This window comes from Euprymna scolopes, chromosome 22 (assembly GCF_053919585.1).
Source record: "Euprymna scolopes isolate OS-2025 chromosome 22, ASM5391958v1, whole genome shotgun sequence".
In the NCBI taxonomy this organism is placed as follows: Eukaryota; Metazoa; Mollusca; class Cephalopoda; order Sepiida; family Sepiolidae; genus Euprymna; species Euprymna scolopes.
This window is the reverse complement of record NC_136503.1, coordinates 725,439-797,527: the sequence shown is the minus strand read 5'-3', so window position 1 is coordinate 797,527 and position 72,089 is coordinate 725,439. Positions and strand designations below refer to the sequence as shown.

At 32.0% G+C, this 72,089-nt stretch overlaps 2 protein-coding genes across 3 annotated transcripts; one reads left to right on the top strand and one right to left on the bottom strand.

Moving 5' to 3' along the window:
* Positions 1–12,472: 12,472 nt before the first annotated feature.
* On the bottom strand, positions 12,473–44,279 carry LOC145243841 (uncharacterized). The gene is made up of 3 exons (XM_080106868.1): positions 43,297–44,279; positions 25,289–25,463; positions 12,473–18,699 (listed from the first exon to the last, which is right to left on the bottom strand). The coding sequence occupies exons 2-3, from the start codon at positions 25,446–25,448 to the stop codon at positions 17,576–17,578; spliced, it is 1,284 nt and encodes a 427-aa protein (XP_079962994.1). The 5' UTR covers positions 25,449–25,463; positions 43,297–44,279; the 3' UTR covers positions 12,473–17,575.
* A 5,204-nt stretch (positions 44,280–49,483) lies between these two features.
* On the top strand, positions 49,484–63,093 carry LOC145243840 (uncharacterized). 2 transcript variants are annotated; one of them, XM_080106867.1, is made up of 2 exons: positions 49,484–49,523; positions 61,699–63,093. In XM_080106867.1, the coding sequence occupies exon 2, from the start codon at positions 61,731–61,733 to the stop codon at positions 62,835–62,837; it is 1,107 nt and encodes a 368-aa protein (XP_079962993.1). In that variant the 5' UTR covers positions 49,484–49,523; positions 61,699–61,730; the 3' UTR covers positions 62,838–63,093. The 2 variants fall into 2 exon arrangements, with proteins under 2 accessions (XP_079962993.1, XP_079962992.1); XM_080106866.1 differs by having other exon boundaries at positions 49,508–49,762.
* The last annotated feature ends 8,996 nt before the right edge of the window (positions 63,094–72,089 follow it).

The following is a 72,089-nucleotide window of genomic DNA, read 5'->3' as shown; positions in this document are numbered from 1 at the left end:
AAGTTTTCCTTAAATTTAAGGAATACTCAAAAGTCACAGGGAACAAGGTCTGAACTCTAGCGAGAGTGAGGAACTGTCTTGATACTCATCTTGATAAAATAGTCTGTGACAAGAATGGAGAACTCTTGGGACAAACTTTGCGTAAATTTTTCATATCTTCAGTTGCTCATAAATAATTGTGTATACAGTTTCCACACTGACATCGAACTGTGCCCTTATTGTTTCTAGAAACACATGACACTCCTTATCCATGAAATTCTTTATCTAGCCAATAAAATCTGGTGTTCTGACTTCCTTACTCCTCTCACACTTCACAGACTCCCTGCCATCTTCGAATCTCTTATGTCACTCAAAAACTGATGCTGGATTCATGCAAGATGGTCCAAAATCAGTCTGGAACATTTCATACGTTTCTGTGCCATTTTTTCCAATTTTAAAACAGAATTTTATTGCATATAAAATGTTCCAAATTGTCTTCACGTCCAGATTGCATTTTTGAAATTCATCATTTGAGTATCATCAGACATTGACAGTTAAGTTGAATCTTGTTGTTGCAGTGTTGTTGTTGTGTTGTTGTTGCATTGTTATTATGTTGTTATGTCGTTGTTGTATTGTTGTTGTTGTATTGTTGTGTTGTTATTTTATTGTTGTTGTGTTGTTGTTGCATTGTTGTTGTGTTGTTGTGGTTGCATTGTTATTGCATTGTTGTTGTGTTATTGTGTTGTTGTTGCATTGTTGTTGTATTGCTGTTACATTGCTGTTACGTTGTTGTTGTGTTGTTGTTGCATTGTTAATGTGTTGTTGCATTGTTGTTGCGTTGTTGTTGTTGTTGCATTGTTATTGTATTGTTGTTGAATTGTTGTGTTGTTGAATTGTTGTGTTGTTGTTGCAGTGTTGCGTTGTTATTGCATTGTTGTTGTGTTATTGTTGCGTTGTTGTTGCATTGTTATTGTATGGTTGTGTTGTTGTTGCATTGTTAATTATGAATCACCTTGCATATATATATATAGTCTAAAGAAGCTTACTTTAATTATAAACAAGAAAAAATGCAGTTTTAATTCTTAGAGATCTGACCTAAGTTCAACATATCACAGACTTTTCACTTGTATAAGCTGACCTACCAATAAAAAAATTTACAATTACAAAAAGGGAATTCAACTCTAGAACAGTGAAAAATATAACAAAAAATAAAGTTTCGAAAGAAATACTTTTCTTCTCATCAGAGGGGAGGAATGCAAAATGCTTATATATATATATATATATATATATATATATATATATATATATATATATATTGTTTAAAGAAAAAATAGAAAAAACCGAATGAAATTATTAAAAAATCAACGTTTCGTCCCTGTTTCAGAGGACATCTTCAGGATAATTGAAATAAAAATGTGATAAAAGAAAAAGTCATAGATTGTGCGAAAAAATTCCTTATACATATATATATATATATATACATACACACAAGAGAGAAACATTTATATGCTTTAAATCTATATAACATACATATATAAAACATTGTAACAACATTCTTAAATGTAAAAATTGAACAAAGATTTATTAACAAACAAATAAACAAATTTATTTTGAAAAAAAAAAATAAAAAATAAACACTTTTAATCATTCAAATAAAAAAAAAACAGATAAAATTCAATTTGTAAAATTTTATCAACATTAATCTATATTTGGCCATCGTATTTTGTCAGTGTTCTTTTCATTTTTTCTGAAAATATAATCGCTGACCTTTTATTAATACTGCTGATTACTACACACACACACATATATATATATATATATGACAGAAAGAAACAAAAAAAGATGTATACAATTCTAAAGATGGCGTATAACACCAAAATATTAATTTTAAACAAATAAATATGTTTATTTTCCTAATATTGCATTGTAATTTGGCTTTCCAACGTATGTCGTACATATTTTATTTTAAAATTCAATCAATGCTTCCATCACAGAAAACACAACTGACTTACGTATTTGTTGGCTAAAATTATGAATTTCAACACATTTGATAAATAAAAAAAGTAACATGGAAAAGAAAAGTAAATTCTTATAATTTTCATATTTCAAACAATCCTTTTATCACAAGATTTTGTGATAAAAGTTGAGTAGATTTTAAGTAAAACTGGACGCCTTTTAATTTGTCAAATGACCATTCAAATCTTAAAATAGAAGTCGTATCGTATGAAGTCGTTTGACCAAATATTAAAATTTGCAGTTGTTTTTTAAAATGTTCTTGAACATGAGACCATTTTGTTATAATTACTGCAACGAACAATTCCTTCAACGAACAAACTTTTCTAAATAAAATCCTTACCAATTTGTAAAACTTATATATATTATATATGACTACTTCATTTACTCACATAAATATATGAAAGTATAGATTTATGCGTAAACTTTAATGCGTTTAATTCAACAGTGCTCAATACGTAGGTAGAGCTTGGTAATAAGTTATAAATATATATGGCAATTAAGCTACACAGAATATTCCGCATCAGAAAATTCTGCATTTCATCCACGCTAGGATTCTAGCGTAGATGAAATGTGGTATATTCTGTGTAGCTTAATTGCCATATATATTTTATAACTTAATATATATATATATATATATATATATATTCAAATTAAAGGTATTCAAGAGCACTCTTAATAACTTTGTATAAATATGTACACATAAAATTAGAATTCCCATTATGTAAATCTCAAAGATTCTGCAAGTTGATTGTATCATATTTTAAATGAAAATCTTAGAAAATAATTATAAAGAGGAATCCATTCTCTTTTAGCACTCAATTTAAATGCAAACAGTGAAGAACAAACTCCCTTGTTTATGACCAAACAAATGCTTAAAACTTAATGAATCTTTTTTAAAAAAAAAAGAAAACATTAAAATATCAGACTGCAACTTGTATTGACATTTATATAAGTAAAATATATGTTTAGCATTTTTTATTTGGCCATTAGTTTGAAATTGCCATTAGTTTGAAAGTGTCATTAGTTTGAAATTGCCATTAGTTTGAAATTGCCATTAGTTTGCAATTGCCATTAGTTTGCAATTGTCATTAGTTTGAAATTGTCATTAGTTTGAAATTGCCATTAGTTTTAAATTGCCATTAGTTTGAAATTGCCATTAGTTTGAAATTGCCATTAGTTTGCAATTGTCATTAGTTTGAAATTGCCATTAGTTTGAAATTGCCATTAGTTTGCAATTGTCATTAGTTTGAAATTGCCATTAGTTTGAAATTGCCATTAGTTTGCAATTGTCATTAGTTTGAAATTGCCATTAGTTTGAAATTGCCATTAGTTTGCAATTGTCATTAGTTTGAAATTGCCATTAGTTTGCAATTGTCATTAGTTTGCAATTGTCATTAGTTTGAAATTGTCATTAGTTTGAAATTGTCATTAGTTTGAAATTGCCATTAGTTTGCAATTGTCATTAGTTTGAAATTGCCATTAGTTTGAAATTGCCATTAGTTTGCAATTGTCATTAGTTTGAAATTGCCATAAGTTTGAAATTGCCATTAGTTTGCAATTATCATTAGTTTGAAATTGCCATTAGTTTGAAATTGCCATTAGTTTGCAATTGTCATTAGTTTGAAATTGTCATTAGTTTGAAATTGTCATTAGTTTGAAATTGCCATTAGTTTGCAATTGCCATTAGTTTGAAATTGCCATTAGTTTGAAATTGCCATTAGTTTGCAATTGCCATTAGTTTGCAATTGCCATTAGTTTGAAATTGCCATTAGTTTGCAATTGTCATTAGTTTGAAATTGCCATTAGTTTGCAATTGCCATAAGTTTGAAATTGCCATTAGTTTGCAATTGTTATTAGTTTGAAATTGTCATTAGTTTGAAATTGCCATTAGTTTGCAATTGTCATTAGTTTGAAATTGCCATTAGTTTGAAATTGCCATTAGTTTGCAATTGCCATTAGTTTGAAATTGCCATTAGTTTGAAATTGCCATTAGTTTGAAATTGCCATTAGTTTGAAATTGCCATTAGTTTGCAATTGCCATTAGTTTGCAATTGTCATTAGTTTGCAATTGTCATTAGTTTGAAATTGCCATTAGTTTGAAATTGCCATTAGTTTGCAATTGTCATTAGTTTGCAATTGCCATTAGTTTGCAATTGCCATTAGTTTGAAATTGCCATTAGTTTGAAATTGCCATTAGTTTGAAATTGCCATTAGTTTGCAATTGTCATTAGTTTGCAATTGACATTAGTTTGCAAAGTACAAAAGAAATTAGAAATTGATGATACTACACATTTGTTTATGAAAATCTGTTTCTTAATACTTGACATCCTGTTGAAAATTCCAGAAAAAGAAAAAAAAAAGCTGAATTGTTTTTTTTTTTCAATTCAATGTTCATAAATATCTTTATTTTTTAACAATTTGTTTTGAAAGCTTAATAATATGATCATAAAAACTTTCTTTAATATGATGCTGTCATTTGTACTAAAAATAGTTTTAATCATTGAAAAGATTATTTGAGTTATTATCAAAAACAGACATTTGTAAAGATTTTTTTTTTTTGCATAATATACTTTGAAAAAAAATCATCTAACTGTTAAACACACAATGAGATATTGAAATTATTATTAGTGCATGTATTCAGCTGTCCTACTGTTTAAACAGCATCAGCGCCCACAGCTCTCCAAATTATAGAGCCATGGTAAAGATGGTAGTTACCTGTTGTCTTCCATCTTCATTCAGGGGTGTATATCCACACCCCCAGATATCAACCTGGAAATTTCTACGACTTGGCACAATACATACAGCACCTAACCATTCCCAAATGGTCACCCATCTGGTACTGACCAGGCTCATCGTTGCTTAACTTCGGTGATGTGGCAAGAACTGGTGTACATGGACGTAAATCTCACAGGAACTGATAAAAATCATTTCTTTTCCTTTGAGGACTTTAAAACATATGTAAAATAAATTTAAACAAAAGGCTATCATTTCATGTATATTTCGACAAAATTCATGTTAATCAAGAGTTTCTAATTTTAGGAGGACAGGTAACAATTGCCAATTGTGACCAAGTTTTAAACATTTTCTGTGAAGTTTTTCAGATGTAATCCTCTTTTTGACTCACTTTGCAGTTTCGTTGATTTGTTTCACCCACACAAATGCCACATCTCGATTATAAAATCGTTTAAAATTCTGTCAGTTGTTTTGATTTGAGAAAAAAATGTAGAATTTTTCAAAATAATGTTTCACATAAAAGGTTTGCAAAATATCAATATGTATGAAGGCACTTGGTATTTTCATGAAATTTTTATCAAATATATTTTCAGCTAAAAAAAAATCCTTTAAAATTTTTAAAGTCATTTGGATAAAGGATAACCAGCCACCATGAAATTTCTACAGAGGTAATTGTACTTTTATATCTTTTGTTTTAATAGAACTTGCCTGATATTTCGGCATTTCTATTTCCTTTCACCACATAAAAAATTGTTTTTTGTTTTTTTTTTCACCCCAAACAAGACACAGTGAAACTTTCGCATAAGAAGTTACTATTTTGGACCAAATTTATAGGTATACTACATAGGGAGTTGGGCAGTATCTGTTTACATTACACTTGAACTTTTGCATGTCAATAAAGTCATGGAAGCAGGAACTGAAAAGGGAATTCCAAAGTTTAGCAGTTTGCAAAAAGAAACTATTTGGATAAAGGGATTTCTGACATCTAAGGATTTCTACAGTGTGGAGGGGGGGGGATTTTGCTGCTTGTGAGATTAGTCAACGGTATTTACGACATGGGCGTACAAGTGCTTGGAGTTTGTTGGAGCACATTCCATTAAAATACTTGTAAAATAGGCACAGGGATGCAATATTTCATCAACAGGACGGAGGTTGGAGTTTGGTTGATAGTGTGGGACCTATTAGGTTGGCAACTCTTTTTTGAACACTCTATAGGAGTGAGAGACTAGTGGTAGATACACCAGTCCAGAGTGGCAACAATACTCCATGCATGGGCAAACGATAGCTTTGTAGAGGTACAGGATACTCTCAGGTGTAAGTAATATTCTAGCAGGGTAGAGAGAGCCCACCTTCTTCACAGCAACCTTGGCAATGTCTTCTATGTAATTGTTCTAATTTATGCTACCTGTGAATGTTAAGCCAAAGAGTTTACACAATCTTCAAAAACTAGGAGATGAGGATAATAGTTCGCAATAAATAAAATATAAAAATTCACTCATCTCAATAAGAATTCCAATTAATTAAATAATATTTTTTTCAGGTAGTGTATCTCTTTCCATGGCTATCAGTAGTTAAGAAGGTTTCTTGTAATTAAAGGAAAGAAGCTTAGTCTTGCCAGCATTTTTGACTCAATTCCCCTCTAAGGTCTCAGCCATTTCCTTAAATATGTCTTTATTCATTGTTTGCATAAGGTTTCAATAAAAACCTGGACGGATAACAAACATCAGAGTTGATAAGGGCAAAATTGAGAAAAAAAAAGAGACATGAAATAATGAAAATAATGTGGGTTTTTAAAACCAGATGACGAGTGAAAGAGGTCGCATTTAAAAAATATTTGTAAAAAGTGTGATGATCAAAACTGTTTGAAAAAAAATAAAATAAAATAAGTACACAGCCTGAGTCATGGGAATTATTTGGAATCTTCGGACTACTCCCTGTGATCTTCCACTTTGCAAAACCCTTTAAAGTGTGATTGGGTCTTGCAATGATAAAAAGGAGCAAAAGTATCTCAAAATTATGGCACCCTACTGGGGAGAGTATTCCAGCTAATATATATAAAGTTATGCTAGTTATGCATAGAAGAAAAACTTGCCATAATGTGAAATCCTATTATCAATAATTTACTAAAAAAAACAAAAAAAAAACAGTTGAACTTGTATCAAAATATATATACATGTGCAAGTTTTTTATGAAAAATAGCAAACATAATATTTATTTTTATAAAAATTAATTAAAAGTGGAGGTAAAAATAAATAAAAATGGGGTGAAAAATAAGAAAATTATATACATGTATATGCATATATATATATATATATGTGAACAATTTTATAGATATAATTATTTCTAAATAAATTATATATACACATGTATATATGTAAATATATAAATAAATTATATATACACATGTATATAAAGAAATAAATTGTATATACAAATTAATAAATTATATATATACATGTATATAAAGAAATAAATTGTATATATAAATTAATAAATTATATATATACATGTATATATAGAAATAAATTGTATATATAAATTAATAAATTATATATATACATGTATATATAGAAATAAATTGTATATATAAATTAATAAATTATATATATACATGTATATATAGAAATAAATTGTATATATAAATTAATAAATTATATATATATATGTATACATAGAAATTGTATATATAAATTAATAAATTATATATACACATGTATATATAGAAATAAAGTGTATATATAAATCAATAAAATTATATATAAACATGTACATAAACAAATAAATTATATATAAATTGATAAATTGTATATATAAATTAATAAATTATATATATGTATATATAGAAATTGTATATATAAATTAATAAATTATATACACACATCTATATATAGAAATAAATTGTACATATAAATTAATAAATTATATATACACATGTATATAAAGAAATAAAGTGTATATATAAATTAATAAAATTATATATAAACATGTACATAAACAAATAAATTATATGTAAATTAATAAATTGTATATATAAATTAATAAATTATATATATACATGTATATAAATAAATAAATTATATATATAAATTATATATATAAATAGATAAAAATAAATTATATATATAAATTATATATATAAATAGATAAAAATAAATTATATATATAATTTATATATATAAATAGATAAAAATAAATTATATATATAATTTATATATATAAATAGATAAAAATAAATTATATATATAATTTATATATATAAATAGATAAAAATAAATTATATATATAATTTATATATATAAATTATATATATAAATAGATAAAAATGAATTATATATATAAATAGATAAAAATAAATTATATATATATAAACATATAATAACAGGGCTCTACGGACAAATTTATCTTTAGTTGACCTTTGACAACTAAATATTTTCGTTTACTAGCCAAATAGAAAAGTTACTAGCCAAACCCATACGTTTTTTGGAATATGACATCTTCGTTATATAACGATTATGTACATCATAAAGATTTTTCTGTGTTTTTTTTTTTTTTTTGATAAGTGTAATTCTAAATATATACCGATTTTTATGTTGAGACTTGAAAGTATAAACATTCGACTTTCCTCAGATATTTTTTTTAAGGCAGCCTTTGTTAAAAAAAAGTATATTGTTTTGTTAAACCTTTTATTGTTTAAATTATCTGCCTTTGCTCGTTTTAAATGAAAAAAGTTGAAAAAATATTTTTCACTCAGTAGTGAGCTTTGCAAGAGTGTTGGTGAAAGAAACACAATCATCAAATGATAAGTGTTGCATTATTTCTAGTCGCCACTTTGAAAAATCACTCGCAAATGAGACTGTTTCACTCGCAATGTAGAGCCCTGAATAATAATTAAATAATAATTAAATAATAATTAAACAATAATTGAATAATAATTAAATAATAATTATTCTTTTAACCCAACACAGACGCTAGTGTTTTATGCTTATTCAATCATAAGTGTTGGAGGCGACACTTTCTGCTGTTTGGGAGATTAGAACCCAGTTGTGAAGCCATCTTTGATTTCATTTGCTAAGCTTTTACCTCCAAGACACAAAAACCATTGCCATGGGAATAGAGGAAATTAACAATTAATAAACACACAATTCAGGTGCAGACATTAGACAATCCATAGTGTACGAATGAGTGGAAGGCGTAAAAGTTTCAGAAATGCTAGTTGCCTGCCTCTTAGTTTATAAAAACAATTTTTATTTATTTCTTATTCTCTCTTTTAGATTTCCTTATTGTTTTGATGTTCTGTGCAACTTTTATTAAAGATATACTCTTTTATAACCTAATTGCATTAATAATATATATATATATATATATATATATATATATATATATATATATATATATATATATATATATATATACACACATATACAGGGTGACTCAACTCTAATTAGGCCCTGTTTCTTAGTGTTTTGTCCGAATGAAATGAAACTTTGGTCATAACTAGTTTATTATATTCAAAACATCACATCAAAACACTAGGGTCTTTGGCCTTTTTTTTCTCCGTTCTACAGCATATGTTCTAGATGGCCTCCATTTAGCTTTGCTTTTTTTTGGGGGGGGGTCATCCTGTATGAATAAATAATATATATAATATATATATATATATGAATAAATAATATAATATATATATATGAATAAATAATATAATATATATATATGAATAAATAATATAATATATATATATGAATAAATAATATATATAATATATATATATATGAATAAATTATATAATATATATATATGAATAAATAATATATATAATATATAATAAATAATATACAAGTAATATATAAATAAATAATATATATTTATAGCATATGAAGTAAAAATAAATAATATATAATATATAAATAAATAATATATATATGATATAAAAATAATAAATATATGATAGATAAATAATATGTCGATTTTGTTTTTGCTGCTGATTTTTTTTTAACAATAATGTGGTTATTATTAGCATCTCCAATCATGGAGATCTAGAAAAATATTTTTCTTTAGAAAATCGCCAGTTTAATCTTTTACATAGTACGAATGGTCTGAAGTTTGAATCCTAGAAGAGACAAGCTACACTGACGATTGGTACAATCATAAAACACGTGTTTCTAGATTACTGTTTCTTATATAAATAATATACATATATAATATAAATAATATATACGTGATATATAAATAATATGTAAATTAATATTAGGTTGAGAAGAAAGTTCTTGCGTAATTTTTAATTTTGATTTCAAATGATGTATTTTCAAATAAGTTTTCATTATAATACCTTTACTTTATATATCATTTAAAGGAGCGTTTTTCGCTCTGTCCAATCGTTTAAATTACAATCATTTTAAAAACAATTATGTCTTCTTTTCAGAATGTTGAATACAAGATGGAAAAAAGCAAATTCACACAATTTTTTTTCTTTCAATTCAAGCTAAGCCAAACAGCTGCTGAAATAGGTTGTGATATCAACAAAGCATTTGGCCAGGAACTAGTACTGAAAGCACAGCACAATGGTGGTTTAAGAAATTTCGTAGTGGCGACGAGAGTCTTGAAGATGGTGAGCATAGTGATCAGCGATCGGATGTTGACAACGATCAATTAAGAGCTTTAGTTGAAGCTAATACATGCACAACTGTTCGAAAACTTTCTTCTAAATTAGACGTAAAATATATGATTTCCAACCATTTGAGAGAGATTAGAAAGACAAAAAAATTGATAAATGGGTGCCTCACGAATTGAACGACAACCAAAAGAAATGCTGTAATAAAATGTCATCTTCCCTTCTTTTATGCAACAAAAATTACCCATTTCATGATCAGGTTGTGACTTGCAATGAAAACTGTGTTCTTTACAACAACCGGTGACACGTAGCTCAGTGATTAGATGCCAACGAAGCTCCACAACACTACCTGAAGCCAGAGTTGCACCAAAAGAAGGTCACGCTGACCGTTTGGTGGTCTGTGACAGGTCTCATCCATTACAGTTTTGAATGCAGGCGAAAACATTATGACACATAAGCACTGTCAACAAATGGATGAAATGCATCAGAAACTTCGACAACAACACCCAGCATTATTCAACACAAAAGGCCCAATTCTCCTCTACGACAATGCCCAATCACACATTGCTAAACTGACGCTGCAGAAGTTGAACAAATTGGGCTACGAAACTCTGCCTAAGCTGTCATACTCTCCAGACCTCTCGCCTACTGACTACCACTTTTTCAAGCATCGCGATCAGAATGCAAGATTTTTTGTTACTGGCATGAATACACTTGTTTTGTGTTGACAAAAGTGTGTTCATTCTGATGGTGCTCTTCAGTCAATAAATTTTTGTTTGAGCTGAGATATGTTCATCTGAATTTAGTAAGAACTTTCTTGTCAACCTTATATATATATACACTTGTGCCCGATATTATTCATACCCCTCCTTGAAAATTGAGTTTATTAGGTGTAACTTTGTAAGAATTTATTGTTTACGTCCATATTGATACATATTCTTAATAAACCTCTTCTGATCATTTTCGTCATTTTAAAATCTCGGGATACTTGTAATAAAAGAAATATACAGCTATTTATAAAATCTGCAATGTTCAAAAATAATCATACCCCCCTTATTTTTTCAGTATTAATCGAGTTTCTGACTGTTTGTTTCCTGTTTGATTCTTATTTTGAATGCTTTTATACAACCTTTGATTAATTTCATTTCGTTTTTTGCATTTTTCAGAAAATAAAATGATGTCAACTGAAAACCAATAAAAGAATAAAAATTATTAGAATGGGGAAGAAAAAAGAGCTTAGTAATGATCTTAGGACTAAAATTGTGAATTCACATAAGGATGGTTTAGGTTACAAGTCAATTTCCAAGAAATTTGAGGTTCCTACAGCAACAGTACAGAGCATCATCAAAAAATTCCAGAGCCACCACACAACAAACAACTTGATTGGTAGAGGAAGGAAAAGGAAACTGTCTGCTAGAGCCACCAGGAATATTGTAAGAAGTGTTAATGCAAATCCAACCACCACTACTAAGGACATTTTAGAAAATCTGGAGTCTTCTGGCATAAAAATATCAAGGCAAACATTGCAAAGGACTCTGCATGAAAATGGTCTGAAAGGAAGAAGACCAAGAAGGACTCCATTGCACACCGAAAACACCTTGCAGCACGCCTAAAGTTTGCTAGGACCCATGTGAATTCTTCAGAGTCCGTTTTCTCAAGTATTTTGTGGACTGACGAAACAAAAATTGAATTGTTTGGCCATATGGATGCTTCTTACGTTTGGAGGAAGAAAGGAGAAGCTTACAACCCAAAGAACACCATACCCACGGTGAAACATGGTGGTGGTAGCCTAATGTTTTGGGGCTCCTTTTCGGATAGTGGTCCAGGTAGTTTGGTCAAGATAGATGGAACCATGAAGAAGGAGCAATATTTGGAGATACTCCAGAAAAACATTAGACAGGATGCGGAGAAGCTCCATTTAGGACCAAACTGGGTCCTTCAACAGGATAATGATCCAAAACATACTGCCAAAATACTCAAGAAATGGTTTGAGGATAATCAAATTAATATTTTGGAATGGCCTAGCCAGAGTCCCGACCTGAACCCTATCGAAAACCTCTGGCACATATTGAAAACTGAGGTTAAAAAGCGGAAACCTAGAAATTTGAGGGATTTGGAGAATTACTGCATTGAAGAATGGTAAAAAATCAGTGTTGATGCTTGTAAAAACCTTGTTGATAAATATCCAAAACGGTTACAGGCAGTTATTAAGAATAAAGGGCATGCTATTGACTATTAGTAAGAGAGGTATGAATAATTTTGAACTAGTGCCATTATTGTTTTTCTTTGTATACTGTTTCAAACTTGCATAATTTATTTATTTGTTGAGTTTAAATTAAATGCTTATGCTTGATTTATTGTTTGAAATCCCTTTAATATTGTCTACCTTCTGGTTTGAGCAATATTCTTATAGAAATGTCAAAGATCCGAGGGGTATGAATAATATCGGGCACAAGTGTATATATATATATATATATATTCACAGAGGTTTAATACCAATCTATGAAATCAAAAGTGACTTTATGACTGGATTTGAATCCCCTGTTTGACAGTAATTACTATTTCCTATACTTATTAGAACATACGTTCGAAACATGTGTCTGTTAATTTTAAAATAATTATTAATATATAACTACTCTCATCTTGAGTGTTATTCCATTCAAAATTCCGTACATGCAAACTTTGTTCATGGAAGTTCTGTTTAGTTTTTGGTACACAGAAGAAATGAAAATTATTAAAATTGTTAGACAAAATGAGAGCACATTACCCACATGGATTAAACGAAACGGTTCAGCTTAAAATTCCATGCTGATTCAGTGTGTTCGACAAGATACACCTGAATGTTGGAGATTATGTCGTTGATTGAAACGTTGTAAAAATGACGTTCAAGATGAAAAAATTAATCCAAAGAACCCAAATAATACGAATGGATCCAAGTTCTATTTTGAATCTTGTAGATGAGTTAAACTTATTTTTCAAATCCTTAAAAATTCATTTGAATAAAGGTGAAAGACATTTCAGTTTTAAAAAAATCTAGTTCATTTTTTTCTTAAAGCCATTTTGTTTGAGAAATCCACAAAAGATCAAATCTGGACAAATATAATTCAATCGATTTGACTTATTACATTTCAATTTTTAAAACAATGTATTTTTTAAAACAATGTATTTTTTTAAACAATCTATTTTTTTAAACAATCCATTTTTTTAAACAATCTATATTTTTAAAACAATGTATTTTTTTAAACAATCTATTTTTCATATTATCTAAAGTGATAAAACAGTCTATGAATAAATAATTAAAAAGAAATAAATGACAATCAATATTTTTCTTAAAGAAACCCCAGAACAAAGTAAGGGTGTATACTTGGGCTAATGAATACTGTCAAGGATTATGGGATCAGCTATACCAAGTGAAGATTCCTATCGGATCAATTGTGGTTCAATCTGCCAATTATGACAGTTATTTTATGAAAATTATCCCAGACAAGATATGAAGTCACTTAATGTAAGGAACTAAAAAAATTTGTTATTTTTAATTAATATTTCAAAATCTAAAACCAGTCAGTGAGATAAAAACCAGAAAACAGCAATTCTTTCCCTTTGCCAGAAACATTGTTTATAGAATATGAGGACTAAAGAACAAAATAAGTTAGAGTTACAAGGTTCACTTTCCACTTTCTGTGACTTATTTATGTGCATACATCAGAGAACTTCTCCACATGCTAGAAAACAAAATTCCACCAATTATCAGAATTTTGGGCTAGTCATTCAGCTATTAGGAGCAGCGTGCTCGTCTTAATTCAGATCTGATTGACTTATCTCTTTGGTTATCATTATCTTGATTTTTTTTTTTTTCAATGGAATCGTTTTCAAGGGTTTTTCTTTATGTAGCTGGAGTCCGATTACTGGGAAACAAGTTGAAACCATGTTAATCGATTTTTTTTTTGTTTTTCAAACAATCTCATTGACGTATCTGTTAATGTTCACCTTGTTTCTGATATTTGTATTTCTTTGTCTCGCAAAGTTTTTCCAATGTTAGTTTGTAAAGATACCATTTCAAAGCAATAGAAACTATCAAGAAGTTTATATTGTAACATGGCCATTACATACAAACAAAAGAAAGAAAGAAATAAAAATCCGAATCGGCATTTTTTCTTTCTTAACAAAGGTTTATATCACCATTACTTTCCCGTCTCAACACCACTTTGAAGTCTCTCGCCATCGTCCATCTTGCCCGGAGTACACTTTTCTTCATCCTCCGACCACATGCCGGCTACAACCAGCCTATTCTCATCCTCGACCCTGAACGCCCATTTTCTTCGGCATCAACTTTCTTTTTGGCTTGAGCACGTACTGCATTTTTTCTCCTTTTTTTCCTTTTTCTTCACACACTTCCTAATTTGCATATGTGTGTTCTTTGGCTGCTGCTAATCTCTTCACACACCAGCCATCCTTTGCTGCTGCTGCTATTTTCCCATGCACTCATACGCACTATGCTACAAAATATCCTTCCGGCACGATTTTCTTTAAACGTCCAAATGCAGAAGTTGTTATTCCTAATCTCCTGCTAATGTCCGCGACTGATCCTGGAATAACTAAGCCAAAACAACACAAAATTTTTAAATATGTACATACAGATACAGACATGTCTCCATCTATCTTGAAAAGTTACGCCAACGACGTAAACATTTCAAAGGCATTAAGCTGTCAGTTCAATGTGTTCAATTGCACACTAATACTGTAGGAGGAGGAGAAAATATGAATCCACAATTTGGCCATAGCTGTGCATAAAATAGCAACTTGTGTTCAAGCAAATGTATACAATGAATCGTTTACTATTAGAGGATACAGGTGGCTGAGGACTGCCTGTGAATTTAATATTCCTTTGACACTTCATCCATTGGAAGAAGCCAATTCAACCTGTCTAGGGGGAATGCTGTACAACAAACAAACAAGGGTTGTGTTTCACTATTAAATAATAACAAAAATATGCTATAATGCAAACGAAACCAAGTAAGGAGTTATTCACAAAAGGTTCTGCTTGTTTAACAGCATATTAACACATTTTTTTTTAATTATTTAATGTTGAAACACAAACTTTATCTGTAAATGATTTATTGAACAAAAGTTGCTACTATATCAATGTCTCGGGAGAGGAGTAATTATGAGTTCATATCATCCCAATCTGTATGAGGAGATGAATAAAATAAATGGATCAGCTCTAAGGAGCAAAGTGTAGTATCTGTTCTGATATGACACGTCACTTTTTATATCCTCAGCAAGTGAAGGAGCAATCCTTCTAGACTGAGGCAAGTTTCATTCTCACACCCCAATCTACAGTGCCTCTTGCTTGGAGAACTGAATTTTCCTCACCTTAGCAATTGGTCTTGTGTCTAACTCTGACAAGTAAATAGTAGTCGAAAGCAACTAAAAGACTCCCTTTCCATAGGTTACTGCACTAAAATGTAGGTGAGGAGACAACTCCTTTTCCTGAATTACTCCGCTTATCCTTGATCTTCACCTTGTAGCATCGAATATTAATCAAGAAGGCATCAAGTACCATTTTTGGGTATCTTTGGAATGACTCGACCAAGGATGGAACCTTGGCCAACTGATTCATTAACATTCTAAATATTATCTATACATAAATACGATAGCGTGCATGTTATTTTGTGTGTCACACTTGCATCTTTTGTCTGTCATTTAATTGTTATTTATTTCCATTTTTTGCAATAAATAATTTTACCAAGAATCCTTCATAAGTTTTGGTTTTGGTTCCAATTATAGCTGATAGCAATCAAGTTGTATATATATACATATATTACCTTTTCTTCATAAGTTTTGGTTTCAGTCTCGATTCAAGCTGATGCATCAAAGTCATATGGATATATGTTTTTATTTTTGATATCATAACTTTATAATATATAAGAATTGATAGAAAATGGACTATAATAATATATACGAAATCTGCATAAATTAAAATATCATATTTAAGTATATTTTCCAACCGGGCTATGCCGGGCATCCCTGCTAGCTCAGATAAATACTTTTGCAGTTTTAACAAAAGAGCTACAATAATATCAGGGTGTCTCCATTTATGCTGAACATCCACAGAATGCCAACATCAATATATTACAGATGAAAAAGTCTGCTCTGGAATTTCCACAGGTTCCACTAGTGCTAAATAAATAACCAAATGTATCCAAAAGGATTTTTAACTCACCATAACCGATCCCATAGTCAATTATTGCATCCACTAAGCCAATCATGTATCTTCCTTGATATTTCAGCATTAAATAATATAAAAAAGAATAAATAAAAAAAATAATTAACAGGTACTGGTTTCGGCATTAAAAAAAAGGGTTGATATGCCGTAAAACAAACAGAATAAATAAAATTTTTAGGTTAAAATAAAGCTCTGTCCGTCTTTGTTTACACTCTTCGTCAGCTGATCTAATACATATGAATGCCTTGGAAAAGTCACTTCTGATTAATGTTTACCAGTATGAAAAAATGCTGTATAATACATTATATATATATATATATATATATATATATATATATATATACACACACACATAAATAATAAATATATAAATATGATATATTAATAATATATATACAGGGTGAACCAAAAGTAGGTGGACAGTAAAAACAGACATTTATTTAGAGATCACGTATACATACAACTATATGTAATAAGACAATTATATGAAGAAAATTACATGTTATTTATTAACGCAAGTGTCCAAACTGTTTTCCTTCTTGATTTACATAGCTTTGAAGTTTGCCTCTTACACTTCAACTTTTGGCTCACATTGTATATAAAATATATAAATAATATATATAAGATATATAAATAATATATATGTATGATATATATATGATATATAAATAATATATAAATAAATGAGTGTAAACTATAGATATATTTTTACATATTTTTTTCATAGATAAAATAGTTAAACAATAGAGTTCCATTCAGGATAAAATATACAATAACGACAATAAAAAATATTCAATAAAATAAAAAATGTATAAAAGATGAAGAAAAGTTGTTTTCAATTAGGACGATTTTTGGATGGGTAAGAAACGGGTATTATTGCATCATCTTTTGACATGTGCAGCATCCTGAAATCATTTTATTAAAACTGAGAAACAGTGTAAACTATAACGGACGGAAATTTATTTTAACCCATTATTAAATTAACAAAATATCAAACTAAATTCTCAAAGCCATCAATAAACAAGGTCCAAAAAGTTCTTCATCGGTTTTGGAAGCGGTAACTTTTGGATGGCGGCTGAAATTGATTTCGTGAATGCAAGGTGCTTGCGAATGGCCACTTTGCATAGCATAAGAAGTCGGTGTTGCTGCATAAACTGGCTGAGCAGCCATGTGATGAATTCCTCACCGTTCTCATTCTCCGTGTATTGCACTGCTGCTTTGATCCAGTCCGGGTCGAGGTGTGCCCCAGCAGACACCAAACACTGCATCACATTCTGTTCTTTACACAAATCTAAGGGGGCAAGACAGCTGTTGTTCTGCACCTGCGTGTTTGCTCCAGCATCTATCAAACTGCGGATTATATTGATATTACTACCCCTAAACCTGACGCATAGATTTTGAAAACTCAGTGTAGGGATTCGCCGTTTTCTTTTGTAGAGGTCCTCTGAGGTAGAAAGTACAACGTATACTTTTTCTCGACGGAATCGTGAGCAGGCAAGGTGAAGAGCCGTGTCCCCTGTGTAATCTTGTAGATGTACATTAGCACCTTTAGATAACAACAGCTGCACTATTTCCAAATGGTTATACATGATGGCGCCGAAAAGTGCTGACCAACCATATTTGTCTTGGTGGTCGATTTCAGTCCCAGTTGTCAATAAGGTTTCAGCAATTTCTGTAAAGTTGCGCTCAGCAGCGAAATGGAGAGCTGTACGCTGGACAAAATCCTCCGTGTTGAGATTTGCGCCATAAGAGATGAGTAGCTTGGTAATTTCAATGCAGCCATAGATTGCAGAATACAAGAGTGGCGTCATCCCGTTGCCATCACGGGCCTCAATGTTGGCGCCGTGAACAAGAAGCTTGATAACGATGTTGTACAGGTTCTTGAATACGGCTGTGTGAATGGGCTGACGAAACCAGGCACTGCGTTCTGGCTTGTTTGGGTTGGCACCGGCAGAAATAAGATAGCTGGCAATGTGCTCGTGTCCTTGCTCCATCGCATGGATCAGGGGTGTCTTTACGAGCAAGATGACACAATCAACATAAACACCATTCAAGACAATCTTCTGCACCTGGTTTAAATCGCCAGATTCAATTGCGGCAACAAGACGGAACTGTAATTCTTTCTGTTTGCATTTTGCTGTGAAAAGAAAAGAAGAAATATAAAATATGTGTAAGCATAAAATAAAATGTGCATATTAAAATATGTGTAAATAAATATATGTAAGCATAAAATAAAATGTGCATATTAAAATATGTGTAAATAAATATATGTAAGCATAAAATAAAATGTGCATATTAAAATATGTGTAAATAAATATATGTACGCATAAAATAAAATGTGCATATTAAAATATGTGTAAATAAATATATGTACACATAAAATAAAATGTGCTTATTAAAATATGTGTATATAAATATATGTACGCATAAAATAAAATGTGCATATTAAAATATGTGTAAATAAATATATGTACGCATAAAATAAAATCTGCATATTAAAATATGTGTAAATAAATATATGTACGCATAAAATAAAATGTGCATATTAAAATATGTGTAAATAAATATATGTACACATAAAATAAAATGTGCATATTAAAATATGTGTATATAAATATATGTACACATAAAATAAAATGTGCATATTAAAATATGTGTAAATAAATACATGTACACATAAAATAAAATGTGCATATTAAAATATGTGTATATAAATAAAATATATGTACGCATAAAATAAAATGTGCATATTAAAATATGTGTAAATAAATATATGTACGCATAAAATAAAATGTGCATATTAAAATATGTGTAAATAAATATATGTACGCATAAAATAAAATGTGCATATTAAAATATGTGTAAATAAATATATGTACACATAAAATAAAATGTGCATATTAAAATATGTGTATATAAATATATGTACGCATAAAATAAAATGTGCATATTAAAATATGTGTAAATAAATATATGTACGCATAAAATAAAATGTGCATATTAAAATATGTGTAAATAAATATATGTACGCATAAAATAAAATGTGCATATTTAAATATGTGTATATAAATATATGTACACATAAAATAAAATGTGCATATTAAAATATGTGTATATAAATATATGTACGCATAAAATAAAATGTGCATATTAAAATGTGTAAATAAATACATGTACACATAAAATAAAATGTGCATATTAAAATGTGTAAATAAATATATGTACACATAAAATAAAATGTGCATATTAAAATGTGTAAATAAATATATGTACACATAAAATAAAATGTGCATATTAAAATGTGTAAATAAATATATGTACACATAAAATAAAATGTGCATATTAAAATGTGTAAATAAATACAGGTACACATAAAATAAAATGTGCAAATTAAAATATGTGTAAATAAATATATGTATGCATAAAATAAAATGTGCATATTAAAATATGTGTAAATAAATATATGTACGCATAAAATAAAATGTGCATATTAAAATATGTGTAAATAAATATATGTACACATAAAATAAAATGTGCATATTAAAATATGTGTAAATAAATATATGTACACATAAAATAAAATGTGCATATTAAAATATGTGTAAATAAATATATGTACACATAAAATAAAATGTGCATATTAAAATATGTGTAAATAAATATATGTATGCATAAAATAAAATGTGCATATTAAAATATGTGTAAATAAATATATGTACGCATAAAATAAAATGTGCATATTAAAATATGTGTAAATAAATATATGTACACATAAAATAAAATGTGCATATTAAAATATGTGTATATAAATAAAATATATGTACGCATAAAATAAAATGTGCATATTAAAATATGTGTAAATAAATATATGTACACATAAAATAAAATGTGCATATTAAAATATGTGTAAATAAATATATGTACACATAAAATAAAATGTGCATATTAAAATATGTGTATATAAATATATGTACACATAAAATAAAATTTGCATATTAAAATATGTGTAAATAAATATATGTACACATAAAATAAAATGTGCATATTAAAATATGTGTAAATAAATATATGTACGCATAAAATAAAATGTGCATATTAAAATATGTGTAAATAAATATATGTACGCATAAAATAAAATGTGCATATTAAAATATGTGTAAATAAATATATGTAAGCATAAAATAAAATGTGCATATTAAAATATGTGTAAATAAATATATGTACGCATAAAATAAAATGTGCATATTAAAATATGTGTAAATAAATATATGTACACATAAAATAAAATGTGCATATTAAAATATGTGTAAATAAATATATGTACACATAAAATAAAATGTGCATATTAAAATATGTGTAAATAAATATATGTACACATAAAATAAAATGTGCATATTAAAATATGTGTAAATAAATATATGTAAGCATAAAATAAAATGTGCATATTAAAATATGTGTATATAAATATATGTACACATAAAATAAAATGTGCATATTAAAATATGTGTAAATAAATATATGTAAGCATAAAATAAAATGTGCATATTAAAATATGTGTAAATAAATATATGTACGCATAAAATAAAATGTGCATATTAAAATATGTGTAAATAAATATATGTACACATAAAATAAAATGTGCATATTAAAATATGTGTAAATAAATATATGTACACATAAAATAAAATGTGCATATTAAAATATGTGTAAATAAATATATGTACACATAAAATAAAATGTGCATATTAAAATATGTATAAATAAATATATGTACACATAAAATAAAATGTGCATATTAAAATATGTGTAAATAAATATATGTACGCATAAAATAAAATGTGCATATTAAAATATGTGTAAATAAATATATGTACGCATAAAATAAAATGTGCATATTAAAATATGTGTAAATAAATATATGTACGCATAAAATAAAATGTGCATATTAAAATATGTGTAAATAAATATATGTAAGCATAAAATAAAATGTGCATATTAAAATATGTGTAAATAAATATATGTACACATAAAATAAAATGTGCATATTAAAATATGTGTAAATAAATATATGTACGCATAAAATAAAATGTGCATATTAAAATATGTGTAAATAAATATATGTACACATAAAATAAAATGTGCATATTAAAATATGTGTATATAATTAAAATATATGTATATTTAGGCAGCATTTTTTTCTCAATGGCATATTTCATTAAATAAAATAGACGTTTTTTGTCTATTAATTCTATTTGCGGTCCTTTCCAACTTCCGAATAACAGTTTTCTCTTCTGGCGGGAACTAGTTGATGCAATCACCATATTTAGTATAAGTCTGAGTACTTTCCAATCTTCAGGATTCATCATCAGGGATAAATTAATCTAACTGATTTTGAACACTTTATAAAGGTTTTTTGTTTTTATTCTCATTGGTTAATGATTTTATTTATCCTTTTTTTCCATTGATTAAAATTAATAACATCCTGAAATGTTTGCAAAGCTATTAAAATAAATAACTCTACAAACACTTCAGGATGTTATTATTATTGCTAAAGTTTATTTTATTAATAGTTGTTTTTAGCTTTTATTAGTAATGCTTCTAGTATTTCAAGTTTCCATTTATTAAATAAAACACGTGCATATAAAAAATATGTGCATATAAAAATATGTGCATATTAATATGTGCATATAAAAATATGTGTATATTAATATGTGCATATAAAAATATGTGCATATTAATATATGCATATAAAAATATGTGCATATAAAAATATGTGCATATTAATATGCGCATATAAAAATATGTGCATATTAATATGTGCATATAAAAAATATGTGCATATTAATATATGCATATAAAAATATGTGCATATAAAATATGTGCATATTAATATGTGCATATAAAAACATGTGCATATTAATATGTGCATATAAAAATATGTGCATATAAAAATGTGCATATAAAAATATGTGCATATAAAAATATGTGCATATTAATATGTGCATATAAAAATATGTGCATATTAATATGCGCATATAAAAACATGTGCATATAAAAATATGTGCATATTAATATGCGCATATAAAAATATGTGCATATTAATAAAATAAGTTCATTTCTAGGCGCATTTTCTATAGTAGGGTATAATATAGGAAACATATATTTATATATGTAGTAAGTAGTGTAATAACATTGATTCTCTGGTTCTCGTAGGATCACCAGTTAAGCAACATTGAGCCTGGTCAGTACCAGGCGAGTGACCGTTTGGGAATATCAGGTGCTCTATGTAGAAGGATGTCGAGACCTCTCAGCAACAACTTCAAAAACGTAACGTAGTCATCTCCCTTGACCAGGGGTACATATGTGACTAGAGATTGCTTGTGAATTTATTATTCCCATGACACTTCTTCCTTTAGAGGAAACTGGTTTAACCCATCGAGAGTGATTGGTGCTGGCACGTAATATTAGAAACTTCCATTATATCTTATCAAATAATCGAAAAGACTTGATTTCAAAAGGAAGAAATGGAATGAAAAAAGGTGACCATATTAAGCAAAAGATTTGCATAATCTGGAAACCGAGTTCAATCACTGTAGACGACATTATGGTTTTATTGTCTTTTCAAAAATCATTGAAAAATAAACTTCATTAAACAAAACAAGAAACTGGAGATGTGATTTGCATTGTATTAGTTACATTATTGCTATATTATATTATCATTATATTATTTATAGTTATATTTCTTGAACGACTATTTTCATGTTACGTGTTACTTTTGTTTCGGTGCATTTTTTTTAAATTTGTAAATCTTTGTCAAATTCAGGAAAATTATATAGAATTTCCAACCACAATTCTTCTCGTTTTATCAGTGACAACTGGGTAGAAGTGGTAAGCAATTTTTATTTTTAGTTATTATCGCCTGCAGTCAGGATTGAATCTTCGCCCTTCAGACATTTTATATTATTTACTTTTATTAATGGTGTTTCAATCTATTAATTATAATAATTGGTTCTCTTATTTCATATTGATCTACTTTGGAGGTCATTATTTAACATTGATCTACTTAAGAGGTCATTATTTAACATTGATCTACTTAAGAGGTCATTATTTAACATTGATCTACTTAGGAGGTCATTATTTAACATTGATCTACTTAGGAGGTCATTATTTAACATTGATCTACTTAGGAGGTCATTATTTAACATTGATCTACTTAGGAGGTCATTATTTAACATTGATTTACTTAGGAGGTCATTATTTAACATTGATCTACTTAAGAGGTCATTATCGCCCAACACATGCACTACTTCTTTCATCTATTCTTTATTATTGTTCGATAATTTTAACTTCATCCCACAAGAGTGGATGGCTTTTCCTTTCCCTCCATATGTGGTCAATCATCCTAGAATTTAATATTACAGCTTTCTAATATTCTCTAAGTCTTATTTTTAAGTGAGTGTCAAGTTTCACCTTTGGATATGGCTCCACACCAAAAATGGCATCTGGACAGTACTTGATCATAATAGTTTTGTAGGAGGGGGTGGGATGATTCCCACAAGACATTTCCAGAGAATTGATTTGCTCATGAATTCTGTTTTGATGTTGTGGTTAAATTCGACAAACTGCTACTCCAAAAATTTGCTACTCCAAGACGCAATGCTCCACTGTCAAAACCTCTCAACTCTAAAACCTGACACACTGCAATAAAAAATTTGCTACTCCAAGACGCAATGCTCCACTGTCAAAACCTCTCAACTCTAAAACCTGACACACTGCAATAAAAAATTTGCTACTCCAAAATGCAATGCTCCACTGTCAAAACCTCTCAACTCTAAAACCTGACACACTGCAATCAAAAATTTGCTACTCTCAGATCAAAATCCAAGTCACCCGAGTCTCTGAAAAACCAAACTTTTTATTTAAACTGGAAACGTCTCATTTGTATATGAGATGACAAGATCGCAAGCAAGGCAGAACTGCTTGGCCAGCAATTCTGCCTCTAATTCTACCTTAGAGCCAACAAACAACTCCCTCCCAAATTTTCCTATGCAGACTGAAACCACACTAGATGTAAAAATCATCCCTTCTCATGTCCGTGATATCATAAAAACTTAGACACCTCCAAGGCATGTGGGCCGGATTTCATTCCTACTATACTAATTAAGAAATGCTCAGTTGAGGTAGTCCCCATACTTTCTAAGCTCTACAATCGCTGAATCTTGCTTCCTTAATAGCTGGAAATGGCCTTTGCGGTACCAGTGTACAGGAATTCTGGTGAAAGGATTAACTCTCTCAATTATCACTCTACCAGCTTCCTCCCCCTCTTCACTAAAATCTTCAAGACCTTAATTAATCAAGCACTAATCAACCACCTCACCAAAGTTAATCTTCTCTATGACAAACAGTATGAATTTAAGCAATGTCTTTCTACGGCAGATATTTTAACAGTCATCTCTGAACGCATATATACTAGATAAGGTGGGTGTAGTTGTAGCCGTTGATATATCCAAGGCCTTTGACAAAGTCTGGCACGAAGGGCTGCTAATGAAAATTAAATTGTACAGTATATATTCGCTGACTGTAGTGATATGCAGAAGTTTAAATGTAATGCAAAACAAAATCTTGCTAACGTTTCCTAGGCATCGTCCCAAATCGTTCAATTGGGGATATACCTTGTTTGGATTGAACATAAATTAAAAAAAAGAAGAAAAAAAAAACATCATTACGTGTGTAATAACTGAAACAGCTAACATTGGATGCTCCTTGCCCGCTGGAGTCCCCTTCTCCATTACCAGCCTCTGATATGGAGCTCCTCTTTGTAGGGCTGAGTGGTGGAGGTGGCGGCGGCGGAGGTGGCTGAGGCATCAATGCAAAGGGGTCAGCCATAAAGCAAAGGGATAGCTGGTTCAAAAGGAAAAAAAAAATATTATTTTCTATATAATAACAAAGAATTATAAAGACAAAAAAGCAGATGTCGAATGAGTAAAGATTTTCAAAAAGATTTTTGTTCAGCAAAAAAAAAAAAAACTTGAAATGGTAAGAGTACAAATACACTCAGCACAATAGATAAGAGAACACAAGGTAGTTAATATATAACTAGCAAGACCTGTGTCTTGGAATTGCCTAGGGAAAATGTAAAATATTTAAACGGAAATCAATAGTAAATTATTAAACAGAAAATAAAGTTAAAAAATTAAAATACTTTAATTTTTTAACTGATTAAGAAAAAGGCAAAAAAAAAAGGTTTAGGACGAAAATGTAAAATGTTGCAGTCCATGTGGATTTCTCTTTATTGACCGTTGCAAGAATAGATTTAATATTGTAACAGATACAACACTATAACATTAATTATAATTATGAAACAATAAACGAAAACACAAAAATAGAAGTTTTAGGACAAAGAGTAAAATTGCCAAAGTCAAAAAGTGATCGATGAGAGAAAAGATTGAGTAAAGTATCAGAACAGTTACAACACTTTTAGTTTAATTCGAGTTTTAAAAAGGAAAACGGGGGGGGAGGGGCAGATTTTGCTGGACATAAATGAAAATTGCCGCAGTGTGAAAGCAACCCGATGCGGTAAAAGATTTAGCATTGTGTCTGAATTGTAACAATAATTTCATTTTTTTTTTTTTGGCAGAATGATGTAAAAAAACCAGAACAAACAGAGTTATTATTGCCTCAGTCTTGAAGGATTTCTTAATAACTGAACAATGATATAAAAGCAGAGCTCTATGGACAAATTTATCTTTAGTTGACCTTTGACAACTAAATATTTTCGTTTTCTAGCCGAATAGAAAAGTTACTAGCCAAACATACATGATTTTTAGAATATGACATCTTTGTTCTGTGACGAGTATGTATATCATAAAGATTTTTCTGCATTTTTTTAAAAATAGATTAATTCAAAATATACACCAAATTTCATGTTGATACTTGAAGGTATAAACATTCTAATTTCTTCAGATATATTTTTAAACAGCCTTCGTTAAAAAAAAGATTATATTGTTCTATTAAACTTTCATTTATAAATAATTTAACTTTCTTCACTTTATTTTAAAAAAAAAAAAAAGTTGAAAAGATATTTTTCACCCAGTAGTGAGCTTTGGAAGATTGTCAATGAAAGTAATACAAGCGCCAAAAGATAAGTGTTTCATTATTTCTAGTCGACACTTTCAAAAATCACTCGCAAATGTGACTGTTTCAATCGCAATGTAAAGCCCTGAAAAGTTTAAGTATAGTGTCTGATCAAAACTACAATATAACGAGAATTTGTTTTTAAAAAGTGAAATTATTGTGAAAAAATAAAAAATTGCCACAGTGAAGACACAATATTTGCAGTGTGAATAAATTCATCATAATATATCTTCTAAGTTTAGAGTGTTAAGAAAATGAAAAAAAATATACTGTTTACAGAAAATGGCATCAGTTATGCCAAATGAAGTGAGAGGATTGGTAAATATGTTATTCACTGAGGATCAAAACAAACATGCTATTGGTATTCATAAATGTATGGAAGAATGTAAGTGCAATAATATTTTAGCATATTATTTATAACATTTTATAGATGAATACCATACCGAAGCGGAACAAACCCTAGGTCAGTTGAACCTTTCACAAGCAGTCCCCAGTCATATGTATATCCTGGTCAATGTAAGGTTTTTGCAGCTTGTGCAAGGAGGTATCAATGTCCTTCTACACTTCGCATCTGGTATTTCTAAATGGTCACCCATATGATCTGACCAGGCTCAACATTGCTTAACTTTGGTGACCTAACAAAAACAACCATGTTAACATGATTACGCTATATCTATTATACAGTGATGACTTTGTAATAGTCGAATGAAATGTAATAATTATGAATTCTATGTTTAATGTAATAAGGGTAATGTAGTAATAGTGTTGTAATAGTTTAACCAAACGTAAAGATTATGGTATGTACGTTTATTGTAAATCTGGGCATCCATACATTTGAGAAGAAGTGCTGTAGACAAAATGATACTTGTTAAGAATCTTCTGCCAATGAAACGAGGGGAGTGAGAGGACTTAATGGATAGAAAGTGAAAGTGTTTGAAAGTGTGAGAATATATATTTTAGAGAAGCAGTTTGTTCAGAATAAATGTAATAATTTGTATACAGGGCCAAAATGTAGCAATAGTTTCAGGAAACATGACTTAAAAATGCTGTATGTACTCATTGTGAAGGATTTGTTTCAGAAATGTTCATTTATTTTCCTGTTGGAATTGTGGATTCAAGAGAAAATTAATTTTATATAATTATATAGATAATTCTTTACTTTGGTTTTATATCATGTCAAACTTTTTAAAAGTCCCTAGTTACTTGGCTTCCCATAAAGGCTGAGTTAGGGACAATGTCGTTTTTTAATTAGGGGAACTCTACATTGAGACAAAATTTTAAATTACCTCAGTCTAGAAGAACCTCCCCTTCTTTGACCCTGGGGAGAAAAGATGAGGTGTAATTTTCAAATAAAAGGCTACACTTTCATCTTATAAAAAAGGTCAAGGACAAATCTCATGCCAAATCTAGATAATTGAGTAAAAGTTTTATGCATCAATGTTTTAATATTTTCAAATATTTGATAAATTGGTATGGTGACCTTGACCCCATAACAAGACAATTTTATTTTGTACTCAGAGAAACTCATCTGGACTTTCACTTTTAGAAACGTGCCATGAAAAATCTATCACATCGTCAGGATTAAATCAAATTTAGTCGATACTAAGAAATCCACTTTAATCCGGATTAACAAAGGGAGATGAGGGAGGGGGAGAGAGAATGTGGATGATTATAAAATAAGCAGAAGTGAAAACGATTTTTGATAAAATTGTTTCAAATGGTATTTGCTTTTTCTTTTTAATCTGGCATATTGCCACCAAATAAAAAAAATGATTGAAAGCAGTGAGTAGGGGAATCTAATGCATACCTCCATTCTTTTATTATTATTTTTATTATTTTTTTTTTATCCCAAACAAGGCACAGTGCCACTTGCATTTAAGGGACTATTATTTGAGACAAAATCTACAGAGATACTATGTAGGGAGTTGAACAGTGGTATTGAGAGTTCACCTTCCTTACAGCAGAACAGCTGGGAACGACCTCAATGTATTTGTTCCAATTCATGCTGCCTGTGAATATTAAACCAAGAAGTTTGAACAAAAAACTTTCAGATAGAATATTATTAGTTATAATGTGAGCTAATTTCTGTGCATATAATAAAATGATCTCATTTTTCTCTGTAACTTCAGCAATTATAGGCAAATAATCAAACGCTAACACTATACACATCTTTTTCACTCAACACCATCATCATTTCCTACAGGTTTCAGAAAAATATTTCAACATTTTTCCTTATTACAAAAAATATTACATTTATTCAGGGATTATTGCAGCCCCCCCCCCAAATCGTCTTCTAAATGGAGGGTAGCAAGCATTTCCCCTCCCTATAAAACATCTACTAACATGCCAACACTTAACACTGAATTAATATTTTACATAAAAGAAAACAATTTCAGTCCACTGCTAAATTCCATAATTCTGGTATTTCAATTCTTTGATTCTGACTGCTTGATAATTATGTTTTGAGCAACTACATACAATTTAAATGAGCACACATTCGACACTTTCACTTAACAATCATGTACAGTTCATACGTTGATCATTTCAATTTCAATTATTTTCCTATAAACATCTATAAATAATACAAACACTTTTCATTTATTTAGTTATGCAGTTACCATGGGGGTAATTCATATCATTACAAAAATAAAACAATCATTTCTTCATTATATACCTAATTAAATTATTACGCAAGTCATTTTTTTTTTTTTTTGTAATCTATTAGTGTAAGCACCCTGTATTTTCTTTGGTATATTGCCAAAGTTGTTATACAAAAATTTGTATAAAAAAATTTTGATTCCAAAATGTTACCTAGAGTAAAATATTAAAAAAAGTTGATTTTAAAGCGAACCAAGTTATTATGCAAACAATTGTATAAACATTTCTTTCAGGTATAATATCACAATAAAACATCAAAATCAGTACAATCATTATCAAAAGTCATAATTACCATAGCCAGTGGCTGAGAAATCTGTTTTGAAACAATGTGATGTTCTCCACTTGGAGAAGAAAGGAGGATATATCCTCTTTTCTTCTCCATCAGAGAAAGAAATCTGTCGTCCATCGATGATGTTAAAATTTTCGATTTCAGTGGATTTAATGGATTTTGCTTGCCTTCACGATAGCCTCCCATGAATCATCTCTTGGTGTATACTGTTTACCATTTTGATAAACCTGCCTTTTCAAGATAGCCCACAGGTTCTCTAGGAGATTTAAATCAGGAGAGCAAGCAGGCCACTTCATAACAATCTTTTTGTAATCCTTTCAATGCTAACCACTCAGCAGTGGTTGCAGATGCATGGCCAAGTGCATTATCATGCATAAACCTCAATGTCTTATGTTGAAAAGCAGTTTTCTTATTTAGGCAACTTAGGAAATTTTTTTCTAAAAGTTGGCAATAGTTAACTGAGTTCATTTTAATTCTCTCAGCAACTCGAAATGAGTTCATTTTTTATGATCGCTGCCCAAATCATCACTCCACCTCGACGTTGCTGTTGTCCTGAACTGCAATGGAGCATCAAATCCTTCAACAACCCAACCACTTGCTCAACCGTCGGGAATCATCAAGACTGATTCTCATTTTATCCATCCAAATTACTGAACTGAAAACCAATTCTATGAATTTTTTGCACCAAGCAAGTTGTTGTTGATTCATTAATGTTTTGTTTTTTTGTGCTTTTTAAACTTTTTCCAAGCATTTTCAGAATACGATTTCAAGAAGTCTTGGAGCTTTCACCAAGACCAACTGCAGAAAAGATGCTGGAACTTGAGCCAAATGGTTGCTTTGTCATTTCACTTTTTACAGCAGATTTATCACAATCTGTCGGTTTTCTTCTCCGGGTCTTATTACATTTTTTTCTTGCTTTTTCTCCTTTTGTAAGAAAAGGTTTTGATGATCTTATAGTCATGCCCTAATAAGCGAGAAATTTCTAGAGTAGAAACGCCCCTCATTCAAAAATTTCTAGAGTAGAACACCTCTCATTCAAAAATTTCTAGAGTAGAACGCCCCTCATTCAAAAATTTCTAGAGTAGAACGCCCCTCATTCAAAAATTTCTAGAGTAGAACGCCCCTCATTCAAAAATTTCTAGAGTAGAACGCCCCTCATTCAAAAATTTCTAGAGTAGAACGCCCCTCATTCAAAAATTTCTAGAGTAGAACGCCCCTCATTCAAAAATTTCTAGAGTAGAACGCCCCTCATTCAAAAATTTCTAGAGTAGAATGCCCCTCATTCAAAAATTTCTAGAGTAGAATGCCCCTCATTAAAAATTTCTAGAGTAGAATGCCCCTCATTCAAAAATTTCTAGAGTAGAACGCCCCTCATTCAAAAATTTCTAGAGTAGAATGCCCCTCATTCAAAAATTTCTAGAGTAGAATGCCCCTCATTCAAAAATTTCTAGAGTAGAATGCCCCTCATTCAAAAATTTCTAGAGTAGAACGCCCCTCATTCAAAAATTTCTAGAGTAGAACACCTCTCATTCAAAAATTTCTAGAGTAGAACGCCCCTCATTCAAAAATTTCTAGAGTAGAACGCCCCTCATTCAAAAATTTCTAGAGTAGAACGCCCCTCATTCAAAAATTTCTAGAGTAGAATGCCCCTCATTCAAAAATTTCTAGAGTAGAACGCCCCTCATTCAAAAATTTCTAGAGTAGAACACCTCTCATTCAAAAATTTCTAGAGTAGAACGCCCCTCATTCAAAAATTTCTAGAGTAGAACGCCCCTCATTCAAAAATTTCTAGAGTAGAACGCCCCTCATTCAAAAATTTCTAGAGTAGAACGCCCCTCATTCAAAAATTTCTAGAGTAGAACGCCCCTCATTCAAAAATTTCTAGAGTAGAACGCCCCTCATTCAAAAATTTCTAGAGTAGAACGCCCCTCATTCAAAAATTTCTAGAGTAGAACGCCCCTCATTCAAAAATTTCTAGAGTAGAACGCCCCTCATTCAAAAATTTCTAGAGTAGAACACCTCTCATTCAAAAATTTCTAGAGTAGAACGCCCCTCATTCAAAAATTTCTAGAGTAGAACGCCCCTCATTCAAAAATTTCTAGAGTAGAACACCTCTCATTCAAAAATTTCTAGAGTAGAACGCCCCTCATTCAAAAATTTCTAGAGTAGAACGCCCCTCATTCAAAAATTTCTAGAGTAGAACGCCCCTCATTCAAAAATTTCTAGAGTAGAACGCCCCTCATTCAAAAATTTCTAGAGTAGAACGCCCCTCATTCAAAAATTTCTAGAGTAGAACGCCCCTCATTCAAAAATTTCTAGAGTAGAACGCCCCTCATTCAAAAATTTCTAGAGTAGAACGCCCCTCATTCAAAAATTTCTAGAGTAGAACACCTCTCATTCAAAAATTTCTAGAGTAGAACGCCCCTCATTCAAAAATTTCTAGAGTAGAACGCCCCTCATTCAAAAATTTCTAGAGTAGAACGCCCCTCATTCAAAAATTTCTAGAGTAGAACGCCCCTCATTCAAAAATTTCTAGAGTAGAACACCTCTCATTCAAAAATTTCTAGAGTAGAACGCCCCTCATTCAAAAATTTCTAGAGTAGAACGCCCCTCATTCAAAAATTTCTAGAGTAGAACGCCCCTCATTCAAAAATTTCTAGAGTAGAACGCCCCTCATTCAAAAATTTCTAGAGTAGAACGCCCCTCATTCAAAAATTTCTAGAGTAGAACGCCCCTCATTCAAAAATTTCTAGAGTAGAACGCCCCTCATTCAAAAATTTCTAGAGTAGAACGCCCCTCATTCAAAAATTTCTAGAGTAGAACACCTCTCATTCAAAAATTTCTAGAGTAGAACGCCCCTCATTCAAAAATTTCTAGAGTAGAACGCCCCTCATTCAAAAATTTCTAGAGTAGAACGCCCCTCATTCAAAAATTTCTAGAGTAGAACGCCCCTCATTCAAAAATTTCTAGAGTAGAACGCCCCTCATTCAAAAATTTCTAGAGTAGAACGCCCCTCATTCAAAAATTTCTAGAGTAGAACGCCCCTCATTCAAAAATTTCTAGAGTAGAACGCCCCTCATTCAAAAATTTCTAGAGTAGAACGCCCCTCATTCAAAAATTTCTAGAGTAGAACACCTCTCATTCAAAAATTTCTAGAGTAGAACGCCCCTCATTCAAAAATTTCTAGAGTAGAACGCCCCTCATTCAAAAATTTCTAGAGTAGAACGCCCCTCATTCAAAAATTTCTAGAGTAGAACGCCCCTCATTCAAAAATTTCTAGAGTAGAACACCTCTCATTCAAAAATTTCTAGAGTAGAACGCCCCTCATTCAAAAATTTCTAGAGTAGAACGCCCCTCATTCAAAAATTTCTAGAGTAGAACGCCCCTCATTCAAAAATTTCTAGAGTAGAACGCCCCTCATTCAAAAATTTCTAGAGTAGAACGCCCCTCATTCAAAAATTTCTAGAGTAGAACGCCCCTCATTCAAAAATTTCTAGAGTAGAACGCCCCTCATTCAAAAATTTCTAGAGTAGAACGCCCCTCATTCAAAAATTTCTAGAGTAGAACGCCCCTCATTCAAAAATTTCTAGAGTAGAACACCTCTCATTCAAAAATTTCTAGAGTAGAACGCCCCTCATTCAAAAATTTCTAGAGTAGAACGCCCCTCATTCAAAAATTTCTAGAGTAGAACGCCCCTCATTCAAAAATTTCTAGAGTAGAACGCCCCTCATTCAAAAATTTCTAGAGTAGAACACCTCTCATTCAAAAATTTCTAGAGTAGAACGCCCCTCATTCAAAAATTTCTAGAGTAGAACGCCCCTCATTCAAAAATTTCTAGAGTAGAACGCCCCTCATTCAAAAATTTCTAGAGTAGAACGCCCCTCATTCAAAAATTTCTAGAGTAGAACGCCCCTCATTCAAAAATTTCTAGAGTAGAACGCCCCTCATTCAAAAATTTCTAGAGTAGAACGCCCCTCATTCAAAAATTTCTAGAGTAGAACGCCCCTCATTCAAAAATTTCTAGAGTAGAACACCTCTCATTCAAAAATTTCTAGAGTAGAACGCCCCTCATTCAAAAATTTCTAGAGTAGAACGCCCCTCATTCAAAAATTTCTAGAGTAGAACACCTCTCATTCAAAAATTTCTAGAGTAGAACGCCCCTCATTCAAAAATTTCTAGAGTAGAACGCCCCTCATTCAAAAATTTCTAGAGTAGAACGCCCCTCATTCAAAAATTTCTAGAGTAGAACGCCCCTCATTCAAAAATTTCTAGAGTAGAACGCCCCTCATTCAAAAATTTCTAGAGTAGAACGCCCCTCATTCAAAAATTTCTAGAGTAGAACGCCCCTCATTCAAAAATTTCTAGAGTAGAACGCCCCTCATTCAAAAATTTCTAGAGTAGAACGCCCCTCATTCAAAAATTTCTAGAGTAGAACGCCCCTCATTCAAAAATTTCTAGAGTAGAACGCCCCTCATTCAAAAATTTCTAGAGTAGAACACCTCTCATTCAAAAATTTCTAGAGTAGAACGCCCCTCATTCAAAAATTTCTAGAGTAGAACGCCCCTCATTCAAAAATTTCTAGAGTAGAACACCTCTCATTCAAAAATTTCTAGAGTAGAACGCCCCTCATTCAAAAATTTCTAGAGTAGAACGCCCCTCATTCAAAAATTTCTAGAGTAGAACGCCCCTCATTCAAAAATTTCTAGAGTAGAACGCCCCTCATTCAAAAATTTCTAGAGTAGAACGCCCCTCATTCAAAAATTTCTAGAGTAGAATGCCCCTCATTCAAAAATTTCTAGAGTAGAATGCCCCTCATTCAAAAATTTCTAGAGTAGAATGCCCCTCATTAAAAATTTCTAGAGTAGAATGCCCCTCATTCAAAAATTTCTAGAGTAGAACGCCCCTCATTCAAAAATTTCACGATAGATTTTCATTGCTATTCAGATCCTTCTTTTTATCCCTTTTTACTTGAAACTCGTCATGACGTACAAAATTGTTATAGTTTGTAAATTCGCATAATTTGGTTCATCTTATTTTCAGTAGAGTCCATTTTTATTCAAAATATAGCTTCTGACCTTTTATTGTATTTTCATGATAAAATATTGAATAAAGATTGTTTGGATGCCACTGGATCCCAATCAGAACATTTTGGTACATAAAAAATTTAAAAAAGAAACGATTTGCATAATGAATTGATTTGCACTGTAAACTAATTTCAGTTTCAAAACTAATTTTCTCAGTTTTTAAATTTTTCTTTTGAGATAAGGAGTGGTTATTCGTATTATTTGGGTTCTTTGAACTACTGTTCTCATCTTGAGTGTCATTTTCACAATGCAAGGATCCGTGGAAAAATTTAGTTGTAAAATTAACCTTCTTCTGAAAGGTGAAGGTTCAGTCCTCAGTGCAAATTACTTAGGACTCTTTCCAGTCATGGCTGACAGAACAAGAGCATGATACATCCATGAATTAAATGAAGGATTCCGCTTGAAATGATATGCAAATTCCCAACTTTGACAAGATACACCTGAACAAGGTCAGAGGTCAGCGGTTACATCGACCAAAATGTTGTGAAAATAACACTCAAGATAACAGTAGTTCGAAGAATCCAAATAATTTTATATGAACTGTCATAACTAAACATCTTTACATAGCCTTTCAGCTACAGTGTAGTATCTGTTCCAGTGCTGCACTTCATTTTTTTCTGTTCTCGGTCAGTGAAATAGAAATCCTAGATTGAGGCAATTTTTATTTTTGTCCCAATCCAGAGTGTTCCTTCTTGACGAGCTGGATTTTCCCCACATTAAAAAGCAGCCTTGTGTCTATCTCTGCCTTGTGGGGAGGCAAGTCGGTAGGCGCATACATATCGATACATTTGAAGATGTTCATTAATCTTTTCTCATTTACATGTATACGACTCAAAACTATTCAACCGAACATTAAAAATTTTCAAACACAGCGACTAAGCATAAGGAGCAATAATGTGGGCTATATTTAGTTTAATACAAAAGGTGGGGAAAAAGGGTGGATTGTAAATTGCTTATAAAAATTCACACACTTCCAATTGTTGTGAAATGTCAAGATAATAGACATCACTTAATAAATATTCACCAAATTTCAGTTTCTTTGGAATATTTTAAAGGGTTTTAGGAGCATATCCTTCTGTTTGAAGATTCAAGTATTTTAGATCACAATTGAATTTGATCAATAATTATTAGAAACAAATTAAGCAAGATGCTCTCAATTTCAATTTCTTCTTAAAACTCCTTAAGCTTAAGCCTTAAACTTTAGGAAACTTTAGGCATTTTCTAAAATCTAAACCATGTAATGAATTTTAATCAGAATTGGAAAAAGGATTCTAATCATAAAGTTTAGTCGCATTATATCTTAATTTTGTAAGGGAAAATGTGATGCAAAGCTGTTCAGTTTGAAGAATTAATTTTATTCATCCTGCGTATTCTTCTCATTCTTTTAGTTTTAAAAGACAATGGGTACCACCGCACAGGTATGGGTAATCTCAGATTGCACCCCACCCCTCACACTACAGAACCAACCTTGTTGGCATCTAGTGTTAAGGAGAAGTTGCCTTTTCTTGAAAAGAAGAAAAATAAAATGTAACATGAACAAATGAACACATTTTGAAAACATTTTATTAGTGAATTTTTAATACTTTAACCCTTTAATTTTTTTTTTTTTAATTACATTTTCACACCAAACAAGGCATATTGCCATTTTTTTGCAGGGGGCTACTATCAGGGACATGGGCATCAGGGGTACTGTGTAGGGAGTTGGGCAGCAATATGTTGGTTCACATTGCACTTGAACTTCTGCATCTCAGTACAGTTGGGGAAGCAGGAACCCGGAAGGGCCTATCCTTGTTTTATTGTTATTTCCATGGCAGGTGCTCGTCTGAACTCCAATCTCTGGTCCCCCCTCGCCAATCTTTCATGAAAAACACCCGTCTAGCTGAATCCACTGTGAAAAATTTCCCCCACTCTATATCTGTGCCTAAATCAAAACGCGGATTCCATGAACAAAGCTTCTTTCTTAAAACTGCATGCCTGTGGAACTCTGTTCCGTCTGCCTGCTTCCCACCGGACTACAACTTGGATGTCTTCAAGTCCAATGTTAACAAATTCCTAATGAACCGCCCCCTTAAGTAAACACTTCCTCAAATCTCCACACTAACGTAATGTACTTGCAATAACCCTTATTCCTGAGTGGCTTCCGGGCCTTGATAAGTGGTGATCACTGTGTAAAAAAAAAAGAAAAAGGGAATTCCAAAGTTTAGCTGTCCTGGGGAAGAAACTACTGGAGTAGAAGGCTCTCTTACATCTAGGGATTTCTACTGTGAAGGGGTGTGATTTAGCTGCTTGTCGGGTTTGTCGGGGGTATTTACGTCAAGGGGGCACAAGTGCTTGCAGTTCGTCAGAGCATTCACCGTTAAAGTACTTGTAGAAAAGGCAGAGGGATGCAACATTTCGTCGATGGGACAGGGGCTGAAGTTTAAATGACAGTTCAGGACCTATCAGATTGGCGATTCTCTTTTGAACCTTGTCTAGGAGCGAGAGACTAGTGGTAGATGCACCAGCCCAAATATGACAACAATACTCCATACATGGGAGAATGGTGGCCTTATAGAGATATAGGATTAGGATACTTTCGGGCGTTAGTATCTTTCTAGCACAGTAAAGAGAATCTACCTTCTTCGAAGTGGTCCTGGCGATACTCTCGATGTAATTGTTCCAACTCATATTTCCTGAGAGCGTTAGGCCGAGGAGTTTAAAGGATGTACTTTCAGATAAAGAGTCATTGGCCATTGCTATTGGTGGTAGAGAAGGTTTCTTGTAATTATTGAAGGAAACAAGTTTTGTCTTGGCAGCATTGAATGTGACAATCCATTTATGTCCCCATTCCACTACAGATCGGAGGTCATCCTCTAGTGCTTCTGCCATTTCTTTAGATATGTGTTCATTGTTTTCCTGTCGTGTCTGTTATAGAGTGTGGTGTCATCAGCATATATACCCATCTCACAGGCAATTTTGTCAGGGAGGTCATTTATGAATGTTAGGAATAACAGAGGTCCCAATGACCTGAATTATGAATTATGATGTAGACGATTAAGAAAATATTTGTTAATTTTAATTAGTTTAAAGGGTAATGATAATAGTATCATTACCCTTTAAAATTTAAAAAATTGTCTTCAAACTGAAAAAATTATGAAGTTCAATAGTTAAACTATCACTGAGAATTTTTGCATTTCATAAACTTACCTCTATTATTATCCATAGTGCTTGAAGAAAGTCTGTTTATGACAACAAACGAAATCTTCCACTGAGACAGATAATGACATACTGAATGTAAGGAATGGACAGTTGCAATCTGGAGGTATCTAGCATCTATCCAGATATTTAACTAATACATATAAGGTGTGTTTGAATCAATTCACACTTTATTTGTGCCGTTATATTCATTTATTTATGACTGAACGAATTAGTTCAGCCAGGTTATAAAGGGTTAATTCTTTAGAATATACAGAAATTTTTCAGATTTCTTATTTTTAAATAAAAAATCTGAAAAATTACTTGTTAAAATCTTAGCAGTCTACTATGCCCAGTGTATCTCATCGAGTACGTTTTATATAGACAACTTTTGTGACAACTTTTGACAGCAGATGCCGTTCTTAGACACTTATACTTGGAGTTGGAATTTGAGGTCAACTTACCTTTCAGGTAACTGCACTTTTTGTGAACCCACACTAGGCAGAGGACTCAGAATTATGATTGAAGAACAGTAAAAATCAGCAAGGGAAATAACTCATATTTCTAAATGAAAAATATTTTCAAAATTTATATTATTTTGATTATTCGAAAAACTGTTCTCGTCTTCGACGTTATTTGTACAACGTTTCAGCCAATGTAGCCTCCAATCTTCTTCAGGTGTATCGTGTTGAAGTCCGGAATTTTTCTGGCGAACTCAAAAATTTGTATAGAATTTTAAACAAAACCCTTTATTTAATCTGCAGGAGTAGCTTGCTATCATTCCATCAACTATTATAGGGTAGAAGGATTAAGTAATTTGTAATTCTTTGTATTGACTGAACTGAGGATTGAACCTTCAACCTCCAGAAGACTTTTACTTAATATTTTGTCTGTATCCATGTGAACACTTCTACCTATTCATATTTCAGATTTGTATTATTACTGCTTATTACTAATATGTATATATATATATATATGTATATATATATAAGATCTGCTGTTTATTTTTTTTATTAATGATATAAGTAGTTTTGAAACATTACTTATTTGTATTTAGTTTTCACTTTCTAGGCTATGAAATGGTTGCTAAAGATGATTGTGTCATCTGTATCTTGAGAAGCTGAATCGGATACTCCATGGATGTCTTCCTTCACCACAACCACCACGTCTCACTAATAATGAATTAAATTGCCCCTATTTGCCTTCTTATGGCAAACAGGCACAAAGTAGTGTTTTAAGGTTAATTTCTATTTCAGTCCCTAAATTATTTCAAGCCAAATGAGTTTCAGGATTAAAGTTTTTTTTTTTTTTTTTTTTTTTTTTATTCAATTTTCACCCCAAACAAGGCACAGTGCCACTTTGAAGCAGGGTGCTACTATTAGGGAATTAATTAGCGGGGTCATTATGAAGGGGGAAGAGTAGAAAGATGTTTGTTAACATTACACTTGATCTTCTGCATATCATTGCAGTTGGGAAAGCAGAATCTCGGAAGGGAGTTCCAAAGACCCGCAGTTCTGGGGAAGAAACTATTGGAGTAAAAGGCTTTCTTGCACCTAGAGATCTCTACTGTAAAGGGATGAGACTTAGTAGCTTGTCGGGTTTGTCGGGGGTAGTTACGTCGGGGAGGTACAAGTGTTTGCAGTTCGTCAGAGCATTCACCATTAAAGTATTTGTAGAACAGGCAGAGGGATGCAACATCTCGTCGATGGGACAGAGGTTGAAGCCTAGATGACAGTTCAGGACCTATCAGGTTGGCGACTCTTTTTTGAACCCTGTCCAGGAGCGAGAGACAAGCAGCAGATGCACCAGCCCAGATGTGACAACAGTACTCCATACAAGTTTTACTAAATCCGTGTTTTATTAAAAAGTTTTAAAATAAAGTACAGTTGCATAATAGACATCCAAGAAACTACATCATTGTTGATGACGAGTTTCATCGAACACTTCTGAAACTGGCGAATGATTACAAGTTTTGCCAAATCATCTGATTGAACAAAGTGATTGTTTTTTTTCTATTTTTTTGGTATTTGTGTAGTTTACGGACCATACTGAAATAATCACATTTTTATTTAGAAAGCCATTCTTAACATGAGGAGGAAGTGGATTTGTTATCTATCTGATAAGATATGTCACATGCATTTTATTCGGCTTTCTCTGTTGATAGTAGGAACCAGTTGCGTCATACCTACGTCACGCATGCCAATCTTTGCGTGTCTATAATGCAACACTAACAAAATAAGGAAAAATATTAAGTTATAGTGTGTTTCATTGTACAGGCTAGCTAAGAAGAATGATAATTCTAGTTGGTAATTTTCTAGTCAAGTCACGTTTAGTATTATTGTTTGCTTTACTGCAGTTAAACATATCCAGATGATATAATGTTCAACTGAACTGTATATTTTTATGGTACTTCTGCAGTTTAAAACCCATTTTTCCATGAGTCTCACTCAGCAACTCCTGGTGGACAACGGAAACTGATGGATTATACCGAGCAAATGAAGTCAATAAAAAATTAACAAAAGAGGAAAAAAATAAAAACAATCTACCGCAATAATTTCATAAATTTTACTTTTTTTGATTTATTTCTTATGTGCTCTGTGTCTTTTTCTGTGTCTTTTTCTGTGTCTTTTTCTGGTAATAAAAGTTTTGTTTCTTTGAATTAGTGGACAAAAATATTTTGTTGTTTTGTTTGTGTATGGAAAGTTATTTTGGTATATTTTTACAACCTGCCCCAGCGTAGTATAAACTCACCCAAGCTCCCCATGTTCAGAACAGCTTTCAGAATAAACACCTTCAACTTACTCATGTTAAGAATGGCTTTCAGAATAAACATCTCACATCATCCCACATGAACGGCTTTCGAGGTTGGGGATGTTTATTCCAAAAGCCGTTCTTAACATGGTTTGGGGTGTTTACACTACGCTGGGGCAGGGCATAAACCCTACCTCTCAGTTGCCAGCAGCTGGTTTTCCTGACAAAACACGAGGACCGTTTCCAGTGAATTACAAATAAATTCCAGCCTGAAATTATTCCTTTTCCTTCTTTGTCACAAGACTTGTTACTTAAAGAAGCACAATGACACTCTGCCCTTTCTTTTCTTTTCCTTTTAAACTCTTTTTTTCTTCCGATTTTTACCAGCTGCTTGCTCACGTCTCTTTTTGCTCATTCGGTATAATCCAGTGGTTTCCGGCATTCGTTGGGCATTGTCAAGCGAGACTCACGGAAAAACAGGCTTTAAACTGCAGAAGTATCATTTTTATTTACCAGTATTTTTGTGTTATTTTCGATTTTTTGAGCAATCATTAAGACTTTGCGTGATTGGCTAATGTCACCTAGATTTTTTGTCTCATTTGTTCCAACTGGAGTCCCTCAAGGGTCCATCCTGGGCCGAACTTTCTTCCTGATCTACATCAATAATTTTCCAAATCTTAGATCATTCGTACACTCATTAACCCTTATCCTCGAGTGGCCTCTAGGCGTTGATAAGTGGTGAGTTCTATGTAAAAAAAAAAACAAAAAAAAACTTGACACAATTGACACTAATTGTGCATTAAACCACCAAAAGATTTTTGTTCAGAATTAAACTTAATTAAAAAAATAAAAATACAGAAAACTCTTTGTGATGTACATATCTGTCATAGAATTAAGGTGTCATATTCCAAAAAGCATGTAAATTGATCAAGTAGATTTATTTTTTAACTAAGGAAATCAAATTTTATGAGTAAGCATGAAGGGACTGTCTCGCATTTTCATCTTGAAAAAACAAAGGCAGATAACTCCACAATAATTCAAACTTGTGAGAGCAGTCTTGCAATGCTAATAATATCATATTAATAATTTAAAATTGTTTCAAAGTGATTTTCCTTATATAAAACACTACTGGATCAATTTATATGATTTTTTGGAATATGACATTACCGTTCCGTGTTGACTACATACAAAATACAGATTTTTCTGTATTAATTTTTTTTTTTTTTTTTTTTTTTTTTACGTGGAACTTTCAAAACTGTATAAAATAAGCTAAAACAAAAACAACAAAAATTATCCAGGAAGCTAGAAAAGTAACTCATCTTGCGTTTGGTAACATTTATTTTTATGTATATTCGGAATATACATGGTTTTTTGGGGGGTTTTCATCCCTTTTTTTTTGTTAACTACAATTAAACATATTCGAAAAAAATTATGAGTCAATGTTATATTTGGCACACATTTAAGATGCTTGCAAAGATATGCGCACGCTTGCGCGTATAACAATGGCCACCAGCCACCACCTATAACAAAGAATTATATTGCTTAATATCCGGAAAACTACTTATTTGCGGAAAATTCGTTTTCATCATTCCCGAGAACTTTTAAAAGTCGTCATTTAAAAAAAAAAATTAACTTCATTATCTTGAACAAATATGGCCGCCGCGTTACATAAAACATCGGCCCAGCTCAGTATAAACTCCCAATAAGAACGGCTTTCGGAATAAACACCTTCAACCTCCCCATGTTAAGAACGACTTTTGGAATAAACACCCTCAATCTCTCCATGTTAAGAATGGCTTTCAAGGTTGGGGATGTTTTCCGAAAGCCGTTCTTAACATGAGAAGGTTAACTACGTTGGGTTAGGTCTCACAAAAATAAAAATACCAAAGTATCTTTTCAGTATCGTGAAAACAAGTTACAGATCCCAATTTTAAATGCGATATTCGTTTTCAGCACATCCGAAACCCTCTAGGAGACAAGTTTTTTTTGTTTTTTTTTAGTAGGTTTTGTGCGGTATACCAGGCCACAATTACCTTACTTGCTTTTCGAACCGAATAAACATTTTACATAAATTAAAAACACTAAAAACTTATCCAGTTAGGTAGAAAAATAACTTATCTTGCCTTTGGTAATATTTATTTGTTATATATTTGTTTTTTGTTTTGTTGTTTTTTTAACATTTCGTGCCTCTGTGGATTGTAAAACAAACCTGAAAGCACTTTCTTGGGTTACATACTACACCTTTGAAACCCCAAATAGCCCTCTCGCACTGTCTCCTGTGATATTTTCTGTGAAAGTATTTCAATTCATCAATTTCAGCAACCACTGGGTCTTCATCAGCATCTATGCCACCAATTTGAAAATGCAGTTATCGTGACTTTTCTAGGGCTTCCATCGTGAAGCACAAATATCAGTTGATGAAGAATGTAAACAAAGATGATCGGAACTTGATTTTAACCGTTTTTTAAATACAAAAACAATTGGTTTAAAACTTACAGAAGTCGTGTTCAATGGAATTTATGCCCATTAACCGGTAATGCCTGGGAGTATGATCGGAAAACGAACCGAATTACTTGAGGGTCTGAACGTAACCTTAGAAATTACATTTTCTAACAAATTGGATGAACAAAAAAATCTCTCTCACCTTTGAGCAGTTAACGATTTAAATCGTCCTCAATCATTTAGTTTTTGAAAGAATTCAACCATGTTTCTCCGCTGATTGGTTTACGAAGGAGAAAAAATTAACGAACGGAAGTTAAAAAGAAACGGTGTTAAGTAAAAAAAAAATGTCCCTTCCTTAATATTTTCTCACGGCTTAAATCTGCCTCATCTCTCAGCCACATTTTTTTTTATCAAGTTTTTGTTTGATGTTTGTCATCATTGCCTTATTTTATTCTCGCGGTGAAAGTCCAGGATTCAGCCTAATTTAAAAAAAAAAAAAAAAAATTTAAATACAGAAAAATCTTTATGATGTACGAACCCGTCACGGAACAAAAATTCCGTAAATTAATCAAGTATTTTCTTCTTTTTTTTTTTTTAGCTAATAAAATTCAAATTCTGTGATTTTTAGTGATTTATAGTATTATCGTAGTCGTTAGAAGGTATATTTTGATCTCTTATTTCTGGAAAGGTTGTTAAAGGTAACCAGTGATGAATTTTAAAGATGGCAGACTGAGACACACAACTCGCTTCTCAATATATTTTTTTCTCAGTTAAAATACAAACTTAATCAACTTATGTGATTTTTGGAATATCATATCTTCGTTCCGCGACGGGTACATGCATAGCAGTATCAGAATTTTTGTAGGAATTTTTGACACCCCTAACACGAAACTGCGAATACAATATAAAAATCTCGTAATTTCTCTGTTAAAAGTGGGTTATTTATTTTCTTTATGGATTATACTTCCAAAATAAACTATTACAGTTGTTTTAAAAGTAATAAAAATATTTTTATTTTTTTTTAAAACAGTAATGAATTTTCCGAACTCAATATTTTTCAATTTTTAAACTCAATATTTTTAAATTTTAAAAATCTATCAAAATTTTTCTATTGATTCTATTTTTACGATATTTTCAGGGTCAATGTGAAATTTTATGTTCTTTCCAATAAACCGAATATAATATTTTAGACAAACGTTTTTTTTAAATTCACGCCCACCCATTTTCACGCCCCCTCATTTTCACGCCCCCCCCCCCATTTTCAACTTTCTCTTAAAAAGTAAATAATTAATTTATGTTTAATAGTTTTATATATCACAAATTGAAGAGAAAAGGTCAATAAATAATATATTCAAATTTAAAACAAAAAAAAAAATCAGTTTTTTAGAAATTTACCTGTAAAGTCCGAAGTTTAAAACCTTATTTTATAAGAACACATTTTTTCTTTTTGTCTTTTTTTTTTTTTTTAATGAAACCTTGGTCCTTGCTCCTTTAATTGAAAAAAAAATTAGGGCTTGAATTACATTTTTCGAGGAGTTATAAGCTTAGAAAGATAGGGGGTCGAATAATTTACGCCTCTCATTTTGAAATGTCTATTAAAAAGTAAATAATTAATTTATGTTTAATAGTTTTATATATCACAAATTGAAGAGAAAAGGTCAATAAATAATATATTCAAATTTAAAACAAAAAAAAAACAGTTTTTTAGAAATTTACCTGTAAAGTCCGAAGTTTAAAACCTTTTTTAAAAAAAAAAAACACATTGTTTTGTTTTTGTTTTTTTTTTAAATAAAACCTTGGTCCTTACTCCTTTAATTGAAAAAAAAAATTAGGGCTTGAATTACATTTTTCGAGGAGTTATAAGCTTGGAAAGATGGGGTGGAATTATTCACTATTTTCACGAAATTTCTGACACTGTATCATAAAAAAAAATTTTTCTGTACTTTTGTTTTTTTTAATTAGATTGAACCTTGGACTTGCACCATTTTCCCAGTCGACCAGTATTTTGCCGACAAGTCTCTAAACAGTAATGTAGGTCTCCTTTAAGTGATCAAACCATCTACTGTGTACCATGATGCCTTTTCGTTTTAATGATAGCTTCATGTAAAGACTTAAGAAAGTGAGAGCAGTTTTAAATAACATGGTTTAGGGTCTTATATACCCAAAAAAAAAAGATCGTAGAGCCTTCATTATTTTGAGTGATTAGCATGAGCTAAGTGGTACAATTCTGTGTGGCCTTGCTGACAAACTTTTCTCAAATTTATACAAGGATGGTTGATTATTTTATTTTTAGCCAATAGTCTTAAGTCGAGTTTCTAAAAGTTGAAAGTCTTAAACAAAAAACCCTTACCCTGCCATTAACCCTAAGTAAGAGTGGCAATAGACACTATAAAAGATATACAGCATGACAGGGCCATTAAAATTAAATTTATGGTTTACGAACATTAAAGTTTGATATTTCTGAAGTTTTGAGAAGAGATGTGCACCACTTATGTCTTTCCTCTTATCCTCTCCCAACTGGTTGTATTTCCTCTGCCTGTCAATTACGTGAAATCCCCCCAGTACCTCCTGTCCTCACTTCTTTGAGACAAAGGTAGGCATTGGATTCACAGACAGGTCTGTATTCAACATCCATGTGAAGGAAGCTTGGGACTACTTGACTTGAGTTGTCATCGAGATGCCAAAAAGCTGGCTTTCCTAAGTCCAGCCTTGGCAGAAGAGTCTGCATGGAACTCCACGATTGATGATGCCTTTCCTAACATCGTCTGCGACCACTCGGTCAAGGCTTGTCGTAAGGCATGGGGTGATATGCAGTTCATCAGGGAGTGTAGAGCTGTGCTCAGGAAGCTTCCAAGGTCCAGCGACCCTTCATGGCTTTCGAGAAAGGAACTGTATAGTAAATTAGTGAGAAGGTGGTGGGTCACTGCTAACCCTCTTGTTGAGCATTTGGGGTTGTCAAAAGAGGAGAACTGCTCCCAGTAGAGCTGGGTGCCAGGTTCAAGTCATCTCAACAACTCTGAGTTTTCCTTGACCTACGATTGGCCCAAAACTCATAACCCTTCAAGGCAATACAATACATTACTGGATTAGTGAGGTCACCCGGGTGTCCACATTGCAGGACCCTAGCAGAGGAAATACCAGAACATGCATTCTTCAAATGCAATAAATTCCAATGTTACTGGGGATATATCAACAAGGTGATGGCTCATATCGATCCTAAGCATCCTCACCTGCTTAACGCATCCTATGCCATCCACAGCACCGAGCCTTTTACTGATCAGGATCTGATCACATTCTTCAAGCGATGTGATAGGAAAAAATTATATCCTGCACCTGTGACAGAAGATGGATCAGAATTGCGAGCTTATGTGCACGAAAAGATGCCAAGTTGGAGCATGGCGCACATAGTTCTAGGTCTTGTCGGACCCCAGAACCTTTGTGGTAAGCCTCTTGTCTTGTTTAAGTTCTTAGTTAGTTGAGTGAATACCCCCTCCCCTTCCTACCCCAATAGGAAACTGCCAAGATGCCCACACCGCAGCTTTTCTTTTCATTCCTGGCCACCCAACTAATTGATCTCATCTTGGAATGACATCCACCCCACAAACTTCCCACCTCATTGCTTGTTTTCAACCCCCATCAAGTCGGGAAACAGTAGGCGGTCTACTATCTAGAAAGGGTTGGGAGGGCCTTACTAACACTTTTTGTTTGTTTTTTGGACCTTTTCCCCACCCATGCCTGTAACATGATCGACTTGAGGGAGCGATTTGCTCCCCATTGGGGAGGTTGACACTCCCCTAAGACCTGAGAAAAACCGGTTAAATATGCTAAGATTGTCTAATTGAATCCCGGACAATGGCAGATATCAAAAATACTTGAATTAAAATATATAGATATATATATTTCTTTTATTGTTAAAAACAGATATATATTTTATTGTTGAACGAGATTTGTACTGGCTAACCTGGAAAAACACTCATTCAGACTGGCTTTCTGAATGATAGGATTTGACCTCCCAGGTCGTGGGAGGATGATTTCATTTTGGTCTCAGATTGCAAAACTCTAGACTATTGGGGAAGTGCACACATGCAAATGTATATGGGAATTCTCCGGGAAACGTATCGCTGATTGGTTGGGTGGATCGTCTGACCCACCCCGTCCCTGAATATAAAAACAAGCGCCCAGTTTTTTTTAGACAGATTGAAAATTGGCGTCAAAATCTCGAGAGAAGAACAGCCCCTGATGCCCTCCCCTCTCTGCCTCTCCGCCACCCTGACTAGTAATCCAGTGACCAAAGAAAGAGATTTGTGAACTTAAAATGTGTTAATAACTGAACGTTGTATAAATGTAAAAAAGATCTGTAATTTTTGTGAAATTAATTTTTAATAGATAGAAAACCCTGATTGCCTGTCTTTCTTTTGCCACATGCAAGCTTCATGTTTTGCTTTCAACAGAATTCTACACAGAGGCGTTGAGAATTAATGTGGACATCTCCCGGATGACTAGACATCATGAGCCACAGTTTCCGAAGGAAGTCAGAGGTCAGTTGCTTGACCTGAGCACGGGAGTCTGGCCACATGCCAATGAAATTTTGTTTTTTAGTAAAATGATTTTTACAAAATTTTATTTTTACACATAGATTATATATATATATATATATATATATATATATATATATATATATATATATATATATATATATATATATATATAATAAAAAGTACAATTAAATTTACCAAAATGATCCAAGATGGTAAAACTAAAGCATATTATAAATATTAAAGAATTAATATTTATAAATTAATCTCAACCAGATGTAAAAGCTTGATAAAACCAAATAGGTGATAGAGCTTATAATAAGAGCAAATAGTTAATAAAACATGTTAAATAAACACTTTGAAAAAGAGTTAAAAACATATTTAATTTGAAAACATAAAATAAGTGGATAGTCCTTAATCCACGGAGTTTCAAAGAAATACTTTCCTTCTCATCAGAGGGTAGGAATTAGCAAAATGCGCGATCGGATTTTGCTTGCAAAAGTATTTGATGAAACTGCAAGTAAGTCAAAGATCTTACTTGATAATAAAAAGTGAAGCAGAGGGAAAAGGGTGAAGAAAAAGGTGATTTCACGTGAATGGATAGTCTGGTGAAAGGTAAAGTATCCAATGACGGTAAAAATCCAAACATGTAAATCTAAGAAAGTTAGTTAAATTTCCATTCGCACAAGTAAAATCCAAGGGAATTGCGTAATTGGAAGAAGATCCAAAATAATCCAAAAGGTCGAAATTATTGGAATAAATCACAAATGTTTCCTTTTCAACTTAAACATGTTTTTAACTCTTTTCAAAGTGTTTTCAACATGTTTTATTAACTATTTGCTCTTATATATATATATATATATATATATATATATATATATATATATATATATATATATAATTTAAAAAAAAAAAGATTTGATTTGGGAATCTTAAGTAGGATGACCCCCGGTATGTTTGTGGTATTATGGTAAATGAGACCAACGAAAGGTACAGTGACAAGGATGATCATAGCCCCCCCCCCCGTTCCCCAATTTTTTTATTGCCCTTGCACCTAATTTTGTTTTGTTAAATTTCTTTGACAAAATAAAATATATAAATCAAATACAAGATAAGTTACTCTTCTATCTATTTACCTAAGTTTGTCTTAACTTATTTTAAAGCGTTTATTTAGTTTTGTCAAAGTGATATTTATTGGGTCGGTTTCTATCAGTATTATAATTATTAAATAACCCGCATGTTATTTCTTCTGCTTTTCACATCAACAATTCCTTGGTTAAGTTTGACACTGTTGTCCAAACTTCCAACTTCCAAACTTCTGTATAGGTAACGCATCTTCTCTCAACTGCAAAAGCACTTCTGCTGATCGAACTTATTTCTTCAAAATCAAACTTCAAAATGAACATGCTCTCTGAAAATCAACTGTCTTTTATCTCCAACCGGGTTATTTAATTATAAGCTATTTCGGCCCTTGGTGGGCGGTGACTCAAAAACCATGAGGAAAAAATGCACAGATTCAACTTTCGCTTGATACCTGACGAATCTACCAACGGGACCGTCCATCGTCGAATGGGTTGAGAAGGCTGAGAAAATTTGTGAACTGTTCAAAATGAACATGACATGCTCTCTGAAAAAATTTTTCTAGTTAGGTGAAGAGCATTTTATCTTGCCTTTGGTAACATATATTTGTTATACATTTGTTTTTTGTTTGTTTGTTTTTTTGTTTTTTGTTTTTTTGTTGTTTTTACCATATTTTAGTTTTTGTATGTACTGCAAAATATTCAAATCCGGAGTTTCAGCAAGACCGTCTTAAAAGACAAGAAGGCCACGGTTTCAGACGTTAAGATCCGGTAATAAAAAAAGAGGGGGCAACTTATTGAGTTACACCGCCAGCGTGAGTTTCGGAGAACTTTTTGTGTTTCAGTTTTACTTTGTAGTCAATATTTCCTAACTTTAAGTTTTAGTTTTAGTTTTCTACTAAAATAATCCTCCTAAAGAGGAATCGGAGTATTGTCTGTTTATTTAAACAATGTTTTCGCTTTAATTTTTTTAATTGCATTTAAATGTTTATGATGTTGAGGTCATTGATGGTCATGAATCGCGCATTTGTTGTCGGCGGCGTTAAACTATTTGGTAAGTTAAACGAATTACAACAGCCTTAACCCTAACCTTAACCCCATATAAATGGGTACTTCAGCTCTTGTAAGGATGTCGATTAAATAAATAAAAATAAAAGGAAAAAAAAAGACACAATTTATTTCGAATTCGACTTATAAAAAATACAGACAATGCAAACACATTGTGCACGTACCGTAATGGAACAAAGATGTCGTATTCCAAAAATCACGTAGTGTTTGTACAATAAAAGACGACAGATCAAACAAAATATGAGGAAAATACTAAGTATTAGTTTACTTTAAGGCTCGTCTCACGTTCGTATTGAAATTTTTTTTTTTTTTTTTTTTGTAGATTTCGGTGTGCTTTAAAAGCATATAATAACCGTTTCCGTCGCAAATTTACCGGGTAATCGTGAAGAAAGAGAGAGCCTGTTTCCTCCGTTTGACTATAGGTGGCGTTACTGTCTGTCCACCCAGTTACGGAAGCACAAAATGTATATAATGGCACCTTTGAAATAAAAATAAATGTTTTTGTTATATTTTCATTTTAAACGTTTTTTTTTTTTTTTTTTGCAAACATATTTACGTTTTCTTTTTTTTTTTTTTTTTTTTTTTTTTGCAAACATATTTAAGTTTTATTTTTCCAAACATTTACGTTTTGTTGCTGGTTTATTTTCAAACATTTACGTTTTTGTTTGTTTTTATGTTTTTTTATTTTTGCAAGCATAAACTATGTGTTTTTGCTTTATTTTTCTTTTAAACATGTACAACCGTTTTTCCGTGAGTATTTTTTACGCTCTTATAATAAAAAAAAAATCAACGTTTTTTCTTTTATCTTTTTTTTATGGACCCCCCCCCTTTTTTCTTAAATTTTCTGCACTTATTTTACCTTTTCCGCGAGTATTTATATATATATTTGAAAAAGGATATTGTAAAACCTTATTGAAACTACTATTAAAAAATAGCGCGGTACAATAAGTGCATAAGCAAACTTTTCAAAAAGAAAAATATTTCAAAAATATTTAGTTTGTGCTTGCAAAAAAAAAAACAAAAAAAAAACGTAAAAACAAACAAAAACGTAAATGTTTAAAAATAAACAAATAAACTTAAATATGTTTACAAAAAAAAAAAAAACGTAAATATGTTTGAAAAAAAATAAAACTTAAATACGTTTGCAAAAAAACAAAACAAAACAAAAAAAAACATGTTTAAAATTAAAATATAACAAAAACATTTATTTTTATTTCAAAGGTGCCATTATATACATTTTGTGCTTCCGTAACTGGGTGGACAGACAGTAACGCCACCTATAGTCAAACGGAGGAAACAGGCTCTCTCTTTCTTCACGATTACCATTTACCGTTTGTATGGTATTAACCCCTGAACCTTGGGACTATTTTCCGATATTCACAGCCTTCGTTTACGCTATGCCCGAGCGCATAAAAGAGGGATATTGAATGTGCGTTCGTGTACCAAACTGCCTTCTCACATAGTGTAGTAATCTTTGGCGAAAATTTAAAATTAAACGAAAAACAAGTAGTTTACCAGATATTAAGCGCTGTAATTCTATATGTTATCAGTGGTGGCCATTTTTGTACGCGCAAGCGCGCGTATATTTTTGACGCGCACATCAAAAATATACGCGCGTTTGCGCGTACAGATGACTACCAAAACCACTGATAACATATAGAATTACATGGCTTATTATCTGGAAAACTACTTGTTTGCGACAAAAATATGCACGTTGTTGGGTGAATAGAAATGGTCACCACCACCACCACCACTGATAAGATAAGGAATTGCTTAATATTTGAAAAAGTAATTTCTTTATATCATGAAACTATTTCTCTGTGACGGAAACGGTTAGCAGATTTGTTTTTAGCTTATCGAAATCTACAAAAAAAAAAATTCTATACGAACGTGAGATGGGCTTTATAAAGTAAAATTTTACCAAATACTGGGACATATTTAGGGGTACACAGCCTATAAGAATGCCATTTGATTGGCTATTGAAATTGACGTAATTATTGTAACAGAATTTAAAAAATATATATATATTATTGTTGTTAAAGAATTTGACGGACCTATACGAGAGTGCCCTCATAAAAATGCGTGTTTTTCACTTAAAAAAAAAAAAAAAATTTCGACAATTATCATAGATTACAAACTTTTCTTTAAAATGACGACCCATGAAGGTTTTCGACTATGTAGAATAAGAAAATCTGATTTAAATTTTGCAGAAAAAAGTAGTTTTCGGGATATAAAGACCTGTATTATGCACTGTAACTCACTGGCCACCAGGTTTGTACATGCGCACGAAACAAACAAATTCTCTGCAACTCACGCTGCCACCTAGCCGAAATAAATCCACTTTTCTATGACTGACACTAACCCCCCCCCCCCGCCTCCCAATTTTTTTAATAGTATTTGCAGGTGAATATGCTGACAACAAATATCACAGTTAAATTTCGGGCAAATATTTTTTCATCCCACCCACCCCAAAAATGGGGTGATTATTCAGATAGCCGTTCTTAACATGGGGAGATTGGGGGTGTTTATTCTAAAAGCCGTTCTTAATATGAAATTACTCAAGGAAGTGAAAAAAAGGCGTAATTGTTTTGTTTTACACTAATTTCTCGGTTATAAAAAGAAGTGGATTTGTTTCCACTAGGTGGCAGTGTCGGTTGCAGAAAAGTACATTTGTTTATTGCACATGCGTACAAACATGGCCGCCAGTGAATTACAGGGCATAATAGCGGTCTTTAAATTTAGAAAACTACTTGCAAAAATTTAAATGAGATTTTCTTATTCAGCATAGTCGAAAACTGACAAAAGTCGTCATTTTAAAGAAAATTGTGGAGGTGGGACCCCAAAAAAATGCCAAAAAGATAATTATGTTCAATCTGCATTTGTTGGGATTTTTGTGACCGAGAAGGAAATCGAGTCGGGTATTTCCTCATGTATTATTATGTATCCGAGAAGAATATCATTTGTAATTATGTTTGTTTCTGTATTTAATGAAAATCATTTAATAAACAATTTAATTTAATAAAAGTTTTGTTTTCTAATAGTGTTTCAATTTAATTTTATTACGTCAATTTCAATATTGCTTCATTTTACAATAATTACGTCATTTTCAATAGTCAATCAAATGACATTCTTACGAACGGTGTAGCCGCAAATATGTCCCTGTACTTTCCTCATATTTTGGTTTATCTAAACTGCAAGACGGCCAAATATTATGAGAGGATTGAAAATTATTAATGAAATAGACATAGTTTTATTATTTATAGGAGTGCTTTATGACACGTATGTGTTAGCTTTCGATTTGATGACAACCGTTTTGTAATCTCCAAGGAAGTACTCCCATGGTAATGTGTTTCACAGACGTGAAGTTCTTGGAAAGAAACTTTGTTCATGGAAATTCTATGATGATCACTTCTATCTTCTACAATCCCTTTGTCACGTAAGAGATGTTGTTAGTCTTTCTCTACTCTATCATTATTTCTATTGAAAGTACTCGACTTTGGCTCCTTCTTGTAAGACATTCATAGCAAGAACTCGTCTAGCTACCACAACTACAAAAAACAATTTCCTGTCTTTCTCAGTATGCCTAATATTGAACAAAATTTCTATGAATAGTTTCTTTCCAAGAACATCCCATCTGTGGAACTATTTAAAAAGCTATAACAACAACGGAAGACGACTTGCTAATTTGTGTTTTGTTTTGGAAAGGATTAAAATAAAATTTTGTCTTTAGCAACAAACAAAACGTTTTTGCCAACTATGACAATGGAAGACGTCTCTTGCACTTTTGTCTTAAAAAGGAAACAAAGAGAAAATACATCTTGTTTTTAACCAAAAAGGGATTGTTAACTTCACCGCTTAAAAATAGATATCTGTAAAAGTGAGAATGTATGTGTGTGTGTGTGTGTGGACACTTCTCAACATAGATACTCAAAGAATTTTTTATGTACAAACTTGAAATTTTGTAGATAGAGTATTCAAACAGGTGGAAAACATTTTAATCGGTTTTCATCCAGAAAAAAAGTGTTACTAAGGGGTCAAAATTGAAAAATTGGTACTTAGGGTCGTCGGATTTTTATCTGTTTGTCAACTGTTTCTACGCGTGTGCAGTCATGAAACATGACAACTTCCTTATGTTAAGAATAATTAAGTTTTAAAACACTTTTTAAAGATCATGGCAAGCTGGTCTAATGGTTATCGTACTTGACTTGCTGTCTTTAGGTTTCGGTTTCGATCTCAGCTCGAGTATTTTTTTACTTACAAGAAGTGAGCTGTTTAGAAAAATCAATACCCGCATGCATGTCTTAGTTGCTTTCCATTTTTTTTTAGTACATTTTTTAAAGGAATTTAACATTATGTTAAATACCTACGGTATTTCTGTTTATAATAAATAAGAATTCTGCATTAATTAAAATATAATTATGTGTATTTTATAACCGAGCAGCCTGCTAGTACATACATATATATATATATATATATATATATATATATATATATATAATGACAAGGAAGACATGTCATTAACTTGTGCTCTTATTTTAAAAAGAATAAGAAAGAAAATACATTTTTGTCTGTTTTGTTCAAAAGACGAATTAGAAAATCAGAAAAAGGCGAATATAAATATGTATCTGCTACTTCCATTTTATTGTTGAGGAATAATCACGTTTACAATGAATGCTATTACGATCTCAGTATGATAAAAGATAAAATCAAGTATTTTCTGGTTGCTTCGAAATGCTTAGAAGAGCAACATGTCCAGTCAAACCCAAACCAACAAAAACCTACAGTTAAGTGTACTGGATTTTCAGTTGTGCATGGATGTATTTGTATCCCTTACTGAAGATGATTGTTGAACAGTTTATTCCGCAAAAGGAAACTGACGAACTGTCCTAAACCACACCAGTTCTCCATATTAACTCTAGATCTGTAAGGGTTAATCTATCTCCCACACCAAAACTATGTTAAGTGTCTTCATTAACTCATTAGCCTGTCTCCTAAATGCAATAGTACCAAAACAAAAAAGGGGAAGTCTGACAAAAGACACAGATAACTTAAGACCACGTCTGCTCATCTTCAGTCAACACTCTGTGAATCACAAACCTGACGTCGTCATTTCATTGACTCATCTGTCTACTGAATGAATATTTGCCCATGTTCTATTCTACCACCCCCTAGCAGCACTAAACACTCTCCCATTGTTTCCCCTGCATAAGCTAAATATAACTCACATTCTGACCCTCACACCTAACAACTGTATTCCAAAGTTCATAATTATTTATAAATTAATTTAGTTTAGGAGTGAATCCTATACATATAGGGTGCTTTCAATAAGTTTCCAGACTTTTTTTCATAAGGTCACTTTTATTGATAGTATACACATGGAACTCTCGTCCACTTCAAAGTAATATCTGGCTGTAATGTACTTGTTGTACGATTCCAACAACTTCTGGAAGGCCCCGTAATACCCCTCTTGTGTGAGCGTGTCAATAACCTTTGTCACAGCCTCTTTCATCTCCTCAATTGTCTGATAACAATAGCCTCTAAAGTTTTCCTTGAGCTTAGGAAATAATCAAAAGTCACACGGAGCAAGGTCTGGACTATAGGGAGGGTGAGGAATTGTTTTGATGCCCATGACGACATCTCTCTTTCTGATCTACTCTGAGCACTCTTGGAACAAATTTTGCACAAATCTTTTGTATCTTCAGTTCCTTATAGTGAATAATTGTGTGTACAGTTCCCACACTGACATCAAACTATGCACTTATTGTCTCTAGACACATGACGGTCCTTATCCATGAAATTCTTTATTTGGCCAATCAGCTCTGGTGTTCTAATTCCTTACTCCTCCTACACCTCTTATCATCCCTCACAGATTCCCTGGCTTCCTTGAATCCCTTATGCCACTTAAAAACTGATGCTCAATTCATGCAAATGATTGAAAAAGCAGTTTGACGCATTTCATACTATATTCCAAAATTTATAATGATCTGTTAATTAGTTTAGGAGTGAATCCTGTGCATACAAATGCAGCAGTCACAAATAAAATAAGATTTATTTTCTTCAAGGGTGTGAATTCCATATAGAAACGTTGATTTAATTTGAATAAAATAAAATATGCATCAAGTGCACTTGAAAGCCAAATCACAACGTAATATTAGAAAAATAAACAAATATTTTACTTGTTTGAAATTTATAACATAAATATATTTCGGAGCGAAACTCCATCCTCAGTATGTTGTTTTCTTTCCTTTTTTTTTCTTCTTTCTCTCCATGTTGTAAAGTTGAAGATGGAGTATATCTCTGAAATATATTTATGTTATAAATTTCAAACAAATAACATATTTGTTTATTTTCCTAATATTTCGTTGTGATTTGGCTTTCTAGCGCACTTGATGTGTATTTTATTTTATTCAAATTAAATCAACGTTTCTATATGGAATTCACACCCTTGACGTTATTCTCGCGTTGCCTACACACTGTTCCAACATTTCAAAATACAATCACTGAGATACTACACGCGGATCTTTACATTTCTTTCTCAAACTTTACAACATGGAGAGAAAGAAGAAAAGAAAAAAGGAAGAGAACAACATACTGAAGATGGAGTATATCTCCGAAATATATTTATGTTATAAATTTCAAACAAGTAAAATATTTGTTTATTTTCATAATATTTCGTTGTGATTTGGCTTTCAAGCGCACTTGATGCGTATTTTATTTTATTGATTTATTTTCTCTCGTGAAAAAATGTTCATGCGAAACGATTTGGCCACACACTGACCAATTGGCTTGCAGGGTACATGGATTCCATCTGTCAACTAGGGAACCTCTTTAGTTTCTTTGAGAATCATGGTCTGTTAGCAGGGAGAACCTGGCAAGCGTCAAAGGAAAATTTCTCTTTTCTTTCTCTTCTCTCCAGTATCGGCAATCTGCACTGAAGATAACTGGTGATCGCTTGCAACACCCAAAGCACCTTCAGCTATTCCTTTTTCTCATTGTTCAACTTTCTACAGCCAGAATAAACCTTTTTTATTGTTGTTTTAAGAGGTTTTGTTTTTCATCTTGTGCTATGTTTTCAACTACAAATTAATTTATAGGCATGCAAATTGCATTCCTAGAATGGTGATCCCGGCGTGATCTTCAGACACAGGCATTGGCTGACAAAGAAGATGACATATTATTCAAATCTGACTTACCATGATTCTGAACACTTCAACAAACTCAGTAAAGAACCAACACTGAGTTTTTGACTTCATACTAGCTGTAAAAAAATCGAGCTCAGCAAATATCAACAATATCCTTCAGAGCCTATTAACTCTCTCCAGCAACAAATGCGACAACCAAATCTTCATGAACATTCATAAAGCACCATAAAATTCCCGGATGTCACTCATAACAACTGTGGAAGAAGTTGCATCAGTTCAAGATGCTTTAAGCTGTAACATGCGCACTGACAAACTCAACAATTGGACGTTAGTTGACTCATTCAAGGTATAGTGGATTCAGCTTGAATGACATGCTCCAACACTAGTACAGAGTCATTTGTACTTGGCTCTGTAGACTCACTTGCAAACCCTACATCACTAAGTTTGACCATAGTATACCATCAATCTTATAGAACCAATTCTCTACTGATTATTATATTGTACCCAATATATAGTAGTGATTTCAAAAGATAAAAAAAAAATGACTTGAGTGCAATCAGCTAGAATTGAAACCAAAACATATAGCTCTCCAGTATTATTTATTACCATCTGGGCTAATTTCATACGCAAATCAGAAATTAATATAGAGTGTAGAAGATACACATTTAATCGAATTACATCTGCCAAGTTCCAATTTTTTTATTTTCATCTCTTAATTATTTTTACTGGATAAAAATCCAATCAAATTTGTTCCACAGGTTCAAATCTCCTATAAATCAAGTTTCAAATCTGTAAAACAGAAATTAGCAGAGCAATTTAGTAGGGACCGTTCCACAAACACAAAGACAAGGTCACTTTCATATATTCAAGTATATAGATATATGTATACCCAACATTATATAAATAGAGATAAGACGTTGCATGCTGACTTATTTATTAACCAAATGATGGGTTTTACTAAAAATTTATGACTAAAATTATGCCCGGTTAATGTATGACTGATTGCTCCTGCTGTTTGTCACAGAAACTACATATAAAATTGATTGAATCAGCAGGAGCCGAATCAGACATTTACTCGTGCCAAAATTTAGTCGTACATAATGAGTGTTACAAAAATGTATGACTACATTATGTACGACTATTTGCTCCTGCTGATTTGCTATTGAAGCAACTTCGACATAGACAAACTATTTGGTTTGTCAACGTAAAATATCGTAAAAATCTGCTGTGGTATTATTCAAATGAACAATGAAATGAATTTACTCACAAGTTGAGAGGTTATTTTTTGGCAAAAATATTTTTAGTTTCATATAAAAAGTATTTACAAAAACGAAATTATTTTTTCAAATCAATTTAACAAGATTATATATATAGAGGTGCACAATATTGCAATGGTATAAAATTTACAGCGAGAGTTTGATTGGTTCAGAACACACTGTGACCTATTTGGAAAATTTTCTTTCAAGACATTTACAAAGTAGCGTATATACTTGTGTATAAGTCGATCCTTTTTTCATTTTTTATTCTTTTTGTTTTGTTTTTTTCTTTTATACTTTTTATTTCTCTTCTTGGTGAGAAGATTTGGAATGAGTAGAAAAGAAAAAAAAGGGAAAATAAATAAAATGTGAAAAAAGATCAACTTATACATAAGTATATACGGTACTTCCTCAGGAATTATCGACACATTCTCTGCTGCATTGACTGAGCATTTCACCATATTCTGATGATTTATGTAAGTTGCCAACATACCAACGTGACATCCACAACAAAAACGTGTTCTCTGCATAAGTGTTTATATTTCTTTTTATTAACTATGTTAAATAGTTAGAACTGAACGTTTTAAATTCACAACAAAAAATAATTTTCAATCATTTGTAACGTTATACACTGTGTTCTTTTTAGGCAGCGAACTTTAAATTGATAATTCTATTTTCTTTAATTGTAGATTGGGCAACTATCGGTTATTTTCAGCTTAGTTTGTTTGGCAGTTCATCATGAAGAAACTGACACTCGAGCAGCATTTGCAAATTTTTCAAATTTATTATTGGTGCTAATGCAGAGAGTGATCCACGCTATTTTTGAAATCGTATTTCCAAGTTTAATTAAAGTTTTATGATATGTTTTTTTATTCAATTGTAAGGTTAAAATACAGAATAGGTACAAAACACCCTCCTCTCCCCATGTTAAGAATGGCTGTATAAATAATAGCGTTATTATTTCAGCACGGATCACTCTCTGCATGAGTACCTTATTATTTTTTATTAAAAGAAACGTTTGATGAATGAATAATTTCACGAAATGGCCACCTTGCTTATGCAATTTAACCCTATTAGACTTTTTTTCTTTTTGAGATGTGTAAAAGCGCATGTCTACACTGAAAAATGAGACAAAAAACTGGAAGACAACATTTGATAGGTTATTGTCAAAATCCAGCCTAATTAAAAGTGTACAGTTTGTGGAAATGCACTTGTAGATCACGCAGTATTATGCGCAAGTTGTGGAGGTCCATATGCTCGAAATTGTATTTAAATTATAAATGCCAAAAGTTAATCTTTGGAATCAACCACATATTTGTATAATAAAAATATTTTTCTGTGATTTAGTTTTAGTGTTTAAAGTTCGTCGCCATTAAAAATCACCCGTTCGTTTACATATATTGTATTTGTTAAACATGTTTTGTTTTCTATTCAACATTTAATGTTTTTTTGTTGTTTTGTTTTTTATCTATTTTCAACATTTATAACATTTTAATCGTTAGTGTTTGTCTTGGTTTTACATTTTTAAGACGCCAACATATTTACTCTTTCCTGGTTATATGATCAAGGGAGGTGGATAGGTTGAAATCTGTCTTCAAGTATCAAATGAAAATGGTGCAAGGGCGATAACTTGTCTCCCAAAATACGATCGTCATTTTTCATACTTTATGAATTATTTCCCTTTGATTGTTTCCCCTACTAGCGTAGGATTCCAAGTTACAACTAAAACATAAGCATAGACATAAACAACCGGGCATGTTTTACAACAGAACGAAAACGTGGTCAAAAAACAAGTGTATTATAAGCAAATAAATGTTATCAAAGGCAAGATAAGTTTTTTTGTGACTTAATTTATTTTAAATCGTTTATTAAGTTGGAAATGCAAGTAGTGCTCTCTGGAGAGCGCTTAAATTAAAACGAAAGCAAAGATGGCAACATACGGTTGCCACTTTTTAAGTCTCAAAAATCGCTCAAAACTCGAAAATGAATTTAAAAAATACTGGTAGTAATCCACCAAATAAATATTATCATGACATTAATAGCCCGGATTTCTATCATTTTTGTGTTTTATTTTCGACTTTTGAGCGATTCTTGGGACTCCAAATGTGACAGTTTCATGTTGCAATCCTTGTTTTCGTATTAACGTAAGCACTCAGCACTATTTACGTCTCAAACTTAATAAACGCTTCCAAATAAGTTAAAACACGAAAAACCTTTCCACCTGGGTAGAAGAGTAACTTATCTTGCCTTTGGTAACATTTATTTGTTATATATTTGTTTTCTGATCACATTTTCGTTCTGTTGTATATTGTAAAACATGCCCAAGCAATCCATTAAGTTGTACAAAAAAATGTTGTTTTTTTTAAATTTTATTTCATGTTTTATACAAATGTAACAATTTCTCTTTTGGCAACAATTTGTTCCAGAGATAATTGTTTGTATATGTCGTCAAAGTGCGCCAATTAAGATTAACACGTAATCATCTTTAAAAACCCGCTAAAAATATGCGCAATAACACATCGAATATCATCTTCCAAGTGGTCTATTGTCTGGTTTATCAACATAGACATAGGACTTCACATATCCCCGAAGAAAATAATCTAATGGGGTTAAGTTACACACTTTTATTCAAAAAATCAATTCAGGCAACTTGATTATGCAGTAGAGCTGACATCTATTCAATGTAGCCACTTTCAGCCTCAAACATTTTGTGAAAATTATTAATCAAATGTAAATAAAATAAATTTGTACACTTTTCAAACACTGCTGGAGTGTCAGTCTCTTCATGATGAATTGCCAAACCAAGCTGAGCTCTAAATAACAGATAGTTGCCAAATCTGCAATTAAAAAAGAATGGAGCTATTTAAAGTTTGCTGCCTCTAAAAAATACTCTGTATATGTGTATGTGTTAGATTTTCATCAACAAATAAGATTTGTTTCAGTGACCCAATGACCATGAAACATAATAAATCTCGCCTGTCTGTTTAAATGTATGTATGTATGTATGTATGTATGTATGTATGCCTAAAACTTTTGACAGAGGCAACAGATTTTCATGAGATTGGTATTGTTTTGAAGCTCGCCCCTTTGGACGACAAATATCGAAAAATTGGCTAAAAACATTAATTCCTTCACCCTCAACTGGGCACTTTTCTACAAGGATCGCTTTTTTTGCCGATATTTTCAAAAGTCATCCCCTCTTTTCGATTGACTAGCCTTAATTTAAACCTTCATAACTTCCGGTTTGATGATGGACGCAATGGCAAAGATGTCATTTTTTTTCACATTCTTTTCCTCCTTCGTGGTACGGGTTCGAGCCTGCCTGCCTACTACCACTTTTGCTTTTGGTCAACACACACCTCCAAACACTCGGGCAATGCCGGACACCCAGGCTAGTCAGACATAAGGGCTAGGAGAATAAGCAACAATCATCGTCCACCTCTTTTAGATAGTCTATACCACAACAATATTGTTTTGTTTTTTAAATTTCACATCCAATAATTTTCTTTTCTATTTAATTGTAGGTACATCTACTATTGTGCATCACGTGCTAAAGATGTGCAACTTGCAATCATTACTGGCACATTCTTGCACGGTGACCATCTCCTCTCTTCCCCGAAAAGCCTTGGATGGAAAGCTAGAGAAAGAATGTTCATTTCGTCAAGAATATATGACAAACATGCTGGGGTGCTCCAAGAAAGACACAATAAAATTCCTCCATAATAACCAGGAGTTACTCAAAATGACTTGTGAAAAATTTACCAAAATGATCGATCTTTTTGCTGCCAACTCTATAACAGAGCAGGATGTGTTTACCTCCCCCGACATTTTCAAGCGTAAATATGAAACCTTGAAGGCTCGCTTTGAAGATTTAAACCAAAACACTGACTTGAAAAGCATTCGTCTGTCTATGATAAACTTATCTCAGAGACAGTTCTGCAAACGGTACAAGGTGTATGTAGAAGATTCACGCAACCGAGAGGAGTTTAACGACAAACACGGCCTTCTAACAAAGTCGCTCGGTTGCTCTGAAACTTTTGTAGCGTCACTTGTCAAGACATGCTCATGGTTCGACAACTCAAAGCTATCGACGATCCGAAAGAAAATGGATGTGTATTTGTCAATGGATCCGGAATTTGCCACAATTCTCACAGAACGGATATGGCTTCTAACGTTCCCCATCGACGTCATCGAAACAAAGTTGAATGATCTTAAAAGGTTGCGCATTCCAAGGTTTATTTGGACGAGATCCTTGAATCACCTGATGAAGTCCACTGGTGAGGAATACCAGGCGCATCTCCAAAAAATGGTCCATGAGCAGGCTATCTATGCAGATTGTATGTCTAAAGAGGAGTATCTATGTAAGCAGTTGGAGTGCGGCGAGTCCGAGTTGAAATCAATGATTCGCAAATATCCCACTCTTTTGTCTGTTAGCATCTTCAAACTGCAGAATCACTTGCACATGCTGCACAAAGAGTTTGGATTCTCCAATGCAGATATAATAAAGAATGCGCTTGTGTTTAAGTATAGCAAAGAGAATCTCCAATTCCGATTTTATGAGTTGCAGAAGTATAGCTATGATTTGCCCGATCTATACTATCTGACACTAAGTGGTAAAAATTACAAAAAATATGTAGATAAATTAAAGCTGTCTTCTTTATAACCAAATATTTGTTTGTTTTTATATAATATATACTTATTGACTTACCGAACATTAAACATGAATTTATTTTTATATATATCTTTCATGCAGTGATTCCTTTATGATATAACAATCAGTAAAGATTAAGTTTATTAGGTAAAAGCTTCTGTAAACTTGGAGTAAATATAAAAACTCTGCAGATTGAAGAAATTTTAATTTTATATTTTAATATATCTTTTTGAGTATTTTGTTAAACAATAAATTCATGTAAAATATATTTTTTACAGTTTTTTTTTTTTTTTTTTTTACACAGTGATCACCACTTATCAAGGCCCGGAAGCCACTCAGGGATAAGGGTTAAATTTGTATGCTTATATATATATATATATATATATATATATATATATATATATATATATAAAGGGTACGTCCAGTTTTTGAGAACATTTATTACATTTTAAGGATAATAAAAAAACAAACAACACATCTGTAATTAAATAAAACAACATTTGTACATAACCATCCATAGCTTTGAGCCTCTGGAGAGGCATAGGCCATCCACAACTTTGTAGATGCTTTTGTAGCGAGGAGTTCTATTTTCAGGGTGAGGGTTCTGGCCCCATGTCCAACCTTCCCAGAAAGTGTATACAGTGTCTATCCTTCCCAAATGGTCACCTATCTGGTACTGGCCAGGCTCAACGTTGTTTAACTTCCGTGATCTGGTGAGAACCGGTGTGTCAACGTGATTGTGCCATACATTGGTACATAAACGACAATCTTATTTACTAATTCCATTCAATGAAATCCCCCTTCGCTTCAATGACAGCTTTTATTCAAGACCTAAACTTTTAGCAGGTGCCTATTAGATGGTCATTGTTTATGTTGTCCATTACTCTGACTCTGAATGCTTTCAGAGAATCTGTGGTGGTGTGAGGATGTCTATTAACATCACTCTCAACAATGCCTCACACATAATAATCCAACGGATTATGGTTTGGAGGACTGGTTGCCATAAGTTGGTTAAAGTTCTTTTCGGATGAAAAAAAACCTAAGCATTTCTTGTTCAACAGGATGTTTCAGTTTGTTTAAAAGTCTCTTGGATCTCACTGAACGATTTTCTTTGGTGATCTCAGACATAAACTGGTCTCTCTTCATCACATAGGACTTGTATCAAAAATTCTCATAGACAGTCCTTCAATTTGTGGCTTCAGAGATCTTTTGTAACTGACTTCATTTACTTCAGGAGACTCTTGTCAATTAAATAAACTCATGTGTTCTGATGATGTTAGTGCTGCTGGTACATTTTATAAATTTAGCAACAGGAGAAATTTAGCCGTCATTATCTTCTAACTCTTCGTGAATTTTAAAAGCAAATGATTTGGTGACTTTAAGAAATTGTGTAATTTGCAAATCGCTGTGTTCTGTCATTATTGAAACTATTACAACATATCTTTTCATTTCATGTTTTAGTTTATTATCTCCCTTGATTCTTTGTTTGTAAAAAAAAAAGTAAAGATTAACATGTAGAAAAGAATTAGTAAAATTAGTTATGTTCTCAAACACCAGACGCACCTTATGTGTGTGTGTGTGTGTGTATATATATATATATATATATATATATATATATATATATATATATATATAAAAATTTTTAAAAAATTTATTTTTTATTTTATATATTTTTTTTATTTATTATTTATTTTTTATTTATTTATTTATTTTTTCCATTTAGTGTCTTTTAACAACTCTTGCTGACATTTTCTTAAGTAATAACCTGTACATTATTGAAACTATTACAACATATCTTTTCATTTCATGTTTTAGTTTATTATCTCCCTTGATTCTTTGTAAAAAAAAAAAGTAAAGATTAACATGCAGAAAAGAATTAATAAAATTAGTTATGTTCTCAAACACCAGACGCACCTTGTGTGTGTGTGTGTATATATATATATATATATATATATATATATATATATACTCGGGTTTTTTTTATATTCAAAAGTAATGGACTAATGAATTCAACGAGGTTGTTAGATAGTGCTCAATAAAAAGAGCTGATAATACTTGTTTATTGTTATATAAACATGCTCACATCCCGCTGCCTGATGATATCTGTTGTTTGATTGAAACAAGTGGCTATTTGTAGCAGCGGGATGTGAGCATGTTTATATAACAATAAACAAGTATATATATATATATATATATATATATATATATAAAATTAAAAAAAAATTTATTTTTTATTTTATATATTTTTTTATTTATTTTTTCCATTTAGTGTCTTTTAACAACTCTTGCTGACATTTTCTTAAGTAACCTGTACATTTCAGTTGACCTATTTTTCTGCCCTATATTTTTTTCGCGCCTTTTAACATCTTTTTGTCTGGGTCATTTTAACATTTGCTTTTCTATTTTATATTTAATAATTCTATCACCATTTAATTTTTTTTTTCCTCTTCTTCTTCCCTGATCTTTCTTATTTACATTATGTCTCGGCAGCCGTGTGAAAAGCATATCTTATTTTTTTTTTTTTTTACATGGAGTTCACCACTTATCAAGGCCCAATGGCCACTCGGGGATAAGGTTTATTGTGTGTACAGTAATCAATGGGATAGGGTAGCAATAGTATTGGAGAATTCATAAGGTGTCATTACTTGGGGGGGGGGGGGTTCATCAGGAATTTGTTTGTGTTGGACTTGAAGACATCCAGGTTGAAGTCAGGAGGGAAACAGGCAAGCGGAACAGAGTTCCACAGGCGTGCAGTTCTAAGAAAGAAGCTTTGTTCATGGAATGTATGTTTTGATTTAGGCACAGATAAGGAGTGGGGAAAATTATTGACGGTGCTTTCAGCTAGTCGGGTGTTTTTTGAAAAAGATTGGCGAGGGGGGACCAGAGAATATAGCTCAAACGAGCACTTGCCATGGAAATAACGATAGAACAACGATAGGCTCGCTTCGTCTCTTCTGTGGGAGAGAGGCTGCAGGGAAGAGAAAAGGGCATCCCCCACTAAGCCACGAAGTCTATTTTGTACTCTGTCATGGCAGGATAGGCTGTTTTTAGCAGCTCCTGCCCAGATATGGTAGCAGTACGTACTCCATCCTTGGTCGTACTTGGCTTTTATATAGATAGAGAATTGCATCAGTAGTGAGATATCTTCTGGAGTGGTAGAAGGATCTCACCATTTTCCCAGCGACGTTGTCAACAGACTTGATGTACGTGTTCCATTTCAGATCAGGAGTAAAGGTCAAGCCCAGAAGCTTGTCAAAACATGGGGCTTCTCCTAGACGAGAGCCATCCATTTCAATTGATGGCAGATGGGGATCAGAGCGTTGATGATGTAAGGATAGGAATTTGGTTTTAGATGCATTAAAAGTAACCAGCCACGTCTTCTCCCACTGTACCACGTGCTCAAGATCAGAGGAGAGAGAATCAGAGAGAACTTTGTCATTTACAGCCTTTGATGTGTTGCCGTAGATAGTCGTGTCATCAGCATAGATGTCAATGATGATTTAAGTATGTGTTTAGGGAGATCATTGATGTAGATCAGGAAGAGAGTTGGGCCCAGGATGGGCCCCTGAGGGACTCCAGTATTAATACTGCAGGCCTCTGATTTTTGTCAATCGACCACTACTCTTATGAGCCTATCAGAGAGAAATGATTTAATGAAAGAGAAAACATTTCCAGTTATACCGTAGCTGGAAATCTTGTGAAGTAGGCCTTTATGCAATACCTTGTCGAAGGCCTTTGATATGTCAAGAGCAATTGCTCTAGAAAGGAAGTCTTTATCAAGAGATTCACTAATCCTATGAGATATAACTGTTATCACATCTGCGGTAGATCTTGCAGAATGGAAACCATATTGCGTGTCACTAAAAAGATTATTTCTGCTGAGGTGGTTGACTACTTCTCTATTTAATATGGATTCCAGCAACTTACTCATGACACACAGGAGACTTATTGGTCTGTACTGAGAGGGAGATAACTTATCACCTGAATTCTTAAATACAGGGTATACTGATGATGTTTTGCAGGGTGTTGGAAAGCACTTCTCCTTAAGGCAACGCTTAAACAGTTTCGTAAGTATGGGATTCTGGTTGAAGCTTTTTTAACACTATAATTGGAATGCAGTCAGGGCCAGTTGCTTTACTGTAATCAAGGTTCTTGATTAGCTTGGCGACCTCATGCACAGATATTTGTATGTTACCTAGCGTGTTCTGTGTTATAGGAGGAAATATGGGGAGTTGATGGCCTTCATCGCATAGGGTAGAATTAGCTGCAAAGTTCTTGGCAAATAGTTTGGCCTTGTCTTATGCTGACGAGATGACCTCAGATCCATTGATAATGGTTGGGATAGAACGCACACTTCTGTTCAGGATCCTATTTGTTATTTGCCAAAACTGGTGAGAACCAAGCCGCTGCTCAGCTACTTTGGATTTAATGGACTGAGCATATAGCTCGCTTGCACTTTTTATTACTCTTTTACAGTGGTTGCTGGCGTTCCTGAAAGCAGCTTTAGTCTCAGTACATCTATTATGTTGGTAGCTATGGAAAAAGTGATTTCTCTGCGCGATGGCAGCAGCACATTCTGAGGAGAACCATGGCTGGCTGTTCGGGTTTTGTTGGAATTTCTTGGATGGTTTAATTAATAATGAAGACAACAAAAGGAAGTCACATTTTAACATTTTATAAACAGACTTTTTTTTTTACTTTCGTTAGTAGCTTTATTAGAAGATTACAAGACAGAAACGTGTTAGTAAGAGAGTTCAGTATTCCTATGCGCATGTGTATTATAGTAGGCTTGAAGAGTTCGTTCATAGAAAGTTTTCCATTTAAAGATAGAATTAATATGTTGCCTGTTTGTTGAAGTGTTGCTTGTTCAGTGTTCGTGCGCGCACGTGTATTTAGCTGTTGTGAAGAGTTTGTTGTGTTTAAACGAAGATTAAATATCCAACAATTAGATATAGGTCAGGCCTGCTGAAGGAGAAAGAAAGAGACATATGTTCTTGTGTGAAAATAGAATGTTCGTGTGGGTACAGCATGTGGAAGCAAGTAGGAGTTTGAAGAGAGATATAGCTAGCTCATAGTACTCACGTCCTGCCTGAGGCTGCAGCCCCAGGCGAAGTCTGCTCCCAGGCAGGGTCAGGATCAAAGAGAGTTAATGGTTTCAGATTTCGCCTTTTATATACTCTGTCACATGATAGAGAGCTAACATGTGATTAGACAAGCCAAGAGGAAAGGAAATTCAAATCTTGTGAAATGTAGCTTCTGCCTATTAGAACGGCTGCTACCATGGTATGAATCGGTCTATGCCTACAACTAACCATTTGGTCAGGTCTGATACTATAGAGGACACATCCTTTTTAAATATGGAATGGAGAGGTAGATCAGATATGAATAAGTAATTTAGGTGATTAAAATACTGTATCAATGTTTCAGTGTTGTATATTATATATGGGCGACTAAAATAGTATGTATCAGTGCTTCAGTGTTGTATATTATTTCAAGTAATTTAGATGACTAAAGTAGTATTATCAATGTTTCAGTGTTGTTTATTATATTTTAAGTAATAAAGGTGAATAAAATAGTATGTATCAACGTTTTAGTGTTGTATATTATATTTCAAGTAATTAAGGTGACTAAAATAGTACATATCAATGTTTCAGTGTTGTTTTTTATATTTCAAGTAATTAAGGTGAATAAAATACTACGTTTCAATGTTGTATATTATATTTCAAGTCATGAAGGTGAATAAAACAGTACGTATCAAAGTTTCAGTGTTGTATATTATATTTCAAGTAATTAAGGTGACTAAAATATTATGTATCAATGTTTCAGTGTTGTATATTATATTTCAAGTAATTTTTTATTTTTTTTATTACATTTTCATCACCAACAAGTCACATGTCCACTTTGTTGTAGGGGGCTACTATCAAAGACATAGGCATCAGTGGCACTGTGTAAGGAGTTGGGCAGCAAGATGTCGGTTCACGTTGCACTTGAACTTCTGCATGTCAGTACAGTTGAGGAAGCAGGAACCTGGAAGGGAATTCCAAAGTCTAGCTGTTCTTTTGAAGAAACTACTGGAGTAGAAGGCTCTCTTACATCTAGGGATCTCTACTGTGAAGGCGTGGGATTTAGCTGCTTGTTGGGTTTGTTGGGGGTATTTACGTCGAGGGGGCACAAGTGCTTGCAGTTTGTGAGAGCATTCACCATTAAAGTACTTGTAGAACAGGCAGAGGGATGCAACATTTCGTCAATGGGATAGAGGCTGAAACTTAGATGACAGTTCAGGACCTATCAGATTCTTGACTCTCTTTTGAAACTTGTTTAGGAGCGAGACCAGCCCAAATATGACAACAATACTCCATACATGGGAGAATGGTGGCCTTATAGAAGTATAGGATACTTTCGGCGTTAGTATCTTTCTAGCAGGGTAGAGAGAACCTACCTTCTTTGCAGCGATCCTGGCGATACGCACAATGTAACTGTTCCAACTCATGTTTCCTGTAAGCGCTAGTAGGCCGAGGAGTTTAAAAGATGTACTTTCAGATAAAGAGTCATTGGCCATTGCTATTGGTGGTAGAGAAGGTTTCTTGTAATTATTGAAGGAAACGAGTTTAGTCTTGGCAGCATTGAATGTGACCATCCATTTATGTCCCCATTCACTACAGATCGGAGGTCATCCTCTAGTGTTTCTGCTATTTCCTTAGATATGTGTTCATTTGTTTTCCTGTCGTGTCTGTTATAGAGCGTGGTGTCGTCAGCATATATACCCATCTCATGTTTAAATGTTGTATATTATATTTCAGGTAATTAAGGTGACTAAAATAGTACATATCAATGTTTAAATGTTGTATATTATATTTCAGGTAATTTAGGTGACTAAAATAGTACGGATCAATGTTTAAATGTTGTATATTATATTTCAGGGAATTTAATTGAGTAAAATTGTACGGATTAAGGATTAAATGTAGTATACTATATTTCAGGTAATTTAGGTGATTAAATAGTATGGATCAATGTTTAAATATTGTATATTATATTTCAGGGAATTTAGGTGACTAAAATAGTACATATCAATGTTTAAATGTATTATACTATATTTCAGGAAATTTAGGTGACTAAAATAGTACGGATCAATGTTTAAATATTTTATATTATATTTCAGGTAATTAAGGTGACCAAAATAGTACGGATCAATGTTTAAATGTAGTATACTATATTTCAGGTAATTTAGGTGACTAAAATAGTATGGATCAATGTATATTATATTTCAGATAATTTACGTGAGTAAAATAGTATGGATCAATTATTAAGTGTTGTTTATTATATTCCAAGTAATTAAGGTGACTAAAATAACCGTATAAATGATTCAGTTTTTTATGTTATAGTTTAAGTAATTTAGGTGACTAAAATAGTACGGATCAATATTTCAGTGTTGTATATTATATTTCAGGTAATTTGGTGACTAAAATAGTACAGATCAATGTTTAAATGGTGTATATTATATTTCCAGTAATTTAGGTGACTAAAATAGTACAGATCAATGTTTCAGTGTTGTATATTATAATTCAGGTAATTTACGTGACTAAAATAGTACGGATCAATGTTTAAATGTTGTGTATTATATTTCCAGTAATTTAGGTGACTAAAATAGTACGGATCAATGTTTCAGTGTTGTATATTATATTTCAAGTGTTGTATAATATATGCTTCAGTGTTAAATAGTATGTATATTCTATTTCAACTAATTCAGTGTTGTATATTATATTTAACGTAATTAAGGTGACTAAATAGTATTCATCAATTTTCCGTGCTGTTTAGTACGGATCAATGTTTAAATTTTGTATATTATATTTCAAGTAGTGTCGGTGACTAAAATAGTTGGGATCAATGTTTCAATGTTCTATATTATATTTCAAGTAATTTAAGTGATTAAAATAGTACGGATCAATGTGTAAATGTTGTATATTATATTTCAAGTAATTATTGTGACTAAAATAGTACGGATCAATGTTTCAGTGTTACATATTATATTTCAACTGTTGTATATTATATTTCAAGTCTTATATAATATATGCTTCAGTGTTAAATATATGTATATTCTATTTAAACTAATTCAGTGTTGCATATTATATTTTAAGTAATTTAGGTGGCTAAAATAGTACGTACAAATGTTTCAGTGTTGAATAATATATTTAAAGTTATTAAGGTCACTATAGTGATACGGATCAATTATTCAGTGGTGTATATTATATTTAAAGTACTTCAGGTGACTAAAATAGTAGGTATCAATTTTTATGTGTTGTATATTATATTTGAAGTAATTTAAGTGACCAGAACAGTACATATCAATGTTTAAGTGTTGTATATTAAGTTTCACGTAATAAAGATAAAATTGTACAGATCAATGATTAAATGTTGTATATTACATTTAAGGTTATTAAGGCGATAAAAATAGTACTAACCAATCTTTCAATGTTGTATATAATATTTCAAGTAATTAAGTTGACTTAAATACTATGGATCAATGTTTAAAAGTTGTATACTTTATTTCAAGTAATTTAGGTGACCTAAATAGGATGGATCAATGTTTATGTGTTATATTTCAGGTAATTTCGGTGACTAAAATAGAACGGATAAATGTTTCAATGTTGTATATTATATTTCAGGTAATTTACATAACTAAAATAGTACGGATCAATGTTTACGTGTAATATTTAAGGTAATTAAGGTGACTTAAATAGAATGGATCAATGTTTAAATGTTGTATATTATATTTCAAGAAATTTAGGTGACTAAAATAGTATGGATCAATGTTTAAATGTTGTATATTATAATTTAGGTAATTAAGGTGACCAAAATAGTATGGATCAATGTTTCAGTGTTGTATATTATTTTTCAGGTAATAAAGGTGACTAAAATAGTACGGATCAATGTTTAAGTGTATATTATATTTCAAGTAATTTAGGAGACTAAAATGGCATGGATCAATGTTTAAATTTTGTATATTATAAGTAATTAAGGTGACTAAAATAGTTTTAGGTAATTTCAGGTAATTAAGGTGATTAAAATAGTACGGATCAATGTTTAAATTTTGTATATTATATTTCAGGTAATTTAAGTTACTAAAATAGTATGGATCAATGTTTCAGTGTTGTATATTATATTTCAAGTAAATAAGGGAACTAAAATAGTACGGATCAATGTTTAAATGTAGTATACTATATTTCAGGTAATTTAGGTGACTAAAATAGTATGGATCAATGTTTA

Excerpts from the sequence above, each read along its gene's own strand:
- LOC145243841 (XM_080106868.1), bottom strand. The coding sequence starts at position 25,448 with ATGGCTGACCCCTTTGCATTGATGCCTCAGCCACCTCCGCCGCCGCCA. Across the intron at positions 18,700-25,288 it reads CTGTTTCAGTTATTACACAC|CAAAATGCAAACAGAAAGAA; the intron begins GTAATGATGTTT and ends TTCTTTTCACAG.
- LOC145243840 (XM_080106866.1), top strand. The coding sequence starts at position 49,693 with ATGTTTATGATGTTGAGGTCATTGATGGTCATGAATCGCGCATTTGTT. Across the intron at positions 49,763-61,698 it reads CGGCGGCGTTAAACTATTTG|GTACATCTACTATTGTGCAT; the intron begins GTAAGTTAAACG and ends ATTTAATTGTAG.